The sequence below is a fragment of the Candoia aspera genome, chromosome 6 (assembly GCF_035149785.1).
Source record: "Candoia aspera isolate rCanAsp1 chromosome 6, rCanAsp1.hap2, whole genome shotgun sequence".
Lineage (NCBI taxonomy): Eukaryota > Metazoa > Chordata > Lepidosauria > Squamata > Boidae > Candoia > Candoia aspera.
This window is the reverse complement of record NC_086158.1, coordinates 82504835-82576923: the sequence shown is the minus strand read 5'-3', so window position 1 is coordinate 82576923 and position 72089 is coordinate 82504835. Positions and strand designations below refer to the sequence as shown.

At 39.1% G+C, this 72089-nt stretch overlaps 1 long non-coding RNA gene across 1 annotated transcript; it reads left to right on the top strand.

Annotated features, from left to right (window-relative positions):
- Nucleotides 1–44651: 44651 nt before the first annotated feature.
- Nucleotides 44652–69849, top strand: LOC134499511 (uncharacterized). Its single transcript, XR_010068157.1, has 6 exons — nucleotides 44652–44678; nucleotides 49373–49408; nucleotides 52279–52305; nucleotides 55403–55453; nucleotides 66182–66217; nucleotides 69822–69849. It is a non-coding gene; the product is annotated as an uncharacterized LOC134499511 (long non-coding RNA).
- Nucleotides 69850–72089: the final 2240 nt, after the last annotated feature.

The window sequence follows — 72089 nt, the reverse complement described above, 5'->3', positions numbered from 1 at the left end:
GGCCAGAATTTTTGTTTTGTAAAAGTCGAATTGACACTCTTCTGTTCTCATGTGTATAGTTTCCTTTCATCCTGCATGCAATACCTGCACAAGTATTATATCCCATTACTAGCAGCTTTGACATGCAAACTAGATCCTTGCCAGGGACAGCAAAGATCAAGGGGTTCCCAGAGAAGAACTTTGCACAAAGACATGGGAGTTCTGGAATACGCTGTGGTTCAAGAAGAGAGCCAACCAGGTTGGGGGAAACACATAATAATTCTAAGCTCTTAACTGCTTCCAACCTCTTGATTGTTTCCAAACTCTTGACTACAAACTAAGTCAAGAAAGTGGAATTAGTAGAAACATTGGAGGAAAGTGCTGAAATACTTGATTTTGAGGGAAATTAAAGCTGAGTGTAATGTGCATCTTGGACTTAAAAATGGATTTTAATTAATCATTACAAATTAGACTAAATTAAACTATAATAAATGTAGTCATAAAAACAAAGCAACGATATGCAGGATTCCATGGAAGGAGATGCTGAAGGAAAAAGGGACTTAAGGTGGGTGAAATTTCTAAAATGGAAGATATTAAAAGCACAATGGCAAACAATTCTAATTGAAAATAATGGAGGACAGTAGAAAAAGTCTATCCGGCATGCTTGGTGAATATCAGAAAATAAATAATTATACACATGGGAAATTACTAAGGACAGGTACCACTACTGTTCTGTAAAACCTGAACGGGTAGAGAAAATTGGGCTGGGGATGGGTTAAGAGCAACATTAGAAGAGGGCAGAAAAATGAGAAAGGGTGCTCATCAGGAGATTCTTATCAAACTGGAGTTAGGTATCAGGTGGGATGCTCCAAGGTCAGTCAGTCAGTCCTGGGTCCTATATTTATAATTTGTTTTTATTAATGACTTTGATGAAGAGGTGGAGGGAATATTGCCAAGTATGAAGATGAAGCAAAGTTTAGTGGGCTGCCTAATATCCAAGAAAATAGGAACTATCTTGGTAAGGGAGCGAAATGCACTAAAACTAACAGAATGAAATTTAACAGAAGTAAATGCAAGAAACAAACTCAAATGAGAGGTATAGAATAGGCTAACAGTACTTGTGAAAAAGACTTAGAAACAGTAGTTGATTGCAAAGTGAATGTGACAGTGTGGAGTGACAGCAAAAGAGGTTAATATAATTTTAGGCTGCATCAACATACTGTAATTAAAGCTTCCAAATCATGGACATTTTTATGGAGCCTTGATCTGAATGAATAGATTGATGATCCCTTAACTAAGGAATAAGTGGTGGCATTTGTAGATGAATGGTTTATTACGCTTTTTTGACATATAAGTACTGCCTTATTATTTTCAAAGAGAGGTCCCTGTTTGCTAGATTCCATCTCAGTTTGTAATGGTATGTGGGAATGACCTTGGGAGACAGGAGGAAGAGCCGTAGCCTAGACAACTGTCGGACCAAAGGTATCTCAGCCCATAGAAGGAAAAGGGGCATAGGAAGTGTCTCAGAAGGGACTCTCCCTAGTTTTCTGGAAAGTAAAAGTAAAGGAGGGGAGAGGTGCTTTCAGACTTACAAGATTCTATTATTGTAACTCTACAATAAAGGTAGTGTTAGTACTCATGGTTTGTGTGTCTTGTGTGGACTACTTCTTGTGTGGACTACCTTGAAGGGCTGATGAAATTCAGTGGGTATAGCCATGTTCTAGAACTGGAATTAGTGGGGGCTTAGTTGATTTTGAATAATTTAAATCTGCTTCTTCAGAGTGATTATTAAATGAGGGAAAGACCATGGAAACCATGTCACCCTTGATTTCCCCCTTCCCCTATCCCTCTGATACCTGAGATACTTGTAGTGTAAATGCTAGGTCCCCAATCAAACTTCCATAATCTGTTGCCATCTATACAAGTCTGGACTATCACTCCCAAAATGTCCAGCCTTTGGTCATGGAGGCTAGGAATTCTAAGAGTTGCACTCCCAACACATATGAAGGACACCAAGTTTTGGGAAGGCTACCCAAGACGAACTCTTGAATTTGGAAAGTATGGCCCTCATAGGCTGCCCTGAAGGTTTCTCATGCTATTAGAAGAGTCAACATTTTATTTTGGAGACAAACAAGCTGACCTTATCTTCCAAGTTGAAAATAAATGTTTATCATAAATTATGTTGCACCAAATAGTCCATAGTTTTTCAAGAGTTTCAGACTCTGGCTATTGTACAGAAAGGCAGAAAGCACACCAGCTCATCTTTGTAGACTTTTTGAAAGCAGGATGTAAACGCCCTGGGAGAAGCAGGAAAAGATCACTTCTACATAGGAATTGTATGTAGTCTAAAGGGCCAGGGATATTGTTTGTACTTTTAGACCAGGCTGAGAAAAGTGGAGCAGTAAAGAGGATGTGTAAGTATGTGAATATGGTGGGTGGTGGCTCTCACTTATCACTATAGATAAGAATATACAAGCCAGGAATAAAAACAGATTGTTTTCTGTGTTATTTATAGACATGATCAGGAAATCTATGTTTCCTTAAACCAGGGAAGTTGACACTACTAATCTGTCTTGCTGGTGGATAGGTGGATACAGCCACCCGCTGGGAGTGGAATTTTCTGTAGGGTCACTGAATGTTTAAAGGTCATTGTAAGTCTGAACAGGAAGTCTCTGTACTGAGACGATGATAATCAGCCATGGTGGTCTTGGCTGCCGCCACCACCAAGCATCTTTGGCCACAGTTGATGTTATTGTGAACCATGTCAGATCCTGTAGTTCACTCAGCTTCAGGAGATCCAGGGCTTCCACATGTTGTGTGACATGCTGACCTCATTTCCAAAATGATATTTATCAGGTTACATTTCTTCCCAGATTTGGAAAAGTGGAAGATCATGAATGAATGAATGAATGAATGAAGGCATCCTATTTAATGCAAAGTCCTGAGGCTTCTTAAAGACTGACACATTTATTGGGTAGTAACTCTTATGGGCTAGAGTCCACTTCATCAGCTGAAGATGTGATGAATCTATTTTTGGACTTCATGGAGCTTATGCAACTAAAAGTTCATGACTATAACATGTTTATTTTTCTTTAAAAAAACAGTGCTAAATATATCAAAGGAAAAGCAGGAGGTGAATACAAACATGCCCTATTTTTGCATTAAGTAAGCACAGTAATATTAACAAATCCTTGGTCTTCAAGACTGATTTATGAGACAAGCCATCTGATAGGTTCTGCAGAATGTAGTGGAAGAAATAAAGGTATAGTAGCCAGCATAAAACTGACTATAGACACACTCCTCTATTTGTGTCTTCATGTGGAAGGGATTTGTTTCTTATATTAAAAATTTGATTGGTGTACAGAATATTTTTAAAAATTAACATAAGATTTGCTGGGTGGAATTCTACTCAGCCTCAGAATGAGGCAAGAGGAGAGGTTAACACTGTTTACTCCAGTGATGAAGTGCCAAAAAATTAATTGTCCCCACTATTTGCATTAGGAGGGAAGTGGCCATTAATGCAATTATAGTTATCTTCTGAGATAAGGTGCTAATTTTTGTAGGACTAAAGCATGGGAGTAAAAGTGTTAACCATTTCCAGTGCAGCAGTTTTAATAGTTCAACCTCCAACCTCACTCCACAATTACTATGGAAGATTGTTCCAGTGTTCTAAACTGCCAGGACTCATGTTTGTTGAATCTGGTGCTATATAAATGGAAACAAATAAACTTACAATACATCTCCCCGCATTGCCAAGTCCAGCTGAAACCTGGAGATTCACCCTTCCCCAGTGCATATGTGCCTATGACATCCTTGTAAGAGTGTGTGTATCTTGGGCAGAGCCTCAGGTTCAAAGGGGAAATGTGCTCTGGAGCATCCATGGACATGCATGTAGCACCTACTGGCCACTGCTTAAACCACATGCATCTTTTCCAAGTAAAGATCCATAGCACAATCCTATGAGTATGTGCATGTGTGGAATCCATAGCACAGCCCTATGAATATGTGCACATGTGTGTGTGTGTGTATATACACACATTCACCCCCCCACACACATACACACAACTCTGCTGGATGCTACATTGAAAAAAAGATCAAAGCCAGGATACTGATTAAAATTAATTGCCTATAAAATGAGATATCCCATTTTAAAAATTAATCAATATCCCACCTGCAAATACCAACCATTCTCTTCACACAGAGTCCCCCGTTGGGGGGAGATGGGCGTTGATGTAAATTTTAATAATAATAATAATAATAATAATAATAAAGTTTATACACACAGACATATGCCTCTCCTCTTATCAGTAGATACAGGAAAAGGGAAACAAACAAATAAAAATTCCAGAATGGAGATAGCATAAGATGAAGGGATAGTTGTATTGAAAGAGAAAGAGGGTATAAACTGAACAGAGATAAGTCAAGGAGAAGAATTAACTGAATAGCTGATGGAAAACAGGGAGGGAAGGCCTGTTTAGAACTTTCCAGGGACTTCTGCAAAGTCATGATGGTAATTGTGGCCACATAATCAAAACCAGGCTCTTTTGTTGCATATGTTGCCCCTCAATGGTCACTGTCTTGACATGCAACCACACAAAAAGAGTTACAACTCAGAAGGCCACAGACCCTTCCAAGTAAACTCCAGAAAGGCATCTCTGCTCTTCAACCACCATTTGCACCTTTTGCCTGTTGGTTTGTTCCACCCTGGCCTATTTTTCTTAGCAAACGTAAGGCAACCTCTCCTCCCCACAGTTCAATCCAAAACCTTTGCCTATCTATCAGGTAAATGACATAAAGCATTTAAGAGACTCCTGCAGTTTCAAACTATACACTTCATATATCATGTCCATTCATCTTGTGATTTGAATAGAACCTGGTGCCAGATAATTCTTACAGTGAAATGAAGATCTCCTCTAAATCAAAAGCAAGAAAAGCAACATTTGAACCATTCTAAAACATCACTTTCAGCAAAAAGTGGATAGATGGAAAGACAAAGAAGGATGAGAGCCATTATTTTGTTTCACCCTTTTAATTATTTTAATTAAGGAACTTTTTAAGGACTTCTAATTTATCCAAACTTTCCTGGCAAAGTGGATTCCAAATGAAACAAAAGAGGAAGACCATGGCATGATGTATGTGGAACTGTAGCTCTGCCAGCCAATGTTTAGAAATAAGAATATTATGGGAACTCAGAAAAGCTAAAGGTGAGGGAAACACCAAATAGCCTATTCAAATATCTATCTATGTATTAATTTAACAGAATTCTAGTATCTCTTAACCAAAGAGAAGTACAAAAATGTCAGCCTAAATTCCAGCACTTCAGAATTTCATCAACTTGTTTGTGTATTCGATGTGTGGAAATGAGTGTTCTATTTCTGTCTGGGGGCTGAAGAATCAGGCAAGTGCTCCAGATAAGCTCATTGATGGAGACCATCACTCCAGATAAGCTCAATGTGCTCCAGATAAGCTCAATGATGGAGACCATCACCCATTTAGCTTTCACACATTTACAGCTGCATACCTTCTCAAGAGAGGTTTTCTCGGGAGCATTCCCATGGTGATCACACCAGATTTAATGACAATCAGACGACGCTTATGCTTTCTGAATACAGTGTATTCTCAGTAAGTCCGACTACAGTACCTGATTGATGCTTCTGTGCTATACAGTGTATCATCCTGGATAAAGTCTGTCTGTGTGATTGCTAAGATTGCAATCTTAGCAATCACATAGATTTTATCCAGGATGATCTGTCCTCAACCTGATCCTTCAGGTCTTCCAGTGACGCACCCATCACCACTATAATTGAGTCTGTCCTTGCCTTTCCCAGCATTACAAACTTCTGCAGAGAACTAAGTCTTTGCATAATGTGTCCAAAATATGACAATTTGAGCTTGGTCACTTCTGACCTGAGTGAGAACTCTGGATTTATTTTTTGTTTGTTCCACTTCTTTCTGGGCTATCCATGGTATTCTCCAATACCAAAGTTCAAAAGCATTAATATTCTTTCTACCCAACTTCATCAAAGTCCAACTTTCACTTTCATAGAGTGTCATAGGAAAAATAATTGCTGGCATGATTCTGATCTTTGTAGGTATAGATACATCATGGTATTTCCAGTGCTTTCATTGCTACCCTACCAAGTGCTAGTCTGCAGTGTATTTCTTGGCTGCTGGTTCCTTTAAAGTTAATAGACAATCTTAAAAAGCAGAAGCTGTCCACTACTTCAGTATCTTCGCTATCCATTCTAAGACTGGATGCTGTACCTATTGTCATTAATTTGGTCTTCTTTGTATTTAATCTTAGTCTCATTTTTTCACTGTGCTCTTTGACTTTCATTACTAGAGCTTCCAGACCATTTGCATTTTCAGATTTCAGAGCAGAGACCTTAGCTTAATGCAGATTATTGGTGTTTCTTCAGTTTTAAAACCACTCTCATCTTCTTCCAGTCCAGCTTCCCTCAATAGATATTCAGCATGCATATTGAATAAATAAAAGGAGAGTATAGAACCTTGTCTCACTTCTTTGCTGACCTGCAGCCAATTATCTGTTTTACTATCTGCCCTGCATACTATGGTTTCTTAACCCATGTATAGGTTTCACATGAGAACAAGGAGATGTTCTTGGATTCCCATTTTCTTAAGCACATTCCACAACTTGATGTGGTTGACACAAAGGCCTTACTATAATCAATGAAGCATATATTGACTTCTTTTTAATAGTCTTTGGCTTTCTCAATTATCTAGCATCCATCAGCAATAATATGTCTTCTTCTTTGGTCTTTTCTAAAAAACCAGCTTGAACATCTGGCATCTCTCTTTCCATGTAAGGTTCTAATTTCCTAAGCGTTATTTTATTTACAAGCATGTGAAATTAAGGCTATTGTACAATAGTTTGCACACTCTGTTAAGTTTCCTTTCTTTGGTATTGGTATGTAAACTGATCTTTTCCAGTCTGTAGACCACTGAGCTTTTATCCAGACCTGTTGGCATAGTTAGCCTTCCAACTTGGTAATGACCAGAGTGCTGATCTAACTCTATCTTTAGGACTACAGGTTCCAGTAAGTAGGGAACAATACTAATACTAATAATACTGTAAGGTCACAAATGGCGATCATGTGACCCCGAGATACTGTAACCATCGTAAATGCATGCTGGTTGCCAAGCTCCTAAATTTTGATCACTTGACTGCAGGGGCACTGAGATGGTTGTAAATGGATCGGTCCTAAGTCACTTTTTTCAGCAGTGTTGTAACTTCAAACGGTCACTAAACTAATGGTTGTAAGTCAAGGGTTACTATGTGTTACTATGGTTAGGTCAGTAACAATTGTTCTGCTGTGTTGTGGTCAGCTTCTTTGTCTGGCTGTGACTGCATTTGCTGCTCCTCACAAACAGCTTTCCCCTTTGATTTCTGTCCTCCCTGCATCCTTCCACTCTGCTACTCTTCCCCACTCTCTTCAGCCTTTTCTGCTTATCCGTCTGTCTTCTCTAAACTCTTCTCCCAGAGCATTTTCTTCCTCTTTGATTCTCTTCATGCCACAACTTTCACCAGTCCATAGAAATAAATTTGACATTATGTTCTTGCATCCATTTTTTTTCTAAGGAAAGCCTTCCCCAACCAGCACAGATCATTCTGAGCTACAACAACCAACAGCATGGCTTCGTATAAGGGGCAGTTCTAATGCTTTTCTACATTTTCCTGAAAAAGGATTTAAAAAGCATGTGTCCCTTAGCCTATCTGCCTGTCCTGCTGGATTTTCATTTCTAAAAGCCATAATTTTCACCGTTGCTATTTTTTTTAATGGAACCCGAAATCAATTCAGAGGAAAATGAATTTTCCATCTTTTTAACTAGCATGTGATCATTTTTTCTGTGAATTGCAGTAGCCTCTAAAGCAGTGTTTCTCAAACTTGGCAGCTTGAAAATGTGTGGATTTTAACTCCCAGAATTACTAAGTTTGCCAACATTACTGCAACAAGCAGAAGCCATTAAACAAGAGGAATAGGGTACATTTTGGGGCATGGAGGCTGAATAGCTCTGAAAAGTCTGTGAGTGTATTGCAGAGGTAACTTACTCATCTTCTTATGCTAAGACCAGAAGCATTGCATAATCGACATCCCAAGTACCGCAATCTTACCCCATCCTGCTGACTGTAACATGAGTTGGGTGTTGGCACAGCCATTTATCTAATGATTCCACCATCTGTCAAGTACAGAAAAGTTCTTCTGGGGAACATTTTCAGGCCCATTTTAGAGGCCTTCTTGGAAATCTCTTGTGTTAATCACTTCCTTATTTGCTAAGATCTTTTTTGCACTGCTAATGTATATGGAAAGCAAATATCATGGTAGCAGTGCTCTACTTACTTTGTGAAGAAAAGTGTGACCTCTGAATGTCAACCCATGAAAACAGGCACGTTTTGTTCAGCCCACTGAAGGACAATCATGGTGGTTATATGTATTTTGAATATAAGTCTGTGACCTTTCCCCCTTATAAGTATTACCTGTTTCAAGCAGCTTTTTGTGGCCAAGGGTAGTAAAATTGCTGTGATGTAGAATGTTATCTTTGTGACAACTTATTACATCATTCTCTGGTCTTTTTCCAACCCCGCCTGCAATAATTCAGATGACTGGGAGACAGAGACTGAAGAAAGCAGGCTTATGTGATGTTAATTATATTACTGTCCTCTGGAGGATCTTTGCTGGTTAAGGAAGGAGAAGAACTTTCTGATATATCCCTCTTTAGTACCATAAGAGGATGAGTCAATTGTTCAATGATGGAGCACATGCTTTATTTGCTGGATTTTCTGGGATCTGGGTTCAACCCAGAGCATTTTAACATAGAAATGAATGTTCACTCAACTTGAAACTCAGGAAAGGTGTTGGCAGTCAGTGTACAGCAGAATGAACCAATGGTAGAAGGCCATTTCTTATTTATATTTATTTTACTTTATATTTCAAATCTAGTCACCATCCATCTCACTCAAAGAGTGACTCTGGGCAGTTTACAATAAAGCTTAATAAGATACTTTTTGTTAAAGTATTGTGTCTGTTTGGGTGGATGGCAGAATCTTCCACATACAGTTTAACTATATGAATTCTTCTAGATGCCAGAAACAATCCATGATTATTGGGAAAGGGGCCCTGAAAAATTGTACCAGTACTAAACAGTAGGCCAGAAACATTTAAAAGTTCCAAATACAAAGATGGAATGAGGGTACAATACTGTTTTTTTTTTTTTTTAATGACTTGAATTTCTGGGACTTTTAACAAATCTTGGAAATTTAATGATAGATACTTCATTGATTTAGTCTTTTGACCATATCAAGTATGAAAGAAAATAAAATACACGTAAAAACATGTAGCTACAAGTACACTGTGATACAAGTTCATATCAAACCATCACCCCTACAGTCAACTCCAATCTCTTCTAAGTAATCTGTCCTCTTTAAGACTGCCTTTGATATGAGGAGTGCAGTCTTACTGGTAATGAGCTGATTCTTACCCTGTAAAAAATAAGAAAGTTTCTGCCAGCTGCTCCAGTACTTTTTGTTTTTTAAATATATATCTAAGTGGTCAGTCCTTTCTACAGAGTATAATGAATTTAATGAATGCCCCAAGAGCTGCCTTCCAAAGAACTGGCCGTGTTAGACTATTAAAACCAAAGTAAAAAAGAGAGTCTTGTGACTTAAACTTCCATCGTATGCATTAAGCAATCTTTTTCAGATGGCAGGTATGGCTATAGGCAAGGCAGAGGAAAATGTAACCTGCAGGATCAATTAAACTGAGCAGTTCTTGGACGATGGTATTATTGTCAGTTATTGCTGTTTTACATTCTTGCACTGTGAGGGGAGAATAGTTAAGAATCTAATTTTCCTTCCTTTCTTCTTTAAAAACCTTTTATAAGCCTTCTCCTTGGTGAGGCTAAAACCGTGAAGGGCCACCCAAGACGGGAAGGTCATGACAGAGAGGTCAGACTAAATGCGATCCCTGGGGAAGGTAATGGCAACCCACCTCAGTATTCTTGCCGTGAAAACTAAATGGATCAGTACAACCAGAGATATGTCGGTATACCATCGGAAGATGAGACCCCCAGGTCGGAAGATGGTCAAAATGCTACTGGGGAGGAACAGAGGATGAGCTCAACTAGCCCCAGACGTGATGACGCAGCTAGCTCAAAGCCGAAAGGACGGCTAGCGGCCGACGGTGCTGGTGGTGAACGGCGAATCCGATGTTCTAAGGATCAACACACCATTGGAACCTGGAATGTAAGATCTATGAGCCAGGGCAAATTGGATGTGGTTATTGGTGAGATGTCAAGATTAAAGATAGACATTCTGGGCGTCAGTGAACTGAAATGGACTGGAATGGGCCACTTCACATCAAATGACCACCAGATCTACTACTGTGGACAAGAGGACCACAGAAGAAATGGAGTAGCCTTCATAATTAATAGTAAAGTGGCTAAAGCAGTGCTTGGATACAACCCAAAAAACGACAGAATGATCTCAATTCGAATTCAGGGCAAGCCATCTAACATCACAGTGATCCAAATATACGCCCCAACCACAAATGCTGAAGAAGCTGAAGTAGAGCAGTTCTATGAGGATCTGCAGCACCTACTGGACAACACGCCTAAAAGAGATGTTATTTTCATCACAGGAGACTGGAATGCTAAGGTGGGCAGTCAAATGACACCTCGAATTACAGGTAAGTATGGCCTGGGAGAACAAAACGAAGCAGGACACAGGCTGATAGAATTTTGCCAAGACAATTCACTCTGCATAACAAACACTCTCTTCCAACAACCTAAGAGACGGCTTTATACATGGACTTCACCAGATGGACAACACCGAAATCAGATTGATTACATCCTTTGCAGCCAAAGGTGGCGGACATCTGTACAGTCGGTAAAAACAAGGCCTGGAGCTGACTGTAGTTCAGATCACGAACTTCTTCTTGCACAATTTAGGATCAGACTAAAGAGATTAGGGAAGACCCACAGATCAGCTAGATATGAGCTCACTAATATTCCTAAGGAATATGCAGTGGAGGTGAAGAATCGATTTAAGGGACTGGACTTAGTAGATAGGGTCCCGGAAGAACTCTGGACAGAAGTTGGCAGCATTGTTCAGGAGGCGGCAACAAAATACATCCCAAAGAAAGAGAAAACCAAGAAGGCAAAATGGCTGTCTGCTGAGACACTAGAAGTAGCCCAAGAAAGAAGGAAAGCAAAAGGCAACAGTGATAGGGGGAGATATGCCCAATTAAATGCAAAATTCCAGAGGTTAGCCAGAAGAGATAAGGAATTATTTTTAAACAAGCAATGCGCGGAAGTGGAAGAAGACAATAGAATAGGAAGGACAAGAGACCTCTTCCAGAAAATTAGAAACATTGGAGGTAAATTCCAGGCAAAAATGGGTATGATCAAAAACAAAGATGGCAAGGACCTAACAGAAGAAGAAGAGATCAAGAAAAGGTGGCAAGAATATACAGAAGACCTGTATAGGAAGGATAACAATATCGGGGATAGCTTTGACAGTGTGGTCGGTGAGCTAGAGCCAGACATCCTGAAGAGTGAGGTTGAGTGGGCCTTAAGAAGCATTGCTAATAACAAGGCAACAGGAGACGATGGCATCCCAGCTGAACTGTTCAAAATCTTGCAAGATGATGCTGTCAAGGTAATGCATGCTATATGCCAGCAAATTTGGAAAACACAAGAATGGCCATCAGACTGGAAAAAATCAACTTATATCCCCATACCAAAAAAGGGAAACACTAAAGAATGTTCAAACTATCGAACAGTGGCACTCATTTCACATGCCAGTAAGGTAATGCTCAAGATCCTGCAAGGTAGACTTCAGCAATTCATGGAGCGAGAATTGCCAGATGTACAAGCTGGGTTTAGAAAAGGCAGAGGAACTAGAGACCAAATTGCCAATATCCGCTGGATAATGGAAAAAGCCAGGGAGTTTCAGAAAAACATCTATTTCTGTTTTATTGACTATTCTAAAGCCTTTGACTGTGTGGACCATAACAAATTGTGGCAAGTTCTTAGTGGTATGGGGATACCAAGTCATCTTGTATGCCTCCTGAAGAATCTGTATAACGACCAAGTAGCAACAGTAAGAACAGACCACGGAACAACGGACTGGTTTAAGATTGGGAAAGGAGTACGGCAGGGCTGTATACTCTCACCCTACCTATTCAACTTGTATGCAGAACACATCATGCGACAAGCTGGCCTTGAGGAATCCAAGGCTGGAGTTAAAATCTCTGGAAGAAACATTAACAATCTCAGATATGCAGATGATACCACTTTGATGGCTGAAAGTGAAGAGGAACTGAGGAGCCTTATGATGAAGGTGAAAGAAGAAAGTGCAAAAGCTGGTTTGCAGCTAAACCTCAAAAAAACCAAGATTATGGCAACCAGCTTGATTGATAACTGGCAAATAGAGGGAGAAAATGTAGAAGCAGTGAAAGACTTTGTATTCCTAGGTGCAAAGGTTACTGCAGATGCTGACTGCAGTCAGGAAATCAGAAGACGCTTAATCCTTGGAAGAAGAGCAATGACAAATCTCGATAAAATAGTGAAGAGCAGAGACATCACACTGACAACAAAGGCCCGCATAGTTAAAGCAATGGTGTTCCCTGTAGTAACATATGGCTGCGAGAGCTGGACCATAAGGAAGGCTGAGCGAAGGAAGATCGATGCTTTTGAACTGTGGTGTTGGAGGAAAATTCTGAGAGTGCCTTGGACTGCAAGAAGATCAAACCAGTCCATCCTCCAGGAAATAAAGCCAGACTGCTCACTTGAGGGAATGATATTAAAGGCAAAACTGAAATACTTTGGCCACATAATGAGAAGACAGGACACCCTGGAGAAGATGCTGATGCTAGGGAGAGTGGAGGGCAAAAGGAAGAGGGGCCGACCAAGGGCAAGATGGATGGATGATATTCTAGAGGTGACGGACTCGTCCCTGGGGGAGCTGGGGGTGTTGACGACCGACAGGAAGCTCTGGCGTGGGCTGGTCCATGAAGTCACGAAGAGTCGGAAGCGACTAAACGAATAAACAACAAGGGAAATATCAACAGATCCTTTAAGTAGGAGATCTCTCTACTTCTATGTACTTAAAGAAACAACAACCAACTAATGAGGTCAGACCTGGTTGTAGAAGGAACAGCACTGCAGATTAAGCATCTTTGGCACTTCCTGTTCATTTAGTGATTGAATGCCTTTTGCAATTCAGTTTGCATATATTATTATCTCTGTCACAATGTTTGAAGCCTTTATACTCTGGAATGAGTGAACATATATTTAGTTATGAGTTTAGAAAGCCTTTTTCACTGAAAATAATAGAACAAATCAGATAGTTGAAACAAAACTTCCATGCTGATAATTTTTAAACATTCCAGACTTTTACTCAGAATTGGTGGGATTTTAATTGATTGGTTATAGGGAATGTATTTTTCTTCCATCATTGTATGATATTTTGCAACAAGTTAGAAATGATTGATGTGAGGATTCTTGAAACTGAATTTGGAGTCTTTGGTATACATTTGTCTGCTCTACAGTATATAGGAATATTATTTTTCCTTTTCGGTTTTGGGAAAGTGTTATTTTCCACTTGTCATTTGATTCAGTTTCATGTATCTTAAGTTATTCTTCTGTACAGTTTCAGGCCACAGTAATGCATAGCATCCTGAATGCCAGACTCAAGTGAATTTTATAAACCATTCCTTTATTCAAACTTTTATGAATCTGGAAATGTGGAAACAAGGCCCCCAAACAAACTTTAAGAAGTAGTCAAAAAAATGTTTCTTGGCCTTGTCTTCTCTAATGTTTATAGCACACTGATCTAAGTTAAAGTGGAATACCTCAGAGGTCAGCACTTGTCTTTGCATTGCCCTTTATGTTTCCCAGAATGTTTCTTCTTGGCTGGGGGAAGAGAAGGGGCTAAGTGCTCCAAAATTCCCACACAGAAGCCAGGGGTAGCATTTTTTTCACAATGGAAGGAGTCAAATTCAGCAACATTCTCTCACATAAGCATTAAACTTCTCTTTCCAGGAAGAATCCACTTTTACCTCAGCAAGAGCAGCTTCTCATGGTAATTGAGAGTTAGACTTAGAATGTCTCTCATTCAATGTGTATCATGTATCTCAGTTTGATAAAAGGCAATTCTAGTGCTATTTAAATGCAGACAACAAGATTATGATTATGTGCCATCAAGATGTTTTTGACTCCTAGTGACCACATACATAACTTTTCTCCATGACAATCTGTCCCTAATCTGTTCTTTTAGGTCTCCCAACAGTGCATCCATCACCACTGTAACTGAGTCCATCCCCCTTGCTGCCGGTTGTCCTCTTCTTCTCTTTCCTTCCACCTTTCCCAGCATTAGAGCCTTCTCCAGAAAGCTAAGTCTTTGCATCATGTATCCAAAGCAGAATAATTTGAGCCTAGTCATTTGTCCATTGAGTGAGAACCCTGGATTGATTTGTTCAAGGATCCATTGATTCGTTTTCTTGTAATTTTCTTAGCAGCAGCAGCAGGAGCACCAAACCAACCTTGTTTGATATAAAAAATGTAAGCAAGGTCAAACTTGGTTAGTATTTGGATGGGAGAACACCAGGAAATTGCAGGGCTGTAAACTAAACTAGGAAGTTGAAAATTCATCCCAGAATAATGTAGAGACATTTACTGTTACAGGACTTGAGTCAACTCTTTCTTAGAAAATAGTAATTTGTGAACATGAGTCTCAGGATCCCCCACAGCTCTCCATGATGCTAATTATGTAGATGCTTGGAAAAGAAAGCAGAAGAAAACAGCCTGTAAATAACTGAGTATTCTGTCCAAGGCAAGTTTTGCATTTTCATTATGGAGCTATTAAATAAAAAGCAATGTTCTGACATTCACATTTGTCTTTACTTTACAGCTGGGATCCCATTTTAAGATTAAGGAACTCATGGAAACACTGTTGTCAGTCAGGGCCAAGGAGGTGTACATCAAGGAGTATATTTGCATGAGAAAGAACACAACAATAAACAGTATAGCAGATCTTTGGCTATGTATATTCCAGAGATACAGGACCTTGTTTGGTAAGCAATCTTTGCATGCTGACCTTCAGTAATAGCATGGTCTGTATGGTCTGAAAATGAAACACCACACATGCCATTCTTAACTTACCAAAGGTGAGCTCATGAATGTAGCCTTCTCTGGAATGGGGTGGCTTCTCACCAGCCTAAAACAAGGCACAAATCCTGCACAGTGGCTAAGTCCAAGTGCATTCCATAATCTCTGTGCATCGAATAGAATGAAAGTAATCAGAACAATTGAAAAGGCTGTACTGCAGTGCTTCTGTATCATAAAAAACTGACAGGTCTGGCCCTTTCTCATTACAGAGGAAATACATTAGAATAGCCTTCTTCAACCTGGTATCTTCCCAGATTATAACTCCCAGAATTTACAGATAGCTATAGTGCTCCTCAAGAATTTTGCTGAAAGTATAAGGACGCGGTGGCGCTGCGGGTTAAACCGCTGAGCTGTCGATCGGAAGGTCGGCGGTTCGAAACCGCGCGGCGGGGTGAGCGCCCGTTGCTCGTCCCAGCTCCTGCACACCAAGCAGTTCGAAAACATGCAAATGTGAGTAGATTAATTGGTACCGCTTCGGCGGGAAGGTAACGGCGTTCCGTGAGTCGTGCTGGCCACATGACCCGGAAGTGTCTATGACAACGCCGGCTCCAAGGCTTTGAAACGGAGATGAGCACCGCCCCCTAGAGTCGGACACGACTGGACTTTACGTCAAGGGAAACCTTTACCTTTACCTATAAGGACTAGAAGAGAGACAGTTTGGTGTAGTGGTTAAGGCATCACGCTAGAAACCAGGAGATTGTGAGTTCTAGTCCTGCCTTGGGCACAAAGCCAGCTGGGTGACCTTGGGCCAGTCACTCTCTCTCAGCCCCAGGAAGAAGAAGGTAAGGGGAAACCACTTCCAAAAAACCTTGCCAAGAAAACTGCAGGGACTAGTCCAGGCAGTCACCAGGAGTCAACACTGACTTGAAGGCACAAACACAAACACACACACACATGGTCTGGAAACTGGGTGGAAACAAGGCTGCCTATCCAAGCCTGCTACCTACACTTTCTGTCCTTCAATTGAAAGTATGAAGAAGAGCTGAGCTTGTGTTCCTTTGAATCCAGAACATCCAGTAAAGAGAGATACCAGATCACGTGGAGAGCTTGATTTGTATTCAAGTGAATACAAATACAGTTCCCCTTATATTTCCCAGCTGAACATGTCAAGGTTGGGAAGAGTCGAAGTCTTGTCCAGTGTGCACTCACTCATTCTCTACCCAGTTTCAAGTCCTCATCAGTTAAGGTAAATGCCCCAAGAGGGCCATGGCCAAGGGGCATTCTGGCTATTGTTGCTACAACACATCTAAAGGATAGCACACTGGAGAAGGTTGTGACCATAATTTATAAAATTATGGAAAGTGTAAACAAAATAGATTTTTAAAAACTCAGTGTTTGTATTACTGTAGGCTTTATTTGGCAAGGAACTGCAGCATTACATATAATTGTAGAACATTGCTGTAGTGGAGTTCTTAGATAGAGGTGGTTTATCATAATTTGCTGTTCAAACAATGGAAAAGTGAATTCAGTGATGGCAAAAATACTTAGCTATTGGGAAACAGAGTAGACTATTATGTTCTTTATTGTTTCATTATTTGCTCTTTTTGTGTCCCTTCAAGGGCCTCTGTTGGCTCTAGCATAAAACATAACAGGACAGACACTGGGGCTCCCAACCTGCCTGTTAAGATTAAAGGCTTGGATGCCAGCTTATCTTTTGGCTTGGCCTACTGCTTCATAGGGAAGCAGAGGGATGGTTTGGATTCTTGGAGGCGGATTCCAGATTGGAGTGGTCTGACTATTCAGGGCAGAGACTGTGTTGGGAGGAAGTGTGATTTGTCCATTGTTGGCATTCAGCCATCAAAAGAGCTCAGCAGGGTTGGAAACATGACACCTGTCCCTTGCAGTCACCACAACCCTGCCTGCTCATCTTGCATAAAAGCTCTGTGAGCAAATACAGAGAGAAATAGACAGGAAAGAGGGGTTATAGTTTAATAACAAGCAAGGTCCTCCCAGCTGTTTGGGGGACAATGCAGCCCTGTGCCAGCCTCATCTTGATCCAGTGATAGAAATTCTCATCTGAGTTTTCAATATGTTATTCCATTTCTCCTTCCAGGCATATTTATTTTAGTAGAGTTGGTTCGCTGGATGGACAGCATTTATAAGGAAATTGTGTTTTGGAGTTGTTCTTTTTTGTCTGAGTTCTTCTCAGCACACACCAGATTAGAACTGGAACTATTTTGATCCACTTAGAACAGTAGAACAAAGGATTTATAATTATGCCATACTTGGATGCTTTCAAAAGAACGCCATCCATTCATCCACAGAGGTTCCTTGAGTGTTATGAATATGAAAATATCCAAGTGACCTCACCTGCTTAGCTTTTTTCTGGCTTCATGTTGTCCCTTTGCCTGTTCAATTCCCCAGAAATTCCTGCCTTCTAACCCCAAACAGCTGAATGTCTAAATTATCTATGGCCCAATAATATAACAAATGTTCAACACAATCTTGAGGACAGTTGTGTGTGTGAACAGGTTTCTAACCTAATTTACACATGGATACATACAGAATGTGGGCTGGATGAGTAATTCTAAGTTATTCTTCCCAGCTCAGAGTTTGAGTGTAGCACAGTGAGAAATTGAGAAATTCACAGGGAGAACCATTCTGGATTAATTGATCATTTTTGTCTCATGCAAGTAGCATCATTCACTGAAACTATCAAAAGTAGACTTTGTATAACATTAGGAAGCAGCACATAGTGCTACAATGGGGAATATACTTCTACTGCATGGATAAGCTTTTCAGGCTAGGTTAATGTTTCTGGATGATGTAGAACTTTTTGTTTCTTTTGAAAACTAGGTGGTGTTGGACTGTTTAACCTTTAGTCCATATTGAAAACCAATGCAGTTTTTCACAATGTGCTGAATCTGCAGCTCAACCAACATTCTCTGAATGCCGTTTAGTCACATGTATTAGTCTTTACTAATCCTCTTCCTGTACAATAGAATGATCTGTGTTCCACATATTTTGGTGCAGCCATATATTCATTTTGTCTGGAACAGGTGGCTATTATTAATAGCTGTCTTTGGGCTGATTCACAATCCATTTCTCTTATGATTGGAAGTCAAGACAAATTGAAATTTTTAGCAGATTTGCACATGTTGGATGCGTCTTGTAAAGGAAGAAGCACGTGCCTAGCTGAAACTCAAAACCTTCCTTTTTTAAAGCACAGATTGTGACTCTGAACATGAATGGAACAATTCGCAAGACCATTTCAACAAAAGCAGATCCATCAAAAATATCAGTTTGTATTCCTTTTAACACATGGTTGTATTGACTAGCTTTTAGAGCAAGAACTGGAATAGAATCCCCTTTCCAGTTTGTGAGGCATTAAATGTGATGGATGAAACCAGAATGTGATTTGATCAGATTGCAATCTAACCTCTAAGAGGAATGTCCTACAGTATGAAGCAATTCCTTGACAGTAAAGCCTTGGTAGAACTCCATGCTGATGACTTCCAGGAGATTGGTTAGCTTCCTTCCAAGAGTGTGCTGTGCTCCTTCTATTATCTAATTAGATAATATGCAAAAGTATTTACCCCAGTAAACTAGCATCTTCGGTTGTGCTCAGATGCCAGTGGATTTCAGGGCTTTAATTGGTGGGATGTCTGTCTGTCTGTTTATTATATTTATATCCCATCTTTCTGCTTGTATAAGCACTCAAGGCAGCTTACAACTGTCACACAAAACGCACAGTGTAAACTACTACAAAAAATTCAATGCAGTTAAAATTAAAATCAGTATCATTGAAAACCATGAACACTTAGAAACTTGGCAAAAATGAATGTTTATGCCGCTTTTCTAAATACTGGGAGAGTGGGGCCAACTGCTTTCCCTAAAGGGAGCCTACAATTGCTTGAGAGCCACTTAGAAGGCCCTGCACTTGGGACCAAGCAGCTGAGTTGCTGATACCTCTGGCATCTTTGAGAGGGCTGCATGGTGCTAACTAGTGGGAATTCCTAGAAGGTGTAGAACCTTCTGCCTGGGTGGAAGTTTAAAGGAAAAATATGCAAGAATTTTTGAGCCGCACTTGAGTTTTGAGCGGCATGGCACTTTAATGAGAGGGTAAGGGTACAATAAAAAACTGAATTTGATTTAACTTCATTTGAATTGTATTAAAATTACTTTAAGACAATTCATGTTGCTGCCTATATATTTAACTAATTCCTTTTTCTGACACATTCAAACATTATGGTTGGAAGAGAGGAGCTTGAGGACTGCCTCCAAGGTTTGGGGGACATTTCTGGCTCCCTGACTTCAAGAAGCTGTTTCAGCCTTTTGAAATTTGATGAGGAACACAATACATTAGGTTTGCAAAAAAGTTTGAAGCTGGCAAGCTCAGCTTTTTAGGTTATACAGTAGGAGTGCTAAACATATACGACTTCTGCCTTTTCCTGTGGTTTTTCGCTCACAGTGTGCTCAGTCTACCAATAAATCTTACAAAAGAGTAATGCTGAAGGAAACATACTTATCATTATCCAGGAATACTATTGTCAGTGTTACGTTTTCCCTTTCTCCATAGTTTTTAGCACTACTTGTGCAGAAATAGTCACACACTGCCCTTCTCTCTCAATTAACTATGCTTAATTATATCATCATATAACCAAATCTACTTGGCCATGCAGTATAATAACGATATCTCATTATTTGGCTGGGGTCCAGAGAAACACAGCAGTAACCAGGGTGAGGAAAATGATAAAAATGAATATTTGCACTAAGCCTTTTTCAGAAAATTAGCTTTACCCCTTTGAAGTTTCCTTGCCATGTAAGCTTGGGGTGCTCCAGTGTTCTGAACTACCACCAGAACTATATTCACTTCCAGTATGTGCACCTTGGCGGATCAAGCTCGGATGAAAGGTCTAGCAGCACTAGCCCCCAAGGCTGATCTCAAACCATTCATAAACCTGCTGTAATGCTGTCATCATTGACTTTATTATATGGGATAAATGTAGTTTCACATTCTTGAACCCCATTCCTCACCCAAATTTATCTTCTCCCCTTCCTACCTACAGCGAAAAAGGAAGACCGCAAAGCTCCTCTCTCTGATACTGATTGGCAGCTAGTCCTCTAGGAAGCATTTAGTTGCTGGATTGAGAGTGACTTATTTTCAGCTGCTCAGATCCATCTTTGCGCAGCTTTTACTGCAGCCTGAAGATCTGCTGGGGCCGGTATCTAAAGGGTGTCCTCAAAGCTCTGATCAACAGGAAGAGCAATGACGTTGCCCTCTTCCTCCTGGATCATTTTTCTGCCCAGCTGCCAGGACACATCTTTAACCAGATCTCTCTCTATGTTAGATCTGGGGGTGGGGGGTGGGGGAGAGGAATGGCTGCAGGGAAGAGCAGAGAATGCTACTGTGCCTGCTGGGAAAAATAACTAAGAAGGCAAAGATGGTTTGGAAACATCATCTGGTAAACACATAACGCCCTCTGCCTCCTCCATTCTTTCTTCCCTCTCTCCACTATCAGGCTTAGGAACATTCAATCCTCTCTTTGATGGATGTCCAAGAAAATACTTCTTCCACATCCTAAACTTGTTAGCACCAGTTAATCATCTTAACCTTATTCCCCTCCAAACGCATGCTCCAATGAGTTTCCCATCACTGACAGTCACTGAAGGCCAGGCAATATTTCCAAAATCAGTGTGGGCCTGCTGTTTCAAACTAGCAGTGATTAATGATTGAGCAATTGCCCTGTAATAACCATAGGTTCCTTCTTTCATTGGATAGATATTCCAGGTTGTATTGTTAAATATGAAGGAGACCATCACTACTACTGCCTGTCAAAAGCAGTGGCCCAAGGGACCAATTTTGGTACTTCCTTGCACAATCAGAAATATGAATTTCCAAAAGAAGTAGAATTCTATTACCTGGAATGTAAACAGAATGTTCTCTAGTTTCACTTAAATTGTTGCTTCATTGCAACCAATCAATACACATGCTTTACTTCTGGTTCTCTTCTCACTGAGCATGGTTAAGCCAGGTGATCAGAATCATAAGGAAGTATCTATATGCCAGTGCACCAGTGTGAAAAATAAGGCACAGAGAAAAAGGAATTCAAGTCACCATTTGCGATAATGCTTATTTGTAGGATATTTCTATAGATCTGAGGCAGAAGGAATGCTTTCTCTTTAGAAATCAAGCTGAGGAGCAATCTAGGTCATTGGTTCCTTTGTTTAAAAAAAAAAAGGTGGGAGGACACTCCTAGTCCTAAAGCATAAGTAATCCATGCAGATGGAAGATCGAGCATCTTCCTGAGTCACTTTATTGAATATGTGACACAATGCTTTGACAAGAGATGAAACCCTCAAGGTAAGTTCTCTTGCAAGCAGGAAAAGCTACACTGTTGGTAGTCCAGGGATTCTGAACCTCTGTCATACAGCAAGTACAGATGTGGCATAAACACAAACGTTTGTATCCATCCATTGTGCCTGAATCCACAGGAAAACAGAATGTTAGTGCAAGGAAGCTAAGCTGAACAAGGAACAGGCTGGCTGGGTATAGAAACAAGTGAAGAAAAGCAGAACTAGGCAGGCCTGTTGACCAGAGATGACCTGACCCCTGATAATGTCTCTTCATCTGTTTTAGTTAAATATCAATTCTGTGTATAAAATGGTTCACTTTGCACCATCTCAATATACAAAAGACCTGGAAAAGAATGTAAAAGCCAACATTGTAACCGTTCCATTAAAATGGCCAATTGTGCAACAGCCTCTCTGAAAGTTAAGATGCAGCTCTTGGTGTGTTTTTTTAAAGGATATTCATTTTGGATCAAATACCTACAAAGTATTTCCATTTTCAGGTAAAGTCTGTTTTTAAAATCATAATTTGGGGGAAAAATGCAACTTTTGTACAGTTTAAAATTGCAAACGGATGTTGAGATGGAACAGAACTTTGAATAAAACATGGATATGGATCAGGACTGGATTGATCTATCCATACCTAATCAAATCAAAGTTCTTCCCCAGTCTAGCATCTTGTTTCCAGTTGTGTCTAACTAGTTATCTTTGTGAACCTAAGAAAAACATGAAGGAAACAGAGAGTCCCTCTCTTGGGGGAGATGGGTGGTAATTAAATTTGAATAATAAATAAATAAATAAACAGCCTGTGGGTCTTCAACAACTGGAATGTAAAGATATACTGTTTCATTGCATAGAAGTTTGATTATTGTTTGATTTATCCTTTTTTTTTTTGGCATAATCTCATTTTTAAAAAGTAATCTAAACCTATACTCCCTGCATCATTTCTGGTTCTTTGTTCATCTCTGGAATCACATTTGTTTTGAAAATCCATTAAAACAGCTTTTAATCCACCCAGCCTTCAGTCACATATTGTTGTTGACCAAGACCTGAGATCTTCAGGATCAACTGAGATTTTCCTATTCTGATTGTCCTGATAGCTGCCTGCATGAGACTGCAATCATAGATGAGTTTTCAAACATCTGGTAGGCCAGCATACATAACTGACAGTATACTGTTCTAGTTGCATGTAACTCAAGATCCCTAGCTGGGTGTAAATGAAGAATCCTAAGTGAAATAAAAAGAACATTTTTTTCTTGCAGTTTTAACAAAATATTGGCAAATGCTTTGGCTGGGACTCTGTTCATGGTCATTTGTATATTACATTTAGTTTTCAAATTACAAAAACAGAATGATATCTAGTGGGGCTTCTGGTGGTTTGCTGATTTACATACACTTAAAGAATGGGGGTGTGATCTTGAAGAAGAAAGTTTGCATGTACTTACAAAACAGAATGCCCTACAGTTGGAAATGTGTTTCATTTCTAGCTCATATCTTCTAGCTCATATCTAGCTCGTAACTTCAGCACACATGGTGTCCTCCTAACTTTCTACAAAGTGGACTTTCTAGGACTTTTATGGAGAAAGGAAGTCTCCATAGCAATGCAGAATCTGCAAATCTTTTGTGGACATGTGGTTTATATCAAAGATTATGCCTCTAGGCCAAAGGGTTCTCCCATAGATGTCTTCATCTGCCTTTTCAATGGGTAGAATAGCATCAATAAATATATTCAGATTGAGTTGAATCTAATTGGCTTTTTCTAACAAGATTAAAATGCCTGCAGTTGTCCCACCTTTTTAGGACAGTATGGTTGAATGGCATCAGTATCAGTCAGCAAAATTATAGCAATGTAATGAAGTCACTGTATTTCCCTTCCACCTCCCAGGAATTGTGATGATGGGGGAGGAAGAAAGAAGAGCTGCCTGGGAAGGAAACTGTCGATGGGACTGACGAAAAGAACATTTTTAAATGTGCAGTTTGGAAATCATTAGCCAATTGACCTGGGCCTTTTCTTGTTCCCTCTCTTTCTCAAAGGATACCTGCCTTCATTCCTCTTCTATCTGCATTATTCCTAACAACAAAGGAAGATTGTATCAGTCTGAGTGGAAGTGACAGAGGTTGTGTGTGATTGTGATTTGATATTGCTCCAGGCAACAGCACGTGTAGTACAGAAGGGACCACACACAAATCCCTAATGGAACCTGTTCTTTCTTAAACATCACAGTTGTGTGGGTTAAAAAGGGTCAGATAGGGATGCAGTGGGACACCAGGATGGTGTGTGTGTGTGTGTGTATGTATATGTATATGTATATGTATATGTGTGTGTGTATATATAGATAGATATAGATATATGAAAATAAAAGTTAGAAGCCCATATGGATTACATGATGATCTAATGGACAAAGCTGATTCTCACTCCTTGTGTTTTCCCCCTTCTAAGTGTGTGTGTTTGGCTCTTCCATAGGGTCACTGTTACAGCTGCTGGGAATTACAACCATGTGGGGGGCCTGATTAAATTGAGAGAAACTTCTGATTGAGTTTCAAATATCCTTTATTAATTAAGGATTTTTTGCAATGTTTCCAGGATGCCAATGCTTCCAAAAGGGTATCATGATTGGCTAATTGTAACCTTTGGCTCAAGAACCAGTAACAGGTAATGGAAGATTTTCAGATGATCTCTAAGGCACTGTAAATATAATTCAAGAACATTCTGAAAATTTGAAAGCTTCTTTGAAGTCCCCCTACCTCCATGTGCTGAAGAGGCAAGCCGTTTTTTTCTTCTTAATTTTTAAGTGGCTTGCTTTTCCAGCAATGCATTGCCACTGCATCAGAAATATCTAAGAAATCCCATAGATTAGACTTGCATGCACTGAAGGCAAATTCAGCATTTCATGCATCCTCTTTTACAGGGAGGAAAGTGGTAGAGATTCACAAAGGGCAAAGAGTAATAATAATAATAATAATAATAGTCTTAGCATAAGAAAGTGTGAGAACTAAGTCTATAAATATAATTCTGAGATTACCTCATATAAATACTTAGTTAAAACACTTTAAAAAAAATGAAACTTAAGCTTTTTCAGCTGCCAGAGAGCTATAATTTAGGGCTGAAGGACCTGTAGCTTTTTCAATAGTACCAAACCAGTATTGCAAGTTCCAGTAGATCTCATCACAGCCCATGTTGGGTGGGGCTACAAGGACTTATAACTCAGCAACATCTGGAAATCCAGAGGTTTCCTACTGCTGCATTTTTTTTTTTTTTGGTATATGAGTCAAATATCTCAAAGCTTAAAATGGAGTAACTATTAACAGGCCACCAATTGCTCTGTGTGTTGAAGGGCAGATGTGATGCAAGTGCTCTATGCAATTGCACGGGTGAGCTGCATGATTTCCTCCCTCTCAACAAAAAAGCTGTGGAATAGCCACTCCATTATGACTCAGTGCAAAGAAAATCCATTGGTAGCCCCAACATTTGTGAATGTGACCTCTAGTATATGCCCAAAAGGAGAGTGCCATCACTCTCATGCCACAAAGGTAAAGATTTTCATTTAAGTCATTGCAACCAACTGTGAAGCTTATGGACACTGAAATAAGATAATGACACAGTTACGCTAGGCTTTGATTCCATGGGTGGGGATTCTTTAATACAGACCAAAAGGCAAGGAACAGATGCCTCTCTCCACTAATAACAGGGCTTGGAAAGATGGCGATGGCCATTTTTATCTGCCTTTTCAGTGGTGAGTTGAAGGCTTTAGGAGAAAGTAAACTGGCTATTTGAAGGGTGGAATTATGGCTGTGCTAAATCAGTTAAGCGAGTTAGAGGTTGCAGGAGAGAGAAATCATTTGGGTGGGGAGGAAGTGGGATTGGGTAGAAGAAAGCCTGCCCATATGTTGAAAGGCTGTCAGATATATTAAACAGAATTATTAGGAGGCAAGAACGGGAAAGGATTGAGACCTTGAGCCAATTTGTAGGCATAAGTGTCTTGTCTCAGACTAAGAGTTTTTCCCATTAGGAAGCCTCAGGGAAGAGATCCTGGTCTTGTGCTAATAAAAAGCACTGCCATCATAAAGGTGCCTTGTCTTCTCTGTCCTTCTCTGTGTTTTGAGGCTGTTCGCATATTACAGCAGATTAAATAGCAGAATGAGGCTAATTAAATCAGGGCCTGAGAACAAGCAGGCAAGGCCAGCATAAAGGGGGCACAGGGGTAAACTTGGAGTTACCAGCCTGTTCCACAGATGCTATAAGCAACGAAGTAGTAAAGGCTCTAAAGAGTAAAGCTGCGCAATGCTTTAGATTCAATTTCCAAAAAAGGTGTTTTCCACAGCTATGCTAAATAGCATTTTTAAAATATTTTTATTTTTCAACATACAGATTACAAAACAAGAAAGAAAGAAATGACAAGAGACCTAAATGCACTACACACACAAAATTAAATGAGGCTGTATGTAAATATAATGAAGATAAAAATAACAAAGGAAAGAAAATTAAGGAAAAAAACCAAATATATTAGAAAAGGAAAAAGAAAAAAAAATCTAATATATTAAACTTACAAATAGTCATAGGTTTACTAATAAATACCATATACTACTATAATATAATCAATGCAAAAAATTATTGTAAAATATCACAAAGTCTCTGCCATAGTAGTACATATTGCTTCCACCCTTGATTAGTAGAAAATATTACCTTCTCCAAAACAGTTAAGTCATACATCCCTGAAAGCCATTCCTTAACATCTGGAATAATATGACTTTACCAATTTCTCAATACAATTATTTTAGCCACCCATCCCCCCAGTACAGCCATCATTCCTGATAATAATTCCAAAGCTTTGATATATAATTCAACATCACATTAACATCTAAAGATTTTCCCTTAAATCTACTTATGAACATTAAAACAGTATTCCAAAAAGATACCAGATTATCATATGGGTCAATGAACCCTTGAAGCACTAAATAGCAATTTGAAAATGGATTCCCAATATGTTGTGTAAGAAAAAGATAGTGCTTATCCTTTGAAATAGAGGATAAATTACAATACCAAATTAGACACTGCATCAGATTACTTTGATCATCAGGTTTTGGAACAACTGTAAATTATATATTCCCATTACTATTAGCCATCCTTTAGATCTCATAACATTGCCCTGATGGCCTAGATTCCAGTTCTTTGATCAAAAGTGATTCTTACAATTTACAAGTAATGGGATAATTGTAATTAAAACAATGTATGCTTAAAATAACAAGTAAATAGTCTATGCAATGTTTAAGAAAATATAATTAATTCCTTACACTTCTTCTTCTTAGCATTTTTCTTGCACTATGGCAGGGTAAGCATATGGCATTCACAACAACAAGAGGCCATGGTAGCCAGTAACTTAGAGGCCTCCAAAAAGAGGCAAATGCTTGGAGGAGAAGTCTTTTCCTTCTCTTGAAGCAAAAGGGAAATTACAGACCTTTTAAAGAGATGTTTTATGCCATGAATATGTCATTAATGAGAGTAAATTCTACTAACTTAGCTCCAGGAAGGTTGTTCTGGATATAGATGTGGGAGATAGACAGACTTTTCTAGGCATTTTGACTGAAAGGAAGTCCACATATGATGAAAATATATATTGTCTTGGGAGCGATTATTTTATAGTCCATAGTTGCTATCTGACAGATACATAGATAGATCAAATTTTCTAGAAAGTTATTTTTCAATATACTTCAACAGATGTCAGCACTAACCAACCATTGGCTGATTCCAGAAGTTAAGGCTGATTCCAGAAGTTGGCCCTGATTAATAGTTGGATGTGGGGTTCCTAGGAAGTCCTGGTGCTGTTGACTAGAGCAGAAAACAAACAAAACATTCTTGGAGAAGTCAAACTTTTTGTTTCGTAATGCTGCTAAGAATATTACACCAACAGAGTCACCTGCAGCGGAGCCCAACTCAAGAATATCTTTACCTTTCATCCCTCACATAAGGGTTTGTTTTATGCTGTTTCCTATAGATACTTAATTTACATACAATAAAAACTGTAACAGGGTTAGTAAATCTATGCAACTTCCTAAAATATATTAGTTTGCATTTTACATCACAGAGTAATGGACAGCCCCAGACCCTGTTCATTGTCTGTGGACAGTTGATGGTGCTCATGACAACACACATGTCATGACATCATATATTATATTATATTATATTATATTATATTATATTATATTATATTATAATTTTATTTATATCATTTATATAGCTGTCCATCTCATGCAAGTGATCCTGGGTGACTTACAAAATTAGTAACAAACAGTCCCCCCAAACATAACCCCCCTGGTGCCCAAGAACAAACAACTGTTAAAGACCTCTATTAGCAGAGCTCATCCCCACCTTGTCCCAAATGTCTGAGGGAACAGCCTGGTCTGCTGATGCAAAAGACACAGCTCTGGCACTTGCACCAGATGATGTGATGTGACGTAGTGGTGTCATGATGGACATGTCCTCATGCTGATGTCATTGCAACTTGTTACATACACCACTGATGGCTTTTCAAGGTAAAGAAATTCATGATGGATTTTTATTTTATGTAGCAGTAGTAACTTGAGAAAGTTACATCCTGCAATTAGCACATCACACCCTCCCTCCACTACTTAAAAGAAGATTATGGTTAGTTTTGGAAAGCAGAAGAACGTCTGTTCAATCTTCCCCAAGTTGCAGGAAAGAAATAGGCCCCTTTCACTGAAATGTCTGTTGACCTAAGAGGTACAAAAGCCTTGTAGGAAAATACTTTCCCTAAGCATTTTAAATATATTATCAAAGAAGCTTCTTCATCAAATACTTTCCTTCGTACTTAACTTGCTCTTCATTTCAGTCTAAACAAGGGATCCACTTAATATTTAAAAGCAAGAGATGCTTTGCCTGTCTTTGTATTGGACTGCTTATTACTCACCCATAAACCTCTTGTAAATCATGCTGGGCAGGGAGGGTGCTCAGTTTGAAAAAAGGACATGACATTAGGAATCTGGATTTGGACTATGGCTTTTACTTTTACCGATTTTGGCCAATGCCAATGCCATTCTCTTTGACCTATCTTACCTATATTATAGGGCTGTTGATAAGCTTTGCGAAAATAACTGAGTACATTGGCGATGGGAACAATAATTAAATGTAAAAAATGTTTGTTATATACATATACTCCACCTTTTCTGCAGGAGCTTAAGGTAGTCTATCTAGTTCTCTCTCTCACAAGCAGTCCATTACCAATACCAAATAACATTCATTAATAAAATGATACACGGAATATTTGAAAATTCAGGGCTAATCTTAAAAGGGTTCCAAGTAATGTAATACCTTAAATCTAGTCCATGTCAGCATGAACTGCATTCAGATAATAGCCTGTTAGTGTCAAATGTTCTGCTATCTTTATTCATAGCCACAAGAATAAATCCACATTTTTATCTTGTGTAATATTTATTAATGTACACATTTTATAAGCATCTTTTATATAAATTGCTGCTGTTACCTCTAATATGCACTTTTATACTAATTCCCTCCAATCCCCCTGATACATACGTTATATGTGATTTTTTTAAACTGATCATATTTTGAGTTGGATCCTGTGAATCATGTTCCTGACTCCACCACAATCTTTTCTTGTGAAAAGAAATCCAGGAATATTTCTTTGCAATTTTTCAAAATTATAAACTAAACTAAACTAAACTAAAACAAAGCATATATTTCTTCTACCTCCTTTGCAAAATCTACTTTAGACTGCTTGACAGTTTAATTAACATCTCATAATAAATTGGTTTGCCGACATTAACTTGTTATCTATTAACACAGTCCTGGCTCTCTTAAAGTAATTGTATCTTCAAAGCCATGGCTTTGGAGACACCATGAAGACTCTTGATTTCCCTGCAAGGGTTTTTATTGTTAGACATTTACTGTTTGTATCAGTAAATACAAGCAGTGGCAATAAAAGGTGGTTGTTGTTCTGTTTTTAGCCATTTCCCACTAGGACAACAGCTTGGGGCTTTAATTTTATATAGATAGAACATGTTCAAACCATTCACTTTTGATATGCTTTGGTGGACGTTTTGAAGAGAAAGAAATATAAAAATATTACATTATGTATTAGGACCACTGGGAACATATGGCACTATGATTAGTAAGATTGGGAGAAAAGTTTGCTTGGTTCTCATCTTTTTCTGAGAAATTCATGGGTTTGTCTTTCCTGAAACTGTCTGCAAACTTCAATGCTTTCATCCCTTGAGAACTGCCCTCTTCTGAATTTTACAATCTGGTTTTGCAACCCCAGAATATATAGATTTCATAGGCAATTCATGCTCTGTTTGCAGGTTATGTTCTAGATACTGTTTTACCTACGTGAGCCATTATATTTGTATTTTTGCCTTTTTAAAATATGCATGTAATGCCTTGCTGGGAGTCAGTAGAAAGTCCAGCCAAGTGCAGGGGCTTTCTTCCAAAGAAGGCCTTCTATCTGGAAAACTGGCAGAAAACTCCTGTGGTCAACATACATAAATCAACACTCATCCTCAACTGCTCAACCAACTCCAAACTCCTACTTCGTTGTCCAGTTTGAGAGGATAAAGGTACAACAGGCAGCAGAGTGTAGAAATCTGCCACAAAAGAAGGAACAGGAGGAGGTCAATACATGGTGGAGAGCTGACATAACCCATCCTAGAAATGGAAAGAAAAGAATGACTGGTTGGGAAAAGTGCTCACTTAAAAGAATCTCCCATGGATTTTAAGCAGGCAATATCTGTGACGCTCCAAGAGGACTTGTGGGTTATATATCTGGAGAAGGGCACAAGGAGAGAATATTTACCTTTATTCTCAGCAACCAGAGAGGATCTTTCAATGACTTAAGATTGTTGTTCCTCTTTCCCATTTTCCCATGAAACCTCTATAATTATTTTTTTTACTCTAAATAAGCTACCATGCCTTTGCAAGATAATAAGAATGTGACTATATAGAAGTCTGTATTTGATTTTATCTGTGCAAGTTGTAATGCAATATGAATGTGTGTGTGTTTGTATGTTCTGAATATTCCCCACCACACTCCCAGACAAAGTCTAGCCTTCAGCTGTGGTGATTGGCATTACATGCAGAAAGGTGATCCATTGATTGCCTGCCCATCTCAGTTACTTTATGTTAAATTGCTATTGAGTAACTTTATGCTTTGAAATTACTCTTGATTTTACAGAGGCTGCTATGAAGCTATTGAATTTACTGCAGCTATTGGAAGCTATTGAATTTACTATGGGGCTTAGAATGTAACATACTAAGGTTAACGCTAAGACAAATAGCTGAAAATAAAGATTTATAACTTATTTGATCAAATATGTAATTGTACAGTTTTAGGAAACGTAGCTTTCTTTCCTTTAGATTGTGCCTGATAAGGAAATTTGCAGTGTTTTGTGCCTGGAAACATATACTGTGCTCATTGATACATCTGAATTTTCTTGCCATTGATTGATTATATGCCATCAGGTCATTTTCAACTCCGATTGCCCACATAGATAGATTTTCTCCATGATGATCTATCCCCAACCTGGTCCTTCAGCTCTTCTGTGCTCCCATCACCACTGAAACTGAGTCCGTCCCCCTTGCTGTGGTCATCCTCTTCTTCTCTTTCCCAGCATTAGAGCCTTCTCCAGGGATTTCCTGCCATAATCAGGTTAATTAAACATGTGTTTATATTGTTTGTTTGTTTTTAGAGTCACCAAAACAAGGCAACGTAATGCATTTATTTAAAATAGTAGGTTTTTTTCCCCCAAACAAAATAGTGATTGGCCAATATTTCTGCCATGATTCTTTCTTCCTTCCTCCCTCCCTCCCTCCCTTCCTCCTTCCATCACTGGGAAGGTCTTAATATCCTCATGGAAAGAATGGGACATGGCAGGATCACATGTGTGGGAAATTCTTTCCATCTCACTTGGCCGTAAATAAAGTATCTGAAATGTTTATTTCTTATGTCAGTCAAGATAACTTCATAGAAATGCATCCAACACTTTTTAAAAAGGAGCACGTCTGGAAAACAAGCCACATCTATGGCTTCTCTGTTGTCCAAAAATGACAACAAATGAAAGATGTGGAGCACAGAGAACCTCTGCTCATGTTAACTCCATGTCTTGAGTCTTCTTTTTCTAAACTTTTTTGAGTCACTGAAAGAAAGAGGGCTTTCTTTGGAAGCAGCTATTAATCCCTGATAGCAAGCAGTTGTGGTCCGGTTGCTCAACATGAAGTCAGAAGTTTCCAGGGATGAGTATGAACATAGGAACCAGTCTGTGCTACTTAACCATGGATTATTTTCTCTTTGTTTTTACTTTACCATAAAGTGGTTTCAAGGCTGTGACATCCCATCTAAAAACCTCTCCATATAACCTGAAAAATGTCATGTGGCAGTAGCTGAATGAATTTATTTAGTTTAAGTGTAGGTTACAATCAGACATGCCAAAAACATATAGCACGGCCTGATTCAATCTTTGCCAAAGATACTGACATTTAATAAAGTTAGCTCATCATGTACACTTTATTCCTCTCACTGTTGCCCAGATTGTGCAAATGATCCTACATTTAATTGACAGCAAGAAAATGAGGTGTTTCCTCTGTTCTCTCTCTCACAATGAATAAGAACTGGAGAAAAATCATACAAAATGAGCTTAAACATATGAATATGAATCCAATGCAGTCTTTCTGTGAATTCCAGAGGTTTTTGATTTAAAGCTCTCTGATTGTGGTTCACCTCCAGTTCTGTAAGCTATAATGCAGTACAGATGTTGTTAAGGGGTGACTGAGTGATGGATGCAATTAATTTCCACTTCTCCATTGAGATAGAAATTTGATGTCTGGTGAATGAATTTGCCATGGTCCATCGAATCTGGGACAGAAAAAAGAAGATACTGGATCTTTGACCTTTTCATCATAAATTCATCACTCTTCCTAATCAGGCTGTTATAATGTAGTTAAGTAGTCCCTGGAAATTGCATTCATGAGTTCTGGAGTAATGGGTCATTGTGGCCTATTGGCTGGATTATTCAGTTTGACATTTTTTAACTGAAGTCATCAAGAGACCAAACGTTTAATCAGTATTTGGGGGAAAAATCATTCCATCTTTTATCCTATTGAGTGACAAAAGTAACTATTGGTTGCCACTGGTAGATTGGTAAAGAATTGGTGACCTTTGTGAGATGTCACCTAGGGGCACAGCAACTTCTTCTTCAGCATAATAACCATCCAGAGTCCCTCCTTTGGGAGGAGATGGACAATGATACAATTTAATAAACAAACAAACAAACATCAGCTAGGACTTTTAGGAAAGTCAGAAGAACTGCATGGAGGAGGCTTGGCCATGGCAAAGGGTGACAGAAGGCTGTAGTAGACAACCAAATGTTGTAATTGGCTGTCCTCTGAAAGGCTTTATTACCACTGAAGGGAGCAGAGAAGCATGAGATCTATACTCTATAAAAACACTGGTGAGAAGGGATTTTCCTTGCCGAGGTTTTCATTCCTCCATGAATGTAACATTAAGTCAGGATGATTGGGCAAAAAACACAGCCTTATGCACATTGACTCAGATATCAGTCTCACTGATCGAATGAGATTTACTGCTAAGTAAGTGGCTGATTGCAACTCAATAATGTCATGCTTCCCCAAACACCTCACTATTTCATTCAGTCAGCCAGCGCAATATGTGAAGCTTTTCAGGCTGTTGTTTTCAATATAGAGCCCCTTCTTAGGCATCTCTTTACGACTCTGGGAATATAGGTTATGAAATGAAGAGGGTCTTGTTCAGAATTTTGTAAGAAGGCCTTATGTCTCATGGTTCTCACAAGAGGGAAGGAAAGGTGGAGGTAGAGCTTATTGGCGCAGGAGAATTCTGAGTACCTGGCTGCCTTTCAAATGGAGCAGAAACCAAGAAGGTTCCCCTGGAATCCAGGATCCACATATGCCAACTTTATTTCCACTTCAAGCCCCACTTTTCTAGAGATTCCCTGGCTGCCATGATCCTTTTTAATACATTTTTCTCTTCCTGGAAAGCTGGATTCAGTGACTCATACCACTGTAAAGCAAAGCCCTCCTGATCATGGGGTTACCTACAGCTAAAGCCATAATCCGGCAGTGGGTTTTTGACATAGATCTCCAGGTTCAGCAGGGTGAACAGGGTCACCCAGACTGGCAACATGTAAGTAGGAAACCTTTCAGGCCAGCAAACTACCTATTGAATATGACCTGCCCAAGGCACTGCAGAGCCTTTTCTTCAGCTCATTTTTATGTTTTGCCCTTGCAGTTTTGAAGGGAAAGTACAATAATGCCCCCTTTGCACAGCAAACCTGCCTCTGCCACCTAGAAAAGCCTGAAACCTTAGCCCAGGGTTCCTCAACCTTGGCAACTCTAAGCTGTGCAGACTTCAACTCCCAGCTTTGCTGGCTGGGGAATTCTGGGAGTTGAAGTCCGCACAGCTTAGAGTTGCCAAAGTTGAGAAACGCTGCCTTCACCCACATATCCTTCAATGCCCTTTCTACAGTGGCTTGCACCCTACCTTCATAACTCCACTTGCTAATACACTTCTGAGGACAACTTCATTTGCTTCCTACTGTCAAACCAGAACCCTGGGGGAGTAGTAACATTTCTTTCAGCTGCTACTGATTTATGCAGGGAACCGTTCCTCTAATCCTTACAATCCCAGTAGAATATATAATTCAATTTACACCTCGCTAGCCCCTGAGCCCCCAAGTTATATGCATACAGATATGTACATGCACATACATACGTCCTTAGCATCTTGGCACTTAGCAAGCAAGTTTTTAAATATTTTATTCATAAAGTAGTTTTATAATCCCGTTTTTAATATTTAGGGTTTCTTTTTATTAGTAGGGTTCTTTTAAAAAATAGAATTCTATTATTTGCATTGATAGCATTATAGTGAGCAATTTCTTTTACTTTTATTGATTTTTAGAGGTGTTTACGCTTTTTAGTTTGAAACTTCTAGCCTTTTATAAAAATTGTACAAGATGCTGGTCAGTGACCCTAATAATAAAAATTAGATGTAGCAGAATGACATTCAGATAGCCACATGCCATTTCCCCTTTTTTTTACCTCAATGGTTTTAGTTGCCATAGTTATATGGCAGGGGGGAAGTGGGTGCAGGCTGGAGGGTGAAATGATTCTGTTACAATGATTCCTGTCCATAGGAACAGTTGGCTGCATGGAAGGGGAAATCTTGTCCCCTTCTACAGAAAATTATAAAAAGGATCCAGGATTTTATCTGGATGTTTTCACCATGGAGTTAATTATCATCTAATGATTGTGTTGAACTATTCAGAGCTAGAACAGCCATAGATTGCTATCCTCAACATTCATGAATGTTTCTTGTCCTCCATCATTATCTTTCCCAAAATAGCAGTTTATGCTACTTGATTTCATATTATTCAATTTGACTTTCAAAATTTGATCCTTAAATTATGGGTTTATCCCTTCCCTTCTTCCCTGCGCCCAAGTTTTGGTTTGTTTGGAAACTTCTGCATCTTGTTGCAGGAGTATTGGGGGGTGGGGGCAGAAGAATCAAGATGGCAACTGCATGTAAATAGAGGTAGGGCTTCGGTCGCACTGATGTGGCCATCAACTTGACTTTTTTTACCCCGTTTCTTACAGACCCTCCACCCCCATCCCCTGTTGATTTTAAAAATAAATCAGGAGAATCAAGTGGCAAAATTGGAAAATCAGCACATGCCATGCATTTGCAGGTATTTGTTTCTACCTTTCTGCATTTGCCATCATGTTCAGATTAAAGGCCAGTTTTTAGTTAGATCTTGCCTCTTATGAATGAAGCTAATTTGGGGGCTCTTGTTTACCTTTCTTAAAAAAATTCAAATATATGAAAAGTACTTACATCACTGAGTATCTTATTCCATACACTTACATCGTACTGAGCATCCCATTTCCCTTCCTTGAAAAAAACCACAAAATGGTATTCAGATCTGTTTTCTACAAGCAATCTCTGCAGACATTGGAAGAGAACACAGGAACTTGACGAAAGAGGTCTGACAGCTTAAGTGCCAGATATTTTCCCACAATCCATCAAACATTTTGGTTCATGGCTCTTTTATGGACATGTCTACTTTCCAATGGGATTTTCAAAAGGCAGACCAGAGACACTCTAAGCAGAAGTCTCTGACTTCATGCCAGTGAAATGTATCAGGACTGCAGCACTAGACTCCTTCAGCAAACTTGGGCATTAGCTATTGTTGTGAGGGCTGGGGAATTCTCTATAGTTCCAGCATACCTGGGGGGATATTAGACTGAGAGAGGGTGAGATCAAAGATAAATTGTGGTTTTAGGCCCAGAGTTAGAATAAAAACAGGAAAATTAGCTTGCAGCCAAACCACAAAATTATTTCAGTTTTCACACCTTTCAGGCAGACTGATGTATTGGGGAGTACACTTTTGGTAAAGAATATTTAGTGTTTTTTCATTAGGCCTCTAACCTCAAATCTCTTTTTGGCTTTTGCTGCAACAGCCAAACCCATCAAGCTCTCTGGAGTTTTTCATAGGAAGAAGAAAAACCATCTAATGCATTTGATAGCAAAAGGAGTGCATTTTCACCAGACACAGCCAAGCCAATTCATTTCTTGGGAGGATTTAACCCTTGGTCTAAGCAAAATAATCCATCATTTTAGTTGTCACATAATTTTAATGTTAGTTTTCACATTGGGGGGGGGGCTTCCTCCATTCTTCCCTACCAACATCATACGCCAAAGAGGGAAAAACCTATATATCTAGCAATCCTGAAATAAAGGCTCCAATTATATTGTAAAGCAGACTTGATCAAATCTCAAGGCATGACTATTAATTCTAATGTATTTGTCTATTTTAACATTTCAATCAGGGATGGACTGTTTTAATATTATTTTCTTTATTTCCCAGATATCTGGAAATCTGAGTAATTCATCCTCTCATTGATCGGCAGGTTGTTCTATATTAATGTTGGCATGACCAAACAATATGAATTGCATAACTATAAATATCGCAAATGTGCTGGCTGCTATGAGGTTATCAGTTGATAGGGGAAATGAATGTCATTCTGGAAAGACATGCCCCCAAAAGGCAAATTGATACTGACAATTGAGCAAGATTACTCTTTTGTCTTAAACAATATTTGGTAGTAGCATAAGGAACCAGATCACATTTCTCGAGATTTGGATCTAGGGACTGTTCCATGCCAATTGTTGGATAAATCCAGCAAAATCATTATTTATTTTGAGAGTTGTTCAAGATTATTTATTCTGAGAGTTGTTGAGATTATTTATTTTCAGAGTTGTTCAACCATGAAGGAAGATGAACAAACAAGTGTGGCAATGCTCAGGTGAGACTGGAAGACCTAATGCTGCAACCCTGTTAGTCCCTATAACAACAGTGAGGGCTGGTTGCTTTGTAGCCACAATGGGCTCGTTTTTCTGAACTCCAAAAAGAGAAGGAATATCCTACCCCACAAGGGATACCCTACCCCCAAAATTCAGCCCAGTGGGGACTGAACATACTTAGTACAAATGGAATGTAGAGCAGACAGAAAATATTGTTATCTGGGTTAACGTGAAACATTTCATTTCAGGTTAAGCATGGTTCAGCTTGTGCATATATTTAATTTTAAAAGAATCAAGGCACCCTGTTCTAGTATTTTTACAGAACAGACTGTTATCAGAGATTGATTATGTGCCATGAAGTTGGTGTCAACTCTTAGTGACCACGTAGATAGATTTTCTCTATGTTGATCAATCCCTAACCTGGTTCTTCAGCTCTTCCAACAGTGCATCCATCACCACTATAACTGAGACTATCCACCTTGCTGCTTGTTGTCCTCTTTTTCTCTTTCCTTCCATCTTAACAGAGAAGAAATATAAATACAAAAAAAAATTCCCTTCTCATCCCTATGGGTAGTATGTGTCTTCCTCAACCTTGGGTCCTCTACCAGAGGCCTGGGAGTTTGAGGGTTCTGCGCACACACACACACACACACGCACACAACATTTCATTCTGGCTTAACAAAATGTAGAAAATGAAAGAAGTGATTGTATGAGCAGGTCATACCAAAACTTATTAATACGATGTAAATGCAATTGCATTGGTATTGGTACCTTTGTTGCTTCCTGACATTTATAGCACTACTGTATGTTCCATTCACTTTAGTAGATTAGAAATGTTAAGATGTTTGCTGACCAAACTGGCCAATCAATTACTATCCTTGCTGCTTGTCTATTGATCCCTCATGTGTGGGTCTTGGAATTAAGACCAGTTCTCCACTGAGAATCAAGGAAATAACTGACCAGTTTAATCCCCCCTTTTACAATCTAACTATTTGTCTATTGTATGCATATGATATGAAATCTTTGGGACTATTCAGGACAATTTAATTAGTTTTCAAGTAGGAAAAGAGATATAATTGAATGAACAATTGAACAACCAAATATGAACATCAGAGAAGGACCGTCAGCAAAACAGAAGGGTTGTAAAATATATGGATGTTTGAATGATGCCAGGAATTGGGTGGGAAAAATGTCTTGCAACATGGAAAGACACTGGGGAAGCGCATGCAAATATTGAGTGCAAATACAACTTGGGATTTTAATCCCAGGAACACATAATTGGAGAGAGGGGAAATGGGAGAGAATGTGTTTTGACTAAGCCTTTCCTTACTTGCATCTATTGATGCAAGTAGCCCAAGCAACCTCTATTTTCCCCTTTATCTGATCACCAGTCCATATCTCAAAGCAGCCCTAAGTTGTCCTTACCTGTGATTGATTGATTGATTGATTGATTGATTATGTACCATCAAATTGTTGTCAACTCTTAGCGACCACATAGATTTTCTCTATGACAATCTGTTCCTAACCTATTCTTTCAGGTATTGTAACCGTATCCATCCATCTTGTTGCTGGTTGTCCTCTTCTTTTTCCTTCCACTTTTCCCAGCATTAGAGCCATCTCCAGAGAGTTAGGTCTTCACATAATGTTTGGAAGTAGGATAATTTGAGCCTTGTCATTTGTGCTTGAGTGAGAACTTTGGGTTGATTTGTTTGATGATCCATTTGTTTGTTCTCTTGGCTGTCCATGGTATTCTCAGAAGTCATCTCCAATACCAAAGTTCAAAAGTCTCCATAGTCTTCCTATCCCATTTCTTCAAAGTCCAACTTTCACTTCCACAGAGTGTTACAGGGAACACCATGGCTTTCGTGATTCTGATCTTTGTAAGTATGGACACTTCACAGCATTTGAAAATATTTTCCAAGGCCTTCATGGCTGCTCTACCAGGTCTGTGGCATATTTCTTGACTGCTTGTTCCTTTACTACTGATGGTTGATCCTAAAAGGCAGAAGCTATCCACCGCCTCAATATCTTCACTGTCAGTTCTAAACTGGTTGTTGTACCTGTTGTCATTAGTTTGGCCTTCTTCATATTTAATTTTAGTTCCATTTTTGTGTTCCTAGGCACTGACAACCTTCCAATGCCATTCTTCTTCTGGCAAAAGAAGAAACCTCTCCCCCCACTCCCCCAGACCAGGCACTCACCCTGTATCTGCCAGGTCTCCAAGCCTATCTCCAGCTTGGAGTCCTGGAACAATCTGAACAGTGGTGACCACCAGTGACTGTGGGAAGGCTGCATGGTAAAGCAGGAGAACTATCTGTCTCTCTGGTGATTCATGACTCAAACCTCCCCTTGCCTGTACACAATTGTTTGGGCCATTCAAGGTATAGTACTCTTCTAGAATAAACTCCCTTTGAAAACACACATGCAGAACAGAATAAGTTTTGACAGATAGCTAAACTTGCTGGTCTAGCCATCTGTCAAAACTGAACACTTCCTCAACCCTAGGCCCAGCCTCATCCACATTAAGATGAAAGTTTGGTAGAAGTTTTCACACTGACTGGGATTTTTGGTGAGGGTAGGGGGAGAGAAACAAAGCTGGGAGAAGCTACCAAACCCTGCCCTTGCCATGCCCCATACTCTGTAAATAAAGAACAGCATTTACTAATATAATGCCTGTGCCATGATAAGGATTGCTACTGGGGGTACCAGATTTTATGCTGGCACAGTTTTCTGCTGACTCAAGAACTGGTGAAAGCATTTCAGCTTGGCTATGATGAAGAGTCCTTAGAGTTATGCATGCCACTAAAGTGTATTAAGTGATTTTGTACTGCACAGACTCTGTGCCTGCTATTGGTGGATAGCTAGTATTGCTGCATTAGATGATGAAGGAGTTCAGGCATACTTTACTGCTTGCATCAGTTTCCAAGGTGTTGGGCAATCTGTAAGGAGTAGATAAGGTTTTTGGATGGCAGCCTAAAATTCCAGCATGATGTCATTTAGGAGTTATTGAATAGCTGGACAATGGACTGTCAGTGGATTTGATGCTGAGAAGAAAGAATTTAGAAGTGAAACAGGAACCAGAAGTACATTCTAAAAATGTCTCTAGTTGCATTCTCAGGGCAAACCGACACCACACTGGAAAGCACAGAGCTACTCCTGAAAACATACACTGTGTGCAGAAAAATTTAAACATACTCTGTTACCTTTGCATTGCTGTTCATTGATCAGTTCTTGCCCTATAATGCATCAGTGCAGGCTTTCTCTGAACTGGCCTTCTGCACCTTGCTGTTCTCCAGATGTACTGGGATTGCTACTGCAAGAATTTTCATCCAGTTTTGTTTTTTCAAAAGAATTCCCAGAGAAGCCCAAGGTCATCTGGAAGCCTTTCAGCTGGAGTTCTGTGATGACAAGATCAATAGTGCCCTCTTAAAAATTGCCCCAAATGGACATCCTTGTTATTTGCACAGTTCTTTGCTGCATCGTATCTCTACAGGAAACAGTTGGGTGTATTTGTAGGCCTCTTCTGCCCTGCCATCATTTTCCTTTATCCAATCCTCAGGAACTATTTCAAGTAACCTGATGGGATCTTAATCAATTCCCAGTTTTGAAATGCTTTACAACACCCCAAGAGCCAATCAATGCACCCTCTAACTGACAATAGTAGAACACAATAAGCAGCGCCCAACCAGTATTTTCCACCATTCACATTCTTGTATGTGGTATTTTTTGAACTTGGAAAATTCTGAGTATTTGCAATAGTTAAAGTTGTAAAGTTGTAAGACGCTGTCCCATGATCAGTGTAAAAGCAGCTGTGAGATGTTGGTGTGAAGGCTATAGTGGTTTAGCTTCTAGGGGGAGGAAAGGAAACCAGGACCTGGGAGACAGGTTATGGCAAGAGATCAAATCAAATGGAAAAGAACTTTTTCCCAAGTTCTGCAGAGCTGTAATGCTTGACTCGGTTGTGTGGACTCTGACATATCACAGCTGAGCCATAAAGAAATTAGTTCAAGCACCCAACAAAGGTGAAGGCATGGGATCATACAGGCAAGAAACTGATCTAGGAGTGGTACAAATGCCACATGTGGATGTACCCTAGGCTTCATCCCCTGTCCAGTTTAAGTTGATGGTGTAGACCAGTGGTTCGCAAACATTTTGGTCTCAGGACCCCTTTGTATTCTTAAAAACTATGGAGGACCACAAAGAGCTTTGGTTTATGTGGGTTATAGCAACTGATATTTAGTGTGCTAGAAATAAAACCAAGGAATTTTAACATGTTTATTGATTTGACTTTGAAGACCTCCTAAGAGTGTCTTGGGGACCCTCAGGGGTCTCCAACCACACTTTGCCAACTGCTGGTGTCAACTGTTAGGTCTCCTGTTGCATAATGTGAAAATCTTCCACAACATGCAGGATAGAGAGATCAGTGCAGATGATTCAGGGTAAGATAAGCTTCTTTAAGGAGCATGAAGCTGAATTTCACAGCTCTGAATCCCAAACTGCCTTTTAACTGCTTCCAGTTAGTCAATCAGCATGGGCCAGTTAATCAGTGTTTCTGTCGTGTGTAGCATCTAAACACCAATTGCTACAGTAGACCCAATCAATAGCAACAAATTATCATTTTGGGAGTCTCTCTCTATATAATGTGATGATGCATTAATCCATACAATTGTATCACAGTCTACAATTTTGTGGCCTATTTGCTCAGTCCTTTGCCTCACTTGGGCGTGAGAAGGCTTTGCTATAGCTGAAGCAGTGGGTCTTTGATAATGATCCCTATAAAGATTTGAGTGCAAGTTCCTCCCAGTATGGGGTAAGCTTGATTGGAAGACCATTTTCCCTTGCTAATTAGGTAGCCAATGTTTTATATGCAAATCTGGGAAGAGCTTTCATACTTGCTAGACTCAAAGCTCCACCTTCCATGTAATTAGAAGGAAGATTTAGTGGCACTTCAGTGTATGAATATTTATGCCATTGCCTGGTGGGAGAAATAGGGATAATTTCATATGCGCTCTTCTACTGCTATTTATTTGGCCTGGTGGGCAGAACTAATAATATCCCTCTTAACTAATAATGATCATAGTTTGTAAGAGGAGAATACTGTCCTCTTTTTAGCTGATAGACTTTCTCTAATCTCCAGGAGGGTAGCTAAACTTCCTTGAATTGCCACTGCTATTTTTCATTTAATATTGTAGCTACTTTGTCAGTGTCTCATGCAGTCAGTCAGTCAACCTTTATTTCGGTCAAAGACCAGTATAGAACAAGCAATTAACAAACTGTTTAAAAGAGGAAGACCAAATACAAAACATAAGCTAAAAGAATAATACAGAATATTATTGTCACTATTGTCAGGGACGCGGTAGCACTGCGGGTTAAACCACTGAGCTGCTGAGCTTGCCAATCAGAAGGTTGGCGGTTCGAATCCGCGTGACGGGGTGAGCGCCCGTTGCTAGTCCCAGTTCCTGCCAACCTAGCAGTTCGAAAACATGCAAATGTGAGTAGATAATAGGCACCGCTTTGGCGGGCAGGTAACGGCGTTCCATTCAGTCATGCTGGCCACATGACCACGGAAGTGTCTACGGACAAACGCCAGCTCTTCGGCTTTGAAATGGAGATGAGCACCGCCCCCTAGAGTCGGACACGACTGGACTTAATGTCAAGGGAAACCTTTACCTTTACTATTGTTACCACTGTAAATTCTAGGACCAAAAATATAGAACATTATTTGTCTAAAACTAAGGCATAAAGCTAAAAATCTATGATAGAAGTAGGTTAAAATAAAACAATAAAGTGATATGTACACATGTATGTATGTATATATTTAGTATGGTTCAAAAGTTAGGCACAGTTATACATTCCTAGGCAGTAGAGCTTGGTCTTGTTGTCTTTCCACCCCATTCAGATATATGTCCTGTTGTACTTAAATAAGTTTTCTGTTCTATTTTTCTATCTGTGTTGGATTAATCTTGGTTTTTATAAATAAAGATTGGTTGATATATTGTGGAAACTTCATTATATAAAGCAATGGTGCTATTGAATTTTGGAATATCAACTATTTCTTTGTTTTTCTTTTCTTTCAGGCCCCCCTGTAAGTATCAAAGCTTTTGACTCTGCTATGAAGAACACATCTGTTGGTAAAGTGAATGGGCCCTGGGAAAAGGGAGGGTTTAAAAAAACATTGCTGAAAGTTCAGAAGCAAACATTTTACACTTGTGTAGTCAAAACAAGAAACATTTATTGTACTTCGGCCTTTGGCCCTACCTAATATTTGAGAATATGATATATCAGCTTAATTATTGCCTAAGTACTGTATATTGTGCTTGGGTTTTTCTAAACACCAGTGCTCTCAAATTGCAATGAAATTGAACACTATTGTCCTGGGGTGAAGTATTCTGTTGTTAATCATGATAGTTGTTCAATGTGGTAACCCAGTCAGCCACTTGTCCAGCTCCTTAATACTGGTGCTAAATGTACACCTAGCAGGAGTTGTGGCCATCAAGCATACTGGTTTCTAGGGGACATGAGGTCCAATCTCTCTCTCCCTCTCTAATTTCATATATTTGTTTGAGAAGGGCCTTTTAATTACCCCTTCTCCCTAAGTCCTTTTTCAGTGTATGCTTGCTATTGATCACTGCAGAGAAGTTTATGTGGAGAAAGTAAGGAAGATTACCTTGATGGACATATGCAAGTTCCATTGCCAAAGTGATAAGGGGTAAAACATTTTCAAAGTCCACAATGTTCAGATAATGTTTGGAAGTAGATCAGATAGGGGCCTCCCTAATTCACTGGAGTATAAGAAAGGGGAGGAGGTACAACACAATCAAAATTGCCAGAATCAATGTAAGTAGTCTTAGCCTTCCAGTGGAATTGATTTCTTGGTCTGGTTTACCTAGTGGGGCTGACGTTATGTAGCACAGAATGAACCCACCCAAAAAAAAGAATGAGTGGAGAAACAATGACAGCATAGCAGCGTGAAGGGGATCTAGGTGAGTGACAGTTGGAGACAGACAGAAAATTAAAGTAAGAAAAAAGGATGGTAGAGAAAAGAGAGATGGGGTTGGAAAAAAGAGGAAGGAAAGGTACAAGTCTGGTGGTTAAGGAAGCTATTGAAGAGAGGACTTAGAGAAAGCTAGGATGTGGGACTGTGTGTCTGATGACTATTTGGTCAATAAATATATTCACAGGCTTTAAATCATGAGTTTGTCCAGTCCAGCTGGATTCTAGGAATAACACATTCCAACTTTTTGGCATTGTATTACAAAAAACATTCAAATAAATAAAAGGAAGACTCCTATTGCCCTTTGTAATTTAGTAGATGGTAGCTGCAGGTTACCTGGGGAAATATTAAGTGAAGTGTAATATTTCCTAAACAACATGATGATTTGATACAAATGTGAGTTAATCCCAGGGTAAAAATGAATTATAACGTACTAGTTTGTGGGTAGGGGACATGAGACCACTGAAAACCCCCTGTTTTTGTAGGCTATTTTATGTTGTGGGCTTTTGGCTGTAACAAAATATTTGTTCAGCCACTTCTCCAACCTTAACCCTACTATGAACCTCAGGATATATCAAGCTGTCTGTGCAGAATTAGATTATCCATTAAACTAGCCCAGCATTTTCTTCTTTAACTGGGAACAGCTTGGCAGAGTCCACCTGAAAACTTTGCTTCCTACAGATGCTCAACTAGAGATACCAATGAACAAAATACCAAATACATGCTTTTTGTGGTATTCTTTAAGTCCAAGATCCAACTCTTTAACTGTTTCACTATTTAGATCCCCTTGTTCTTTGTGCCATCATCTCCTTTGTTCTGTGTCTGTGTTTTTTTTTCAGGGTCCTACAGGAAGACCTGGGCTACCGGTAAATCCGCCCCCAACCCCTTTTTTTTGTATTTTTCTTCTCTTTTCTTCCTTTCTTGCCACCTGCCATCCATACTGCAGGCTTACAAGTTGTAAATAGTGAGGAAGATTTAGGATGAGGGTGTTAAAAATGTGTTGTAAAGAGGGTTACATTTTAGAGATTGGGCTTAATATCAGACAATGGTCCCCAGAATACGATGTTCTGCCATAGCATTGGCTGAGGATCATTCACTTCCTTTTAAAGAAATAACTTTCCTAAGAACTTATTGTGCTCAGGGTGTTTCCTCCCGCACTTCTGTTTTCATACATGGATTAGCTTCTCCAAACCAGCTCCGGGAGAGAAAGGGTGTGTTTGTGAAAAGAATATACATCTGAGAATATAGCAAGACAGAACAACACTAAGCCAAGAATTTCAGATTCTCAGCATTTCCAGATTCAGCTAGTGAATTATTGTAAGCCTGTTCAAATATTATTTCAAATATGGAAATTATTTGCAGATACCTTGGAACAAACCCTATCATGTGGGAATATATACTTAGTGATACTAGGATGATCCATATGGAGAATAAACATGTGACCAAGCAATATTTTAATTAGGACTAACCAAATATATACAGATTTGTGGGCAATCTTTTGAAGTTTCTGCATTCATCAGGAAGACATTACCTCCCCCCACCCCCAAAAGGAGATGAAGGGAGAAAAGTTGGCATGAAGCACATAGAGACAGAATGTCAAAATATCAGAGAAGAAGAGAAATGTGTTAAACTGTACTAGATATCAAACAGATTAAATTTGTTTTGTCTAAGTGGTAAGGAGATGCCAGTTAATTAGATGTTAAGTGGTCTGGGTTATTTTTTCTTTAGGAACTTATGTCATAAAATTCCATGAACAAAAAGATGGGTTTAGTCCAAACCAAACTGCAGGAGAATTGCTTTGAGGCAAGAGGCCAGCCTCCACATTCAGACAGCATCATAAAAACCTATCCATCATATTTATGGGAGGGTTAAGTATTAAAGAAGCTGCCTTGAATTGGTCAGCCTTTGATTTATATCTGAACTTAGAAACCCTTAGCCTATCAGTCATGTTGGATTACAACGGACCTAATCATTGACCACTGATCATAATGGATGAGACTGATAGGAATTAGAGTCTAGCAATATCTGGAGGTTCACACATTCCCCATCTTTGAGTTTTGTAGATGTGCACTGCATCTGGGAGTATGTTGACTGGAAATCTAATTTTAGCATCTTAGAGGAGTTTCCCAGCTCTGTTATCTAAGTGACCTTCCTCGAGTGAGGTACTTGGAGGTCTTACTGCTGGGAAATCTGAAACTTCTGAGTCCTTGCAATTTTTGGTTCATGTTCTACCTGTGGCAGAAAGCCAGTGTGGATCCTTCGGAACACTGTAGTACAAAAAACAGATACATAAAAATCAGAGAAATTATATAGACTCATTTTTTTCTCCTTTCATGTTCTGCTAGCCTTCCAGAGAGGAGCAAAGAAGCTATGTTCTGTTTCAGCAAAGAAAAGCACGCATGCACTTTGCTGCGGCATAGACACCTTGCACAGCCTCCTAATTATGTGGTTTTTGAGGCATGCAATTGCTTGCCGCCATTCACTTTGCTTTTATCAGTTGAGGTGGCTGAAGGACTAGGACAGAAAATCATAAATGGCTCTACCACTGAGCAATAGGCAGATAACAAGGGACTTCCTTGGCCTTGGTGGTAGGCATGGAAAAGGCTGCATATATAGCACAATGGAAGCAGCTGCAAGAGAGTTAGACCCAGTGATATAATTGGCCCAGAGCAATTCAAGATACTGCCTGGTTTGTTAAAATGATGACACAAGCACCATGATATTATTGTACAAAGGAGACAACTTAGTACTTGCATTGTGAAGTCTGATACAAGTATATAAGTCACATCATGTACATCCTGATGCCATGACACATATGCCATCATACACCCTCCCCTTTTGCCTCTTCTGTGAATGCCTGTTTACCCACCATTTGCCAATAGCATCCCTGCACAATGCTGGAAGAAATGTCACTCCTTCCAACAGACTGTAGATATCCTTCTCCTTCCATCATTGTCCACCAGGTTGGTCATGTACCACTTATTTTAGTCCCTCCATAATGGATTCACCTATTTGGGTGAAATAAAGTTGAAAGAAATTAGGAACAGATGGATGGATGGATGGATGGATGGATGGATGGATATCTTGTAAAATCTCTATTAATAAGGCTGAGTGATTGTGCAACAGAAACCTCATCTGGAAGGCCATCTTCTAATAGCAACTATTGAACTCAATCATGCAGCTATTTTACCTTGGGAAAGTTTGCCCTTACATTTCCTTCTGATTCATCACTAGACTCAGCCATGTTATTTCTTTCACTCACATAAGCCCACAAAAGTCAATAGTGTAGATGACAATAGAACCAAGTTGCGGTTTTTGATAAGCAGTAGGGACCTTGGGAAAACTACCAGACTATAATTTTTCATGCCAAGTCTATGTGAAAGCACAATATCTAGTTTAGCTTTCCCACTCAGGTTCAAATAGTAAATTAAAAAGTCCTTCATCAATTATGAAAGGTGTTCATTATTATACAATATATGGATGTCACAATTTATCTTATTTTAATTTATTTATTGGTCAAATTTATATGGTCACCCATCTATCCAGACTGATTTGGAAATGACCACAACTGATTGGTTAATCCAAAAGTGAGGATATGACAAACTGAAACAATACAGTAACAACCCTTAAAAAACAAGACATGGAACTGAAGGATCTGAGCGTACTAAATAATAAACAGAACATAAAACAATACATATGTAATAAAAAGCTAAAACAAAAATATCTATTTTTAGTTTTTGTTAAAATGAGTATGGCTACAAATGGGTTTGAACACTCTTGCCATTGGTCCTAATCCAATACCTTAATCTCTGTCTCAGTATAAAATATTAAGAGACAATTTGCTGTATTGTTTATTTCCTAATGTTTGTTTACATTATCTCATGTATTTTACTCTGTCTTCTCCAGAGTCAATAAATCCAAGATAATTCTTTTCCTGACAGTAGAAACATTCAACATGAAGCTCTAATGATATCATGAGTCTATTGACATAATAATTTTTACTATCACTAAGGATCAAAAGTATGCTCAGCCAGGGCCGCAACTAGGTGGGGGCAACTGGGGCATGTGCCCCGGGCGCCATGCTGGTGGGGCGCCAAAATGAGCGCTGGGGGGGATGCCAAAATGGGCGCGGAATCCATGTTTGCCCCGGGTGACACAGACCCTAGTTGCGGCCCTGTGCTCAGCTTCCTAAACCAGTTTGTAACTGTTCTGCTCCAAAAGATAAGGATAGTTTGGTTCAATGATTCATACCTTTAGATAAAATAGGTGATTTACAAATGCTAACCAGCAAGCAAACAGCACAGAGCCCAGGATATATTCCCTGAAAACCTTAAGAGAGGAAAGCAGAGTATAGCCCTTCCTTTTTAATTTTTTTTTCATGATATTGTATACTATTTGGCTGCTTTGGTGATAAACATTATAGAAACATGATAGGTCATCAGACAGGAAATGTTGAATTGATAATCTAGGAATCTTATTCCACTTTACTATAAGGTCATAAGCCTTATTCATAAATGAATGCATTTCTTGTCATCATGTTTATAAGCACCCTGCTCTCATAAGCATCTATTGCTTGTTCTTAATGCTCTAAGTGGGGATGCAGGTGTAGTGCAATTCCATTTGAGCCCAGCATGTAGTATTTTGAGATGCAGAAATCAAATTGTCTCTCATCTCATGATCTGATCTGATCTGATCTCATCTCATCTCATCCTCAATCTCATCTCATCCCTCCCTCCCTCCCTCCCTCCCTCCCTCCCTCCCTCCCTCCCTCCCTCCCTTCCTTCCTTCCTTCCTTCCTTCCTTCCTTCCTTCCTTTGCATGGCATGTTTGTAAGTCTTATGGTTACAAAGATTTGCTTGATTGTATGTTGGCAGTGTTTCCGAACAAAACCCATGTGATTTGTTATATAAATATCTGTTCCACATAACAATATTCCAGTCCAGTCTCTAAATATTTAGATTTACTAAAAAGACTAAGAACCAGTCTGCAACCCTCTCACTTACAAATATATGCAGACAAATGGGAAGGGATTTTATCCAGATGCTCAGTGGATAAGGATCTTCCAGTGTTGCAGCCAATGAGTGCAATAACGTGAGATGACTGAGAAGGCATTGGATACATGCCTTTCAATATTTTTATTCAACATGTTGTTATAAATGTATTCAATATTGGTCCAATTATTACAGGAACATTAAAAAAGGAGAAAAAACTGAAAAGCTACAGACCTCTGAAAAGCTGCTTCTATAAGTACAAATTTAACCACCCAGAGTCCTTCCAGTGGAAGGAGATGGGCAAAGGCAAATTTGATAGATAAATAAATAAATAAATTGTGTTCGTACTGTGAGTGTGGTTCTCCATCACTCATTCATATATATATATATACACACACACACACACACACACACACATACACAGTCTTCCAAACACCCACTCATATGGATAAAATCCAAAGTAATCAGAGTAATTATCAAAATGTTCATGTTTAAGTTAATTTGTGTCACTTTTTATCATCACATGTGGTCAATTGCCAATTACCCTCTGATTTTGCATTAATTATTAGGGAGACAAAGGAGCCATGGGGATCCGTGGACAACCGGTAAGTCTTAAATCACTTACCTTTATCTCTTATTACTGCTTCCAAATCAACTGCTACTAAACTGATCTATATACCATGTGACAGAGGAAATTTCAGTTACTGACGCTATAGTCCTATATGCAGTATGTCTACTCAGAAATAATCTCTAATTAGTTTGATAAAACTTACTCCAAGACTTCAAGTGTGCACAAAATTGTGGCTTAATTTATTTTCGTATTTATTTCATGACAAGTACAAATATATATATATATATATAATATTGCAATTAAAATCTTTCTCTTGCTCAGAAATACAATGATTCCTGGATAGATCATGAACAGTGCTAGTCTGGAATTTATTACATGGAAACTGAATCAGCATAGGTCGCAGAAAGTCTTTCAGAATATAGTATTTCTTTGGAAGACTTATTTTAGTAGCAGGTTTGGTACATGAATGAAGGCAGAGAGGGGTTGCTTCCAAGTATTTATTTCTTCTCTCTTTTCAAGAATTGAGAAAAAGTGCATAAGAAATTATGCTCTTAATGAACATTATGCAGCCATCACTATCAGCCTTCTTCCTGTTTCTAATGTATACTAAAGTTGGGAGAATAAACTTTAATGTCTTTTTGTAACCAAAAAACTATTACAAAAATGGTCTGACATTTTTACTCAAGATGCATTGAACTCAGTTTTTATAGTTATGATTGGAAATCCACCACACACTCTGTGTGCATCTACATGCACTGGGAAATAACAAGATGGATAAAGCTTCATTGATGGTCTTGAGAAGTAGGAGAAATTGGAAAGAATTAAGGAGAGCTCCATCATAATTTATTCAGAGCAGTGAATCTGCTCTAAGCATGACTAAGTCTGGATCCAACCCTGAGCTATGAGAATCATAAAAAGAATAAAAGATCAGATCACATGATGGGAGTCTGATAAAACTACATACAGTATGCTCATCCTCCCCAGAAATATCCCATAACAAATTCAAAATATTTGCAAGGTTGCCCGGGGAAAGAAGAGGGCAAACAAATGCTCACATCCACCGAGGGCACACTAAGGGGTATAAGCCCAATAAAGGTCAGTGCTTTTAGACTGAAGATTACAAAAAGAAGTAAGTACAAGAGCAGATTGGTAGTTTTATTCTCTAAGAATTTCAAGGAAATATTAAGTAGCTTTATTTTCTAAGAACTTCAAGGAAAGACTGTTTTAAAGTAAAGATACACTTACATGCATGCTCATATAGAAATTCTAGGCACCATCTAGAACAGCTGGCTTGAGCTATTTATAAATCCAGTCCAATCCATCCATCCATCCATGCCCTATTTAACCCACCGCCATCAACTCAAGGGCAGTGAATATCCTTTTAGTCAGTTACAGAATAATTCTGATTTATGTTTTGTGCAAAATATTGAACATTTATTTTATGCATCTCTTAATGATATGAATATAAAGGAGCCCACTTTTTCTGAACTGATTCTTCCAATATCATTGATGTTATTTTAAAGGGGCAAGGAAAGGAGATGTGATCTTACTAATGCATGCTGCTAAAACCATCAGGTCTACCACAAGAGGGAAGTATCTTGCCTCTGCAACTTGACCTCACCATGTGAAATCCACTCATCACCAACAAAAAACGGTGACGCATGGTAGATTATTAACTGATTTCTTGGGACCCTTTACAAACACACACTCCCACACTCGGCTTTCCAGTTGTGGGTAGCTGACTCTTCACCTTATTCCCAGATATTGATTGGGTTGCTATTGCAGTTGCAACCCAATGGAGGTGGCTTACTTACACAACAGGTTGTACTATGGTGGGTTCTCTATTGTGCAACATCACACCACAAGATATAGCACAAGAAGCACAGGAAGGTCAACAGCTGAGAGGCTACACTCTAAGAGGAATATTTTGGTATATGAAAATAGTCTACTTCAGTGTTTCTCAACCTTGGGAACTTAAAGATGTGTGGACTTCAACTGCCAGAATTCCAGAATTCCCCAACCAGAATTCCACACATCTTAAAGTTCCCAAGGTTGAGAAACACTGGTCTACTTAGCTTAGTAGTCTCTTCTCTGATTGGCAGACTATCATGAAAGCCTCAGGCAGTAGCCTTTCCTTGTCTTCCTGTCTGAGATCCATGAGAATTGAAAAGTGAAACAGAGCCTTCGTAGGTGTGAATTCTCAAACTGAGAGCTCTTCCACTATGCTCTCTCCATCACTGTCATACTCAGCATAAACAGAAGAGAGGTGTTTGTTATTAGAAGGAAGAACCCCAACCTGTTTGCTTTGTTTATTGTTTCTCTCTACCACTGTCTCCTAATTGTTCGAGGATATAGTTACACAATCTAGTATTCTTCAGAAGTCTTTAAGTAACTCCTCTAGTCCCAGCTAATATGACAATACCAGGGATAGCTCTCCTTCCACAATTTCTAGTTTCCTGTATGATCACATGCAATTTCAGGTTTTGGACAGACTAACAACAACAGTAACAGTACAATAACTCTATAAGAATGGACACACACATATACATTCAGTCATGTTGTTTCCCACCTCTAATGTAAAAAGTACATTTCAGAAACAAGATTTCTTTTTTCTCTGTTTAACTGGTTGATAAAGCTCCTGAGAGCCAACATTAAAAAAAAGAACTTTTGAAGGTGATTTAGATGGGAGGAAGTCAAAAGCAGGGTCTCTTCACCATGCTTGTATGTGAACATTAAACCATGCATGTTTCATTGTTTGTCTTTTCTTTTCCATTTTTCTTTTTGGGCATGTATGTGTATTTGTGCTTAGTGTGCCTTAACACTGACTCCTATGTTTTGTGTCTCTCTTTCTCTCCCCCTTCACCCTGTTGCATGTGGCTGCGACTGATATAAATGGTGGCCCAGGGAGTCAAGGGTCAACTTGGAGAGAAGGTGAGTCAGCTTCTTCCAGCTCATCACTTCAGACAGGGTTTGTCAATAGCTGTGGATCATTGCCACCAGACAGATTGTCATTGTGAATTAAATTGCAGCAAGTAACACATCTCCCCGGGGCTGAGAGAGGTTGTCCTGAAAAGTAGGCCTGGCCTTGCGGGACCAGAGATTTGCCTGGTTTCCTTCCCAATTTATCCCAAATCCTGTAAGCATGCGAGCAAGCAAGAAATTATTGCTGTTCAATCAGGGCCAAGACGAAGGAAAGCAGTTAGCCATCCCTGATCTTGAAAAGCTAGGCATGATTAGACCAGTTTAACACATGAGTGGGACACCATCAGAAAAAAAAAAAAAACATGTGGAGCTTCAACCATACTGTCATGGCCACCATCTTGATTTTTCTGACTATACCCTGTAAAATTCCCTGGGCTGTAGGCTAGACTAGGAAATTGGAAAGACATTCCAGAATGAAGTTGTGATTTCCATAGTGTTGCTATGAAAACTACGTGGACCTGCCCCCAAAAGACTTTATGCTTTTACCAATGGCCATTATTAAACACAAAGGCCAGCTTATTTTACACAAATTAATACATACAGATAAGAAATAGAGGGTTTAGTGAGGTTTTTTTTTTAATATTCTGTTGAAAAAGCCCACAGATGATCTAAGGCTTCAGAAATTTTGATTTGTTTACTATAATTTATACTAACATTGCCAAAACTTCTTTGCTCTGATGATCAGGTAAACCCACCATTTGCAACTGGCCTTATCTGATACTTTCTGGAACTATTTCTGGTTTCATAGCTAACAGCTGTGCTTGGTGCGTCCAGGAAAATGACATATGGAAATGTAGTTAACTCTACCAGCTGTGTCCTAGACAGCCCCACCTCATATGCAATTGATTGAGTCAGATTCACAGAATCCCAGATGCAAATTTCATATTTCATCTGCGAGGAAAGCCTCATCAAATAATTGAGGGAAGCAAATGAGAGAGGAGCCTTAAATATTATTTTCAATCCATGGTTGTGTTTCTTTTACACCTATTAAGAATGAACTGTGTATCCATTCCTTCCCTATCAGAGCCAAAACATTTTGACATGAATGGCAGGAGTGAATCCTTTATTCCACTGTCACCCCTTCTGTGAGGTGTAAGGACAAAGCAGTTTTTAGATGCAGGGCTTGATGGCTTTCAGATCATACAAAGCACAAGATGAAATTTATTCCCCAGTTAGGCCTTAAATATATTGGCCTTTTTACATAATATATTAAAATGAGAGCCAGTTTGATATAGTGGTTAAGGCATCAGGCTACAAACTGGGATTCTGTGAGCTCTAGTCTCACCTTAGGCACAAAGCCAGCTGGGTGGCCTTGGGCCAGGCACTTTCTCTCAGCCCTAGGAAGGAGGCAATGGCAAACCACTTCTGAAAAACCTTGCCAAGAAAACTGCAGGGATTTGTCCAGGCAGTCGCCAAGAATCGGACATGATTGAACAGATTAAAAAAACAAAACAGCTAAAATGAGGGGTGCTTGATCTCTTTCATTTCACCAGTTAGCTAACGTAAGTGTGTCTCATATTGGGCTGGGGCGCTACCCTAATAGTTGAACAGAATACAGCCTGTAAAGTCCACCAGCTGAAATAAAAATGTCCTGAAATGAAACTTTTTCCAGAATGGTCAGCAAATGTTCACTTAGTTAGAAAAATATAGGTTTGTCCAACTCTTCTTCAAATATCTTTCCAAATATTTGTGTCTATAAAACATTTGGGCAGCCTATAGAGTGCTTCCATATGAGGCTTTTCTTATGAAAAGGCATGGCCTCATTTGTGAATTTTTATTAGTGGAGTAGGGATAGGGTAGGGGGTCCATATTATGAAAACTTTCATGTTAATCCTCATGTGTTTTCCTTTCTCACATCTTTTTTCCTACAATAATCAGTTCTGTTAATGTAGAGAAAAGACAGAGTAGCTGTACAATGTATTTGGGTTGGTAGCACATGGAGCCATTTGTTGGGAAGTATGCATATCCCCGCCCCACCCCCACCATACATGCACACCATTTGTTTCCTGTAACTTTGCTTTCACAGTTGATCACAAACAGTTGTAGCCCTTTGATTCTACATTAACTTAAAAGTGTGCAAGTAAGCCCATGTTACCAGAGAAATGTTCAAGGGCCAGGGAGCCTAGGTAGACACTAAGTAGAAGAGCAGATGTAGAGATAATGATCAATCAACCTTAATCTCAAAGAAATTTGGGGAGCTTGTGGGAGGCACACAGCATGAAAAGTTAAATACCAGAAGTAAACTGTAAAAGTACTAAGGGGAGAACTGATATTTTGGTTCTTCCACTTCTGATGCTATGCTGCAGCAGTTCACACCCTGTAGGAATAACTTTTTTAAAAAGCCCTATTCTACAAATGTAATCAAAGGTGTATGGCGTTGCTGTAAGATCATTTATGTAGTCAAAAACAGAGACAGTGTAAAGCACTGTGTTCTCAGATCAACAAAAATGTTCTGAGTGCGTGCACCCATGGACATATATTGCTTGACAAGGCAAATTCCACAGCCCTTTACAAAACACAGGTAGCTTACCTCTTAATTACCCTTAAACCTCAGATTAAGCAAGGCAGCTTTGCAATGGAGAAGAATGATCCCTGGACATGAGATAAATTTGGCATCCAATAATAGTTTTTACAGCCATGAGGTGAGATTACTTTCCATTCCCAGGGAACTCAGAGTGGTGCTTTGATCTGATTCCAGGATAGATCCAAAATGGCTCCCTGTCTTGATTGGAAAAGGCCAGGGGACCTGCAGTTAAAACATGCTTTTAATCATGATGAAGAATATGTGTGTGTCTTGTTCTTTTTAATCCCCATTTATATAAATGTTTCATTTCCTCTTAGTATTTCCTTGGCCACAAATTCCTTTCAGACCTCTGTTCTTGTTCCCTTGAATTTTTTACTCCAAATACTCACTTTGGCTTTATTGCTTACCTTCATAATTGTCTCCTTGTTTTTTCTACCTCTTTTTTAATATTAATCTCTAACCTGTTTTTTAATTTTGATTTTGATCTTCCTTTCTACATACACATTCTCTTTCTCCCTGCAGGGAGCTCCAGGAGAGGCTGGCATGTCCATCATTGGTCCCCGCGGACCCCCAGTAAGTTGCTGTGTCCTCTGATGATTTCCCCTTAATGTTGAAAGGGTGTGGATGAATCACAGGAAAAGGTTAGGGAGTCCAGAGATCCTGCTGGAGTCTGTTTCCAAGGGTCTGTATTATAATGCGGTTTCCGCCAGTGGCTGTTTGTTTTTACACTGAAATTGCAGAGTATAGTGGTTAGAAAGTGCACCAGTCTCAGCACAAAACCTTAAAATGATTTTGTCGGCATTTTTCTCTCCTATGTTTAAAAAGGAAGAAAATCTTCCTAGATCTAAACAGAGAAACCAACCCCAATGTGGCAAATTATGCAATCTCAGCTTTTCAGCAAAGTACGAAGAAAATCAACCTGCTGGTAACAGTAAAGAATTCAAAGTCATCACATGAGAAAATTGCACATGCATAAGATAATTCCGCATGCATTGAAGGACACAGAGAATTCGGGACAACTGCAAAGGATGTGGGCAGTTTAGGATGTTAGCTACATCTGCCTTCCCATTTTTCCCAGCACACCTCCTTTTTAGTAGTCTGGCTACAAGATACTTCTGACCTGCCTTTTCTAGTCCATTCTTGGATACCCTGTTGCATAAAATGATAAAACCACTTAATTTGAATTTGAGACCACTCTCTAGAGAACACTTTTTCTAAGTTGTACTGGGAAAAATCTACTGGAAAGCAAAATAGTTCAGGGCTGTGACTGAAAAAGGCATGCATTGTGTCTGTATTATCGGTACTAGGAAGGACAGGGGAAAATGTTCTTTTCTCAATCCGCGAATTGATTGCAGAAATTATTTAGCTTAATGGTAGGCTGGTGATAAGCATTAAGGAGCATCTTGATAGCAAAGAAAAGCAAGGGGGCTGAATGATAGCATGCTTTGGACAGATGCACGATGGCAAATAGTTTCCAGATGGTTTTTTTTTTTTTTTGGAAGCAAAGGGAGGTGAGCACTTGCAGATCCAGAGCTTTTCAGCTAGTCAATATTACTTGGGGTTTTTTGGCTTCAGCAAAGCAGCTTGCTCAGCATGGCAGAAACAGGCCCTCTCTACAATTTGGCAGTTCCCACAATTCTATTACGGACGTTTGAGGAAGGGAAAGCACAAGGCTTCTGGGAATCTGTAATGCCTGAACTTTTGCTCTGGCCTTTTTATTGTCTCCTGCCTAAGAAGGTATCCGAGGCCAAGCTGCACCCTTTCCGAGTTACCTTGTGCATTCTTTTCTTAGCCATAGGAATGGTAAAAAAGAGATCAGATTTTCCTTTCTTTCTAAGCTAGGTAATGGACAGAGCACTGAATTTATTGCAGGGCATCTCCTTTGGTGCCTCACCAACAGCTCTAGGTGGTTTTATGTATTCCATCAAAGCAAATATGACTGAATTATTCTTTAAAAAAAAAAAGAAGTAAAGTGCTCCAGTCATCCTAGCATTCAGTATTTTTTTAAAAAGTCAATTAGGTCAATTTGAGACTTTTTCAAAGGAGATTTAGATCTTAACTTGATGGCTTGTACAATGTTTTTTGTAAGTGGAAATGTACTGTATGTTCCATGCAGCAATTGCTTTTAAGTATGCAGGAAACAATTCTAAGGTGCCTTGGAAGCTTAAGAAAAAATTTTCAAAGAAGCATTTGGCAGACATGATTCCCACAAAGAGAGCATGTCCATTTTTATCACTCTTCTCCTGTAACATGCAAGAGATCTGAAGTAATGTGGTAAATTAAGTGGCCATCTTATCCTATAAAATGCCCCAGAATGCTCTGCTGAGGTTCAAGATCTGATGGCAGGTAAATCAACACAGTAAAGATTGTCTAAAGATAGAAGGTTAGAAAAGAACTATAATGAAGATCAACCTCGGATATGGAGACAGCACCATTGATCCATATACAAAAGGGGTGGGGCTTCAGTTGCATTGCTGCAACCGCCATCTTGGATTTTTTGACAGCCCCTGTGAATGCTGCTGACCTTGAGGCCACTTGGACCATTAAAATGATTTTAATATAGTAGGACCTTTAACATCATTTGTAATGTCTGTTGGAGTTTCTAACTTCAAAAAATTTACCAATGCAACCGAAAAAAGGGTCTCTTTCCCATGAAAACTAGGCTATAGAATCCTTGTAACTTGGGTATAGATGTGAACTTATCTAAGTGCAAGTATTCTTTTTAATAAGTTATTCTTATTAAGAATTAACCGTTAAGTACAAGAAATATTTAGCTTTACCACGTGAGACATCATTTTGTTCTGAATGCAACTTCTATTAGATAGAAGATAGAAACTGTAGTAAAAAAAATAATCATCTCAGCTAGGACCGGAGCACAATCTTAGAGTGTCCTAAGTTTTCAAAAGGAAAGATTTGACACTTCCCTTGTCTCAAACTTTCTCATGAAATCCTGGAGTTGGAAGAAACTGCTTAAAGCTATCAAATCCAAATTTCTGCTTGGTACAGGAATCCAGAATAAAGCATCCCTGACAGATGATTGTACCGTCTGTCTATCAGCTATCTGAACATACCAACTCACCATCTCTTTTGCCAATTGGTTCTGTTCATACCATTAAATACGTTTTTCCTAACGTCAACAAGATTCTGCTTTCAGGTAACATAAGGCTATCGTGCCCTGCCTTGCACTTTGTGATGAAAAAGAACAGGCTTTGATTTTCTTCTGAGTGACACACCAGGTATTTTAAAAGTGCTGTTATATCCCATTTCAGTCATCCTGTCTCGAAGCTGAACATACCCAGTTCCCCGAGACTCTCCTTGTAAGACTTGATATACTGTTCTCTGATCATCCTCACTGCCCTTCTTTCCACTTGTAGTTTAAGTCACTTAAAATGTGCCCAGAACTGACATGGTATTTAAAGTGGAGTCATCCGCCCAGTACAAATATAATGGAATTATTATCTCTCATGATTTCAAAGCTATTCTTGCATTTATACAGCCTAACATTACTTTGCCTTTTTACAGCCACATCACATCGCTGATCTATGTTCAGTTATTGTAAGATCTTTGTTGTCATCTCCACCTTTTCATCCACATCATTAATGGAAATGTTAAAAAGTACCAGGCTTAGGTGTGATAGATATCACGTGGTATCCTACTTGATATCTCACCAATTTTGAGGAAGGACCGCTGATTAATACTCTTGTTTTTAAGCCTGTGGATCTATATAGTAGACATGTTATCGCATCCTTAATTAAGTAGCTTACTACTGTGACTGGAAAGACATAGGGTACTTCATTAAATGTTTTGCAGGATATTGAGCAAGATATATTAGGTAGAGCATTTGTACAACCTACTATAGTATTTTTTTATGACTATGACAAGAACGGTTTTTAGTAATCACTGCTTTGTTCTGGTGTGCAAAGCATTTCTAATTTGAAACACTCTGTTTTAATCAAGCAGTGATGAGCTTTTGGGCTGAACAGCCATGTTCTAGTTTTCTGGTGTCATGACCCTGTTTTAAGTTTAAAACAGCTGTCCTGAACTTAGCAGAAATGTTCCAGCAAAGATTCTGGCTGTGCTCTGAACTTGACAGGGGCCCACTTCAAGCTCAAAATGTTTCTACGTGCATGCATGGAAACAAACATACATACATTCATGCATATGGATTTTCCTGCTCCCTTTCAGAGTAATCAATATTATGCAAGGCACAGAAAAGAAGTAATCAGTAATTAGCAACATACTAATTAATAGTTCTCTTATGTACAATTATTCCCTATTTATAAAAAGTACAGAAGCCATTAGCTTCTAAATAGGGAATAATTGTACATAGGAGCTATTAATAAACTATGGGTTGGACAGTTTTTCCAAGTTCTTTATGAAAACTGAAGTTATGTGTCAGAATTCTTGCTGGTTGCATCTTAATCTTAATGTTCCTGGAGAGTGAATGTCACTGGAAATGAAAAGGGAAAAATAGACACAGAATGAGCTGGATGTTTGCCTTCATTGGCTCCATCTATGTGAATGTGAGATTTGCACAGGCCACTCTTTTTAGTATAGCCTGGACCTGAGACATTTCTGGTGAACAATATCCCTGAGACACTTACATGTTTTGAGTTTATATTTTATGTACTGTATATCATTTGAAGCCAGCCACATGGATGAGATGAATCTTGTTACAGTACTACCTGGATCCCCACCCTGGTTTCTTCCAGCAACTTTATCTATATCACTATCCATACCTATCTCTCCTATTTTCTTAGATTAACAAATGAAAATATAAATAAAGATAGATAGATAGATGAATAGATGTATCTAGTTTATATCAACACTCTTCACTATATTTCTCCATACCTTTTTATCCCTGCAAACCATATTTGCTTCCACCCATGACTATACACCTACTGATATATTGCCTTTTGTTCTCTAAATGTGTCATCTCTCTTTCTCTCCCAGGGACTCATCAAGTCACACAGCCTTTCAATAATCAAACCACAACATTTAAACATTTCGCCAGTTATTCACTTATAGTACATCTGCAGCCTTTCCAGTTTTCAGCACTCTCGTAGCATTTGACTTCCTTCCCGTTATTTTTCCCCCTTGGAAACTAATATTGATAGCATTCCTTTCAATTCCACTCTTAGATATATTACTGATGTTTCTATATAATTTGTGGAACAGTCAAGATGGCACTCATTCCCATGTTCTGACACATATTTTAGCTTTTTCTTACGTAATTAAAACTGCACCTTAAATTCCCTGTGTGCATTCATCAATTCCACTTTGCAAGATCAGACTTTCTTTCAGATCCATTACATTCTTCCCCTTTCTCTTAGTGTCACAGACATACAATATATCTATTTTTTAAAACATTTATTCCTCTTACGTTTCAAGCTGTAGTCTTCCATATGCCATGGTCATCAGCAGGTTGGGTCCACAGATAGTGATGTCCTCTGCCCATCATGTTTTGGGTCAATCAAGGCTTTCACATAATAGTGTTTTGAAAGATAGAGTAAAATTAGAATAGGTTACCAGCTGTCGAGGGACGCGGTGGCGCTGCGGGTTAAACCGCTGAGCTGTCGATCGGAAGGTCGGCGGTTCGAAACCGCGCGGCGGGGTGAGCTCCCGTTGCTTGTCCCAGCTCCTGCACACCAAGCAGTTCGAAAACATGCAAATGTGAGTAGATTAATTGGTACCGCTTCGGCGGGAAGGTAACGGCGTTCCGTGAGTCATGCTGGCCACATGACCCGGAAGTGTCCTATGGACAACGCCGGCTCCAAGGCTTTGAAACGGAGATGAGCACCGCCCCCTAGAGTCGGACACGACTGGACTTTACATCAAGGGAAACCTTTACCTTTTTACCAGCTGTAGTCATATTCACGGCATGCGCATCATTCCCCAGTAACAGTTAGGATTATATCAATCCATTTTGACACATTTGTACAATGCAACAGAGACAAGCTTTACCCCAAACATGCTAAGCCTATTCTATGCGAACTAGGATCTTTACTCTAGAGACTACTTGGTAAGCCAACAGTTTGTTGCCTGCACCTCACCAGCTAGGAGGTATATGCTGTGTACTAACACACCCTTAGACAGCAGGGTTGTCTTGACCTTAGCAATGGCCAGAATAGCATCAGGATACTTCTGGTAAGGTTGTTCGGTTTTGAACCTGAAACAAATGTCTTGAAGTTGAAACCTTATTTTCAAGATGGGTCTTCCTTTCTCTCCTTTCTGGAGATCTTAAATAATAATAATAATAATAATGATAATAATAATAATAATAATAATAATAATATATTAACATATAATAAAGCTCCTCCTCCCTATTGTTTCTGTTCCTTTTGAACAAGTAACATCCTTTAGTTGTTCTAGTCCAATCATGAGAATCATCCTACCAGGTCTCAATTATATAAACTAAATCATGCATTGGCCTTCTGTTGCAAGAGTACAAACTCATCTTGCTTTCCCATACTTTAAATGTTGGTTTATAGGCAATGAAAGTTGCTAACTTTATAAATCAATATTCAATATTTCAGTGATTTAATGGCCACCAGTTTAGTTACTTATTTTTTCATGCTTAGTACTTATTTGAAATTCTTACTTTTAGATTTTCAGGTCCATTTTTCACAGGATTCAGTTTATAGCCCTTCTGTCCATATTTCTGTCACACACAGTCTTCTCTATCTTTGGGAAATGTAAAACATCTCATGTAAGCAATCCATCACTCAGGCAATACAGACCATGGTCTCAGAAACTGAACCTCTCCCATTGACATCATTTCCTGCAACATTCTTCTTTCATTTTCCAGTCTTTTTCCATGGACTGAAAGGATATTTGGAAAGACACCTAAGCTCAGTTTCTTCAACTTCCTTCCTAGAACTTTAAAGTCCAAAACAACACAGCAGGTGCTCTGATGTGGCTGTTCCTAGCAGTATCATTTGTCCCCATGAGTGAGATGGAAAGGACACCATTCTTCATTCTCCCAGGAAAATGCACAATTTGTGAGCCTGTTTCTCCCCTTATGGAGTCACCAACTGCTGTCTTCTATGTTCTCTTGCAGGTAACAGTTGCATTACTTCTCTTCCAGGCTCTGCCTCTCATATCCTATTCATCCTGCTTCCTCTATGCCTTCCCTGGAGACTAACAGTCTGTAAGCAGTTTCTGAGTTCCAGCAGTATACAATATGTTCTTGTTTGGGCTGTTATTCTCATCCTTTGGGCTTGATTCTCTGGCCTACAGAGCAGAGGATTGTACTCGGTGTTTGTACCTCCTTTGCTTAGCATTATTTATTTATTTATCATATTTGTATAGCCGCCCATCTCACAAGAAAGTGACTCTGGGCAGTGTACAACACTTAATTAAAGAACCCTCCCCCCAAAAGTACATATAAAACAGTCATAATTCAAAATTATAAAACTATAAAAAAGCACATAACAAATAAATCCTTGTTGCTTTTTAGAAGCAGAAGTTTGGCTCTGGTTGCTGTAATCCTTTTACCTTTTTTTTACCATTACATTTTTCATTTCCTGAAAATATTTGCCATATTGTTGTCAGACAGAAATGCAAACATATTAAAAGCATTACAAGTCACAACCCCAGAGTCATGTCCGTTCATCTTTACTTCATTTTTTTGACGTTTGCTCCACCAATAGAAAGGTTTTTGTTTCTTATTTCCTTCTGGGGCTCTCAGATTAATCAAGTACATGTGATACACTTGGAAAATTTGTTAGGGAAGACCCCTTTATATTCCTCTGCTGAATTCCACTGCCCCATTCCTGTTAGGTCTACCTGATTGCTCACACTGTGAGCTTGCTCTTTCAGACTGGCTGCCTTATATTCCCTCTACTATCTCTCCAACAGCCTTTGCTTGCTCAGTAGGAAACAACCTCCCAAGCACACAGTGGGGAATCCTCAACATTTTATTGAACAGCTGTGGCAAACATTATCAACTTGTTCAAAGCCATATTTGTAAATCTGGGAATAATTAATGACCATTATTTACTACCATATTTTCAGAACAATTTTCAGCATGTAAATAAGTCATACATTGCTCATTATATTTTTAAACTATTTGCATAATAATTGGCTTGTAAATAAAGCTAGTTTGGATGCATCAAGGAACTTCATTTAATTCAGAAGCAGTAATATATTCTGGTTTTTCTGCACCCAAGTAAAAGAACAAATTGAGGAAAGAAAAAGACTGCAGAAGCCTGAAGCTAATGCAAATCATTTTATTGTAATTAGGTGTCATGTCCAAACCTGGCAATAAAAATTTTGTAACAATTAAAACATATACACAGCAAACATGACAATATCAATTAAAACAATAGAACAGCAAACCAATGCATGAGTGCTTATGATAGAAGTGCCTGTGGTTTGAATGTGGTACCACCCATCAAAGGGCTGTTCAGACAGAATGCTGCTGTCCAACTTCAAACACCAGGCCATACAAAAACCAAAAACCAAAGGGATTTTACATCCCCGTAGGGTATACTTACAGTAGTCTGAGCAAATCAAATGATACAGCCACTAATATACAATATGGTGACATCGCCCAAACATAATTAAAAATACAAAAAAGCTGTCTAAATCCCAGAAAAGCATATTTTTACACATGTGTGTCAGAGATAAACTTTGTCACAAATGATATTATGGTAGACGGAGAGAGATGAGAAAGAGAGAGAGAGAGAGAGAGAGAGAGTATTTGTGAGAACAAATACCATGAAGTTGTTAAAGTGGACTAGGAGTGAGGAGTCCTATGTATGCTGGCTGGGGAATTCTGGGAGTTGAAGTCCACATGTCTTAAAGTTGCTAAGGTTGAGAAACACTGTTCTAAAATGACCCCAGGTGCTGCAAACTACACCAAAAATACTGGGGTGAGCAAGCTTGAAGTTGTGACACATATGTAATTGATTCAGAAAGTTCAAACAAATTGGCTAGGGTTCAGAACAAGCCCTCTGCCTGGGTCTCTTCATTTTCCATCATTTATGCAAAACAAGAGTAGCTGAAGAACACTGGAAGAGGAATTAAGCATTAGATGCAATCCTGCATAGGCCTGCTTTCTTTTTCATCTCCTTCACATTGGCTCTTCATGGGTCTTAGATTAAGGCTGGCTATTTATGCATCAATGAAAAGGAGGTCAAAAAAGTACACAACTTTGCATATACAGATGCAAATTTAGAAATCATTGGTATAATTTTATTTGCTTCAACTCACCAAGGAGGGAAAATATTATGACTTGCTAACATTGTGTGCACCCTATTCCATCGAACCGTGGTGCTGACTATGATGGACAACTTTTCTAGTGCTTTACATTTAATCCAGGAAAAAAATAAATCCCAGAAGAAAACAATAGCAAGCCGTTTCCAAACCACTGACAAGAAAACTACATATCCACGGCCTTGTGGTCAATTGAAGATGAACCTGTTTCAGAGAAGTCTTTAAATCCAAATAGAAGATATTCCTTAGACAGCCATACATAAAAATGGGGCATGGGTCCAGGCCCATGCTATGATAGACGTCTGTTTTCCCTACCTGGAAAAAGGATATAGAGATGCTGGAATACTAGGTAGCATCCTTAGGGGCTGATAGGCAGGTAGTATCCTGGCAAATTAATGCTTTGTGAATGTGAATGAGAAAGTCCCTCCTCAAGAGCCATTTGGCATGAGCCAGCTGTGGGCTTAAATACAGTAAGTCTTTTCCTTCTCTGTATCCATTCTGCTTCCCTCCTTCAACTGACAATTGGCTCCCTTCTCCATCCTATAGACCTTATAAAACACTGAGACCTGGGGCTGATCTGTACTTCCTGTTTGCCCCACCTTGAGGATCGTCAGGTACCATTTTGGGAGGGTAGGAAGAGATGAAATTGCCCTCAGTCTCTCCCAGCCTGCAGAGGTGACCTCTACCTGTGTTCCCTTGTTCCACTTCAAAAGTAGTCCCTCCCACTCCCCCCCCCCTCCCTCAATGCTGTTGGAACAGGGCAAACTGATTGACCTGCCGCATTTCATTCTCTCACACAAATGCCATCATTCCAATTAGCTGGTGTATGTTCTGGCAGTGAGTTCCCTCTCCTTCCTGCCCCCTGTTCTCTGACTTTGATGGCCATTTCATACAGTACTGGGCTGCCTATGTTCTATCATTCCTTTAAAACTGTGTTTCTTCAAGTACACAATAGGTGGTCCTGAAAATATTTCTAATTAGAAAAGGGTTTCCTAAAGGTATTGTTTGTTTGGCTTCATTGGCTTCACCCATTGGCTTCATCCAGTACTTGGTAAGTCCTGTGCAGCTGAATTAGCTTTGCCCAAATTCTGCCTGTTTCCAAGGTTAGGCCCAAGTCACTTTGGTCATACCCAGAGAAGTCCGTATTTTTGGAATTAACAGATAATGCTTCATATGGTAAGCTGTTTGGATATGTTCCAGTGAACATCTGCACCAACCAAGTTCATCACAACATACATAGATGCAGGGGTAGACAACCTAGGGCCTTCCAAGAGTTTACATCTCCCCAAATCCCTTGCCATTGGCCCTGTTTTCTGAGGCAAAAGGCAGTTGAAGTCCAAAACGTCAACTAGAAGTCACTAGGTTGCCTATCTCTGGATGCTATATTTGAGATTTTGTGATGATGTGATGGAATCAGCAAGTGATATTTGATATTGCAGACTACCATACATCTGTTTGTTTTGGTTTGTCCAATTTGTTGCTTCTATACTGATTGGGGAATACATTTTCTACCCACTTAGTTTGGCTCCAGGGTGTGTTTACAACCACATACTGTATGCAATGCTCAACCTCTAAGAGACCCATCATTTGTGTGGCTTGAAAATATGTTCTGAAACTGAACCACATGGGTGGAAGGAAGGGTTTCTATATTGCTAGAAGAGCATGGAAGCAATTTCAGGGGCAGAAATTAGCCACATTGGGAACACTGTATTTAAGTAGGTTTGTCTATAACTTGGAAAAAGAAACAAAGGTAAGGTGTAATGGCCAATGAAAAATAGAAGGATTTTTAATGTCCATGCCCAAGTATAAAATTTATTTTGGGAATGACGAACAAATGCAGTCTATGAAATAAGGTGGTTTAGGATTTTTCTGTTTTATTTAGTAAATTCTGTCATCTTTGAAATAGCTTTAAGTTGTACAATTTGTTCTCCATAATCAGGAGTTAATCTAAAACAAGTGCACCCATTTTATCTGGCTAATGATGGAGCAGAGGGAATTTAAGCTTAATGGAAGTGAAATCGTAAAAAATGCTACAGCCTCACTTATTCCTTCTAATTTCTTGTTCTGCTTCATTTTATTCAGGGTCAGCCTGGAACAAGAGGTTTTCCTGGGTTCCCAGTAAGTAGGATCCTTAGTATAAATTGTTGAACAATTCTTACTGCACTGGTTTGAAAATGGTCAAGATGAAATTATACTATGTAAAATACATTGGGTTCTTTTTTTACATTAAAACAAACATTTTGGTCTGTTCCAAGATTTGACTGTTTGATTCAAAAGCAATCAATTGCATCATCTCTTCAAATCAAATCGTACCCCAAATGAACATATCAGTTTGATGTGCAAAATATAATTTGGTGTGGATTGATCTGGTTCAGTGTTTCAATCAATGCATTTAACCAGATCCAATATCTGAAACAGATCTGGGGTGATTTGCATTCCCCTATTCATTTTTACAATAAGGGTAACTAGTGACATTATTCTTGGATATTTCCTTCCACAATAATTCAACAAAATAAATGCTATAAGCTCAAACCAGCTGCAAAAATGCATAAATCGTTTGGCTTAACTTTCAGTTCTGTCAGTGAAAAGAAGAGTTATAGATCAATGCTCAATGAAATGATGTCTCAGAACTGAAACTCTAATCCAATGAAGTCCAATAAGAAAGAAGAATAAGAAAGCATTTGGGAATGCACCTGCCTGCCATGTCACACCAATTTATAAGTGAACTGATCAGACTGGAAATTAACAGCAGCAGGGAAAGAAAACTGGGAAAAGAAATGTAGGAAGAAATAAATAAGAGTAATTTCTTAACATTCTTGTGGTTTTCTACTGCATTCCAGTAGATAGTTGGCCATAATGCATAATGATCCTAAGTTACTCATATTTGAAGGGCTTATTCTGGAGCAATCAATCAGCCTATTGTTGATGTTATCTACAGATTCTGATTGTTGTTGTTTATTCGTTTAGTCGCTTCCGACTCTTCGTGACTTCATGGACCAGCCCACGCCAGAGCTTTCTGTCGGTCGTCAACACCCCCAGCTCCCCCAGGGACGAGTCCGTCACCTCTAGAATATCATCCATCCACCTTGCCCTTGGTCGGCCCCTCTTCCTTTTGCCCTCCACTCTCCCTAGCATCAGCGTCTTCTCCAGGGTGTCCTGTCTTCTCATTATGTGGCCAAAGTATTTCAGTTTTGCCTTTAATATCATTCCCTCAAGTGAGCAGTCTGGCTTTATTTCGTGCAGTATGGACTGGTTTGATCTTCTTGCAGTCCAAGGCACTCTCAGAATTTTCCTCCAACACCACAGTTCAAAAGCATCGATCTTCCTTCTCTCAGCCTTCCTTATGGTCCAGCTCTCGCAGCCATATGTTACTACGGGGAACACCATTGCTTTAACTATGTGGACCTTTGTTGTCAGTGTGATGTCTCTGCTCTTAACTATTTTATCGAGATTTGTCATTGCTCTTCTTCCAAGGATTAAGCGTCTTCTGATTTCCTGACTACAGTCAGCATCTGCAGTGATCTTCGCACCTAGAAATACAAAGTCTTTCACTACTTCTACATTTTCTCCCTCTATTTGCCAGTTATCAATCAAGCTGGTTGCCATAATCTTGGCTTTTTTGAGGTTTAGCTGCAAGCCAGCTTTTGCACTTTCTTCTTTCACCTTCATCATAAGGCTCCTCAGTTCCTCTTCGCTTTCAGCCATCAAAGTGGTATCATCTGCATATCTGAGATTGTTCATGTTTCTTCCAGCGATTTTAACTCCAGCCTTGGATTCCTCAAGCCCAGCATGTCGCATGGTGTGTTCTGCATACAAGTTGAATAGGTAGGGTGAGAGTATACAGCCCTGCCATACTCCTTTCCCAATCTTAAGCCAGTCCGTTGTTCCGTGGTCTGTTCTTACTGTTGCTACTTGGTCGTCATACAGATTCCTCAGGAGGCATACAAGATGACTAGGTATCCCCATACCACTAAGAACTTGACACAATTTGTTATGGTCCACACAGTCAAAGGCTTTAGAATAGTCAATAAAAATAGATGTTTTTCTGAAACTCCCTGGCTTTTTCCATTATCCAGCGGATATTGGCAATTTGGTCCCTAGTTCCTCTGCCTTTTCTAAACCCAGCTTGTGCATCTGGCAATTCTCGCTCCATGAATTGCTGAAGTCTACCTTGCAGGATCTTGAGCATTACCTTACTGGCATGTGAAATGAGTGCCACTGTTCGATAGTTTGAACATTCTTTAGTGTTTCCCTTTTTTGGTATGAGGATATAAGTTGATTTTTTCCAGTCTGATGGCCATTCTTGTGTTTTCCAAATTTGCTGGCATATAGCATGCATTACCTTGACAGCATCATCTTGCAAGATTTTGAACAGTTCAGCTGGGATGCCGTCATCTCCTGCTGCCTTGTTATTAGCAATGCTTCTTAAGGCCCACTCAACCTCACTCTTCAGGATGTCTGGCTCTAGCTCACTGACCACACCATCAAAGCTATCCCCGATATTGTTATCCTTCCTATACAGGTCTTCTGCATATTCTTGCCACCTTTTCTTGATCTCTTCTTCTTCTGTTAGGTCCTTGCCATCTTTGTTTTTGATCATACCCATTTTGGCCTGGTACAGATTCTGATAAAGACTGCAATTCAGATGTAGTCCAAACACAACTTACTTGGCTTTGAAGTAAGAAACCTAGATAACAGAATACTATTCCTTCTTTAAAAAAACCCATATAAAACTTTCTACATCTCCCTTTCTCTTCAATTTTCTTTTTGAGGTCTTGTGACTTTTTCAACAGAGAACATACCTGAAATTACGCTAATGCAGTGAAATCACTGCCTTTCTTTCTGCGAAGAAAGTTCAAAGATATTTGGCAATTTAGGGGAAAAATGCTATTTTCTGTTTTACAATTAAGTGATCAACAAGTTGAAACAGTTTCAATACATTTCAATCCTCTTCAGTAGGATTTGGTGGGGTAGGGAAATGAATAAGGACTGGCGCCTTTAAATGTTCCACAAAGGCTTCAAGGTCTGTGTTCTAATTCTTCCTTTCATGTGAAAAGCTGTGCTAGAGTTACAATTGTTATATGAGGTGCTGTACATGTGCCTTTGCAGCAAGCCCCAAAGATGGAAAAGTGATGATACCCAACGGTGACATCACAATACAAATCCTGCCCTTATGTACTTGTGGGCGGACATTTAATGCAATAACATACTTCATGCCACATCTACCAAGATGTAATGACACACTTTGTCACTAGTTCCCCTTCCCACAATTCTCGCTATATGTACCAACTGCAGTGTTAAAATAATAATAACCCAAGGAAATTTTAGTTCATGGAAGCTAAAACTTAGCAGTTTAGTACCAGATCAAATGATCCATTTTCATCCGTAGTAAAATATCACAAAACTCACTATGGTCATAACCTCACATGTAGTTCAACCATCAAATGCAGGGGACTTGCATACTAATAATCATGTGTTGAATTATAGTGGAAGACTCTATTTCTATAAAATCTACACCCATGCATATTTTAAATGTTGACTTCCTTTTTTTTTCTTCTGTTTTTGACATATTTATATCTCGGGCCCCAACATTGCATAATCAAGGTGATGGGCCGTCATGACAAGACAAAAACATGCTGAAAAAAGAAATCCTTGCTATTTAAATCAATTGATTACTGTCTCTCTCCTCACCCACCCACCCTTCTCTCCCTCTTTCTTTTAGGGTCCAATTGGTTTGGATGGCAAACCAGTAAGTGATTTTCCCTTGCTCTCATTCTTATCCTCTGGCCGTTGACACCCCCACCCCCATTGACCCTAGCCCCACATTTCTGTCCAGAAGATTTTTTTAGATGCTTATTTCAAAATGACCAGGAAAATAAGCTTGGGTGGGTTCATAGACAAAGGGGCAACAGCGAGCAGAAGACCATGAGACTTTCTGTAGGTTAGAAATTAACCTTTTGCAGCAATATTTAAAATACATCTCTCCTCCCCTCTCCACTGGTGAATAAACAGGAGAAGCCTAAATAGTTTCTGATCTTAGTGTTTTGAAAGGTTTACACCAAAACTCACTTCTTTTTTATTTTATTTCAGGGGCAACCAGGACCGAAGGGGGAAATGGTAATAAGCTATTTAATCAATTTTGCATGCTGAGTTCTGCTTGTTAAGTTTCAAGTTCATGGAAAAGAACAAATGGCAGGGATGTTTTCTAGGACCCATCTTTAAAGGGGATGTTCAGGTAGAAAACTTGAACCTCTCTGGATGGAGCTAAAACACAGTCCCCAGCATTCCTCATCCTGGTTGGGGTTGCTTGGAGCTAAAATTCAGATTTTGCCCAGGAATAGCTTTCCCTTTGTTTGGCAGATTGGGAAGAGAGGAAGAGAGTGATTTGTGCTGTGGAATTTGTAAACTAGGTCTTGGTCTTTGTTAAACAGCTCTACAGTATACTATTAGATTTATTTAAAACAACAATTTATTTATTTTTAAGAACAGTGCTGTGTGTGTAGAAACAGGTGTTGGTCTCTGGAATAATGGAAAAGGACTATAGTTAGGAATGGGCAGAACTGCTGTTGTGGAATTAAAATGGAAAACTATACTTCACAAATGGATCCAACAGATTTCTGGAAATTCATTTCAAAATTTTGGGGAATGTTAAATGATTTCCCAAACTCTTCTCGACTGTACTAGCTTTCTCTTGGCCAGGGATATTTAGAACATAAATATGTTACTGTACTGTGGTTGCAGTATTACAGATGACCATGAGATGGTGCACAGACACCAAAACACTAACTCATTGCTCCCATCTAGTGGTCATAGAGATTTTATTCATTATAAACAAGGTATGCCTAACAAAAACAGTGTAAGACCACATTCAAAAGCATAATCTCCCATCTCTAATTTGAAGCAATACCCACAGACTGTTATTATGACCTCTCCCCTCTACCATTACATTCTTATCTAATGCTGGTTATGAAAGTGTTGTATTGGTTTTGAAGGGGCACAAAATTTCAATCTGCCATATATGATTTTGGATGGTTTATTTATATTATCTTTTTGTGTTGCAACCAAGAAACAGTGCATATCTAAATCAGCTCACAGTGTTTGTGCTTGGTTATTGAATTTTATTTCACTGATCATGACTGTATTTCCTAATCACGAATTTGGGTTGTTTCATAGCTTAACAAATACTTAACTTGTGCTGTCTGTTTTTTGCACTCAGTGTTTCTTGTTATAGCTACCTTCTCAACTCACTCTGAGATCATATAGGTCCAACAGAAACAAACCAAGTTAGGGAATGACCTCAATGCAATACAAGATTAATCTACTGAATTTCACTGATCTCTTGAATTACACATATAAGTAAGGATTATGGATTGCTGTTTGAATGGTGAATATAAAATCCAGAATGAGGTGATTGTCTGATGATTTGACCAAGAAATATAGTTCAGTAGTCTCCTCCCTTCAAACCATCTTGGAAAAGTTTGCTGTGATATAAGCAGTATGCCCAATTGTGAATTAAAGCATCTTCAAGCAATCTCTAGCCATTGTTGTGCTGAAATAGCAACAATGAGGACAGGCTTTACACCCACCTCCATGATGGCTGAGAAATGCTAGAAGGTGCTAGGAGACCATAAGGAACTGCAATCAGGCTACAATATGAAATAATGAGATGACATATTTTTGCCTTGGATTCAATGTTTAATAGTTGTACTATAAACAACATCTCAGCCACTATATTATAAGCATAGTGTGAATTTAGTCTGAACTTCCCAGATGGTTGATTTTATGACTGGGCTTAGGAACAGATGTTAATATGGGAAATCACAACACTTATTGAATGGCTTTTTGAATCACTGATGTCTAAAAATATATATACAATACTGTGCATATTGTTAACTGGTCATTTTTTCCACTGTGGGAATTATATGAAAATGGCCTTATTGAATTACCATGTTCTTTATAGATAACTATAAATCCAGATAACTATAAAAGA